This window comes from Neomonachus schauinslandi, chromosome 8 (assembly GCF_002201575.2).
Source record: "Neomonachus schauinslandi chromosome 8, ASM220157v2, whole genome shotgun sequence".
Taxonomy (NCBI): domain Eukaryota; kingdom Metazoa; phylum Chordata; class Mammalia; order Carnivora; family Phocidae; genus Neomonachus; species Neomonachus schauinslandi.
Window position 1 is genome coordinate 36,690,596 of NC_058410.1, and position 72,089 is coordinate 36,762,684.

Sequence of the window (72,089 nt, forward strand, 5' to 3'; positions counted from 1 at the left end):
TTTTATGATATTGAGGTATGTACCCTCTATCCCTATACTCTGAAGAATTTTGATCAAGAAAGGATGCTGTACTTTGTCAAATGCTTTTTCTGCATCTGTTGAGAGGATCATATGATTCTTGTTCTTTTCTTTTGTTAATGTATTATATCACGTTGATTGATTTGCAGATGTTGAACCAAACTTGCAGCCCAGGGTTAAATCCCACTTGGTCGTGGTGAATAATCCTTTTAATGTACTGTTGGATCCTATTGGCTAGTATTTTGGTGAGAATTTTTGCATCCATGTTCATCAAGGATATTGGTCTGTAATTCTCCTTTTTGATGGGGTCTTTGTCTGGTTTGGGGATCAAGGTAATGGTGGCCTCATAAAACGAGTTTGGAAGTTTTCCTTCCATTTCTATTTTTTGGAACAGTTTCAGAAGAATAGGTATTAATTCTGCTTTAAATGTTTCATAGAATTCCCCCGGTAAGCCATCTGGCCCTGGGCTTTTGTTTATTGGGAGATTTTTGATGACTGCTTCAATTTCCTTAGTGGTTATAGGTCTGTTCAGGTTTTCTATTTCCTCCTGGTTCAGTTTTAGTAGTTGATACATCTCTAGGAATGCATCCATTTCTTTCAGGTTATCTAATTTGGTGGCATAGAGTTGCTCATAATATGTTCTTATACTTGTTTGTATTTCTTTGGTGTTGGTTGTGATCTCTCCTCTTTCATTCATGATTTTATTTATTTGGGTCATTTCTCTTTTCTTTTTGATAAGTCTGGCCAGGGGTTTATCAATCTTGTTAGTTCTTTCAAAGAACCAGATCCTAGTTTTGTTGATCTGTTCTACTGTTCTTTTGGTTTCTATTTCATTGATTTCTGCTCTGATCTTTATGATTTCTCTTCTCCTGCTGGGTTTAGGCTTTATTTACTGTTCTTTCTCCAGCTCCTTTAGGTGTAGGGTTAGGTTGTGTACTTGAGACCTTTCTTGTTTCTTGAGAAAGGCTTGTGTTGCTATATACTTTCCTTGTAGGACTGCCTTTGCTGCATCCCAAAGATTTTGAACAGTTGTGTTTTCATTTTCATTGGTTTCCATGAATTTTTTTAAATTCTTCTTTAATTTCCTGGTTGACCCATTCATTCTTTAGTAAGATGCTCTTTAGCCTCCATGTATTTGAGTTCTTCCTGACTTTCCTCTTGTGATTGAGTTCTAGTTTCAAAGCATTGTGGTCTGAAAATAGGCAGGGAATGATACCAATCTTTTGGTACCGGTTGAGACCTGATTTATGACCTAGGATGTGATCAATTCTGGAGAATGTTCCATGGGCACTAGAGAAGAATGTGTATTCCGTTGCTTTGGAATGGAATGTTCTGAATATGTCTGTGAAGTCCATTTGGTCCAGTGTGTCATTTAAAGTCTTTATTTCCTTGTTGTTCTTTTATTTAGATGATCTGTCCATTTCAGTGAGGGGGGGGCGTTAAAGTGCCCCACTGTTATTGTATTGTTGTCAACGTGTTTTTTTGCTTTTATTATTAATTGCCTTATATAATTGGCTGTTCCCATGTTAGGGGTATAGATATTTACAACTGTTAGATCTTCTTGTTGGATAGACCCTTTAAGTAGGATATAATGTCCTTCCTCATCTCTTATTACAGTCTTTGGTTTAAAATCTAATTTGTCTGATATAAGGATTGCCACCCCAGCTTTCTTTTGGTGTCCATTAGCATGGTAAATGGTTTTCCACCCCCTCACTTTCAATCTGGGAGTGTCTTTGGGTCTAAAATGAGTCTCTTGCAGACAGCATATCGATGGGTCTTGTTTTTTAATCCAATCTCATAGCCTGTGTCTTTTGCTTGGGGCATTTAGCCCATTTACATTCAGGGTAACTATTGAAAGATATGAATTTAGTGCCATTTTATTGCCTGTAAGGTGACTGTTACCGTATATTGTCTCTGTTCCTTTCTGGTCTATGTTGCTTTTAGGCTCTCTCTTTGCTTAGAGGACCCCTTTCAATATTTCTTGTAGGGCTGGTTTCGTGTTTGCAAATTCCTTTAGTTTTTGTTTGTCCTGGAAGCTTTTTATCTCTCCTTCTATTTTCAATGACAGCCTAGGTGGATAGAGTATTCTTGGCTGCCTATTTTTCTCATTTAGTGCTCTGAATATATCATGCCAGTCCTTTCTGGCCTGCCAGGTCTCTGTGGATAGGTCTGTTGCCAGTCTAATGTTTCTACCATTGTAGGTTACATATCTTTTCTACCAAGCCGCTTTCAGGATTTTCTCTTTGTCTCTGAGACTCGTAAGTTTTACTATTAGATGTCAGGGTGTTGACCTGTTTTTACTGATTTTGAGAAGGGATCTCTGTGCTTCCTGGATTTTGATGCCTGTTTCCTTCCCCAAATTAGGGAAGTTCTCTGCTATTATCTGCTCCAATATACCTTCTGCCCCCCTCTCTCTTTCTTCTTCTGGGATCCCAATTATTCTAATGTTGTTTCGTCTTATGGTATTGCTTATCTCTCGAATTCTGCCCTCGTGATCCAGTAGTTGTTTATCTCTCTTTTTCTCAGCTTCTTTATTTTTCATCATTTGGTCTTCTATATCACTGATTCTCTCTTCTGCCTCATTTATCCTAGCAGTTAGCACCCCCATTTTTGATTGCACCTCATTAGTAGCCTTTTTGATTTCGACTTGGTTAGATTTTAGTTCTTTTATTTCTCCAGAAAGGGTTTCTCTAATAACGTCCATGCTTTTTTCAAGCCCAGCTAGTATCTTTAAAGTGATGATTCTGAACTCTAGATCCGACATCATACTAATGTCCGTATTGAGTAGGTCCTTGGCAGTCGGTACTACCTCTTGTTCTTTTTGTTGAGGTGATTTTTTCCATCTTCACATTTTGTCCAGAGGAGAATAGATGAATGAGAGAACAAAATGCTAACAGGGTAACAATGTCCCCAGAAAATATACTCTAAGCAAATCAGAAAAGACCTGAAGCTGGGGGAAAAGGGAAAGAAAGAAAAAAGAAAAAGAAAAAAAGAAGAAGAAGAAAAAGATAAAAACAAACAAAAACAGAACAAAACAAAAAAAAAACAGATTATGATCAAATATGATCAGGCTGGTGCATAGATCAGTACCACACACTAGATTTTGGGTGTATTTTGGTCTGTTAGAAGAAAGTGCCTCCCAAAATTTTAAAGAAACAAAAACTTGTATATGTACAAAAATAAGGGTTGATATGAGGAAGGGATGGAATATGACTGTAAAGATGAAAATTATAAAAAATTTTATAAAAGGAATTGACAAGAAGTTGTTTGAAAAAAGAAAGAAGAGGATTTAAAAAAAAAGGAAAAAAAAGGGAGAGAATGTGATCAGGCAGGAGAGTAGAACAAAACCATACACTAGAGATTTAGCGTGTATTTTGATTTGTTAGAAGAAACTATCTCAAAATTTTAAAGAGAGAACAACTTATATATATATGCCAAAAATAAGGGTAACTACTATGAAGGGATAGAATATGACTCTAAAAATGAAAAATAAAAGTTTTTTTAAAAAGGGATTGATAAGATGTTGGTTGAACAAGGGAAAAAGAAAAATTCAAAAAAAAAAAAGACAGTTAAAAAAAAATTAACTTTGAAAGACTGAAGAATCATGGTAAAAAAGCCATGGATTCTATGTGCAGTATTGCCCTAGCGCTGGAGTTCTGCCATTCTCATTGATCGGTAAACTTGGTCTTGGCTGGCTGTTCTCGCTGATCTTCTGGGGGAGGGGCCTGTTGCCGTGGTTTCCAAAGGTCTTTGCCGGAGGCAGTTTTGCCCCGCCCTTGCCCCCTCCCGGCTAAGTAATCTGCTCGGGTTTGCTCTCCGGGGCTTTTGTTCCCTGGGAGCTTTGCCTACAGCTTTGGAGGCCAAGAGTGAAAATGGCGGCCTCCCAATCTCTGCCCCGGAGGAGCCGAGAACTCGGGGCCTTGCTTCTCAGTGAGCCCCCAGAGAAAAGCCGTCAGTCACTCCCGTCTCCCCGGTCTCCGGCTGCACTCCGTGCTCACCCGGCCTGTGACCGCGTGTTTCTATCTCTGGCACCCGACCCCGTATGGAGTCTCCAAACCCAGCAGATCCCTGCGGTGCACTCCCGCGCGGCTCCTCCCGGGGGAGGAAGGTGAGTCTCCCCGGATCTGCCGCTTGTTGGGTCCCTGCTGGAGGAGCAGGGGCCCGACTGTGCCGCGGATCACGGTTTATGGCAACCCCGAGCTGAAAGCCCACGGCTTGGCTCTGTCTCTGCAGGCAGCTTCCCCGCTCTGATACCTGGGAGCTCTGCCACACTCAGGCACCCCCGGTCTTTCTGTGACCCCGAGGGTCCTGAGACCACACTGTCCCGGAGGGTTCCACCCGCCGCTTAGCCACCAGAGTGACGTCCCTCGGCGGAGCAGACTTTTAAAAGTTCCGATTTTGTGCTCCGCGGCTCTATCACTTGCCAGAAGCGGCCGCCGGAGGCCCCTCCCCCGCCGTCTATCCTCCCGAATATCGCCTCGGATTCACTTCTCCGCACGTCCTACCTTCCAGAAAGTGGTCGCTTTTCTGATGAGAGAGTTGTTGCTCTTCTTTTCTTCGATCTCCTGTTGAGTTTGTAGGTGTTCAGAATTCCTACGTGTTATGTCTGATTTATGTCTATGCCACTCTGAGTGAATTTTAGATAGTAATAGGAAAAGTGGAAGTGACTCTCAATATTTATGTGGAAATTTTCTTCCCAAATATAGCAGTAAACAAAAGAAATTCTCCTTTCGGTTAACACCCACTCTGAGCTAGAATTGTGATAGTTATCCAGTTGAATTCCTGAGACCAGACGAAATCCAGGTCTCCTACTCCTCCGCCGTCTTGCTCTGCCCTATAGAGCTTTTTTAAAAACACTTCAACTTCCTTAGCTTTCATTTCTACAAAGTCTGTTTCCTTTTTTGTGGATACAGAATTCTCAAAGAGCTGAGGATACTTTTAAAAGTTTGTTTTATTTATTTTATCTGTCTCTTTTTTGTTGTTCTCTTTTTACGGTTATTGTTTGCTTTCATGAAGTTTCTTGGTTTTGGTTTTCCTGAAATTATTGGTAATTCTTTTGTTTTCTGAAAATTTTATATTCAAGTAACCCTGTCTACTAGAATATGGCTTCTAGTTATGTTTATGATAAGCTCTCTAGTGATATGGGGTAGAAATACTTCAAATTATGTAACTACTTACAGATTTCTTTCCTATTTTCAAAAATAACTATAGATTATTTTAAATATAGATATTTTTAGATATAGTGATATTATTTTGTGACATTTTAGACAAAATAGCAGCTAGATCTATGTATTCCTTTCTCCATATTGATCCAATTCTCTTTTAAGTATTTTGAAATTGTTAAAGATTATTATATTCCCTTTCATACTATATTCATGGGTAGATATAGGTATAGATATAGTTAGACATATAAGTAGATATTATTTTTCTTTTCTTTTATGGTAACTTAGGCATATGAAGAGATAGAATTGTATATTCATCCTGCCATATTGATCTAATCCTCTCAGTATTTTATTAACTGTTAAAATAATGATTAACCAATTTACTCATCTGGATCACAAGCTCTTAAAAGTACATGTTGAATCTTTTTGTTTTCCATATATGCTTTGTACATGACATCGGTTTGATAAACTTCTGCTGAATTAAAATGAGTTAAATTGAATAAAGTTCCTTAAGCACCAAAAATTTTGTTTATTACATCTAGGCCAAGCATGAATCTCCAGAGGGACAGAGAGAATCATAACTTTTCTTAAATAACAAGATGGTGAATTCAATCAAATAATAATTCACTGAATCAGGTAACCAATTTCTGTGATTTTTTTAAATGTGTGAATCAACAATTTGATCAGCTGAAATAATACGATATTTTAGTAAAAGGGTAGTATTTTCATACATGAATCAGATTGTCCTAAGTTCTTTAATTTTACTCACAAGTCTTTCTCACTAAAAGAAAATATAAATCACTAAAGTTATGTCTCAGTTTGTAATTATTTGGACTCTTTCTATTGGATCCAGGCAGTAGTAGTCTCTTTCATGGGTGAAAAGAGAAAAAATTAAAAATAAGGCTTTCTATTTTTTCCTATATGTTATGTCTGATTTATGTCTATGCCACTCTGAGTGAATTTTAGATAGTAATAGGAAAAGTGGAAGTGACTCTCAATATTTATGTGGAAATTTTCTTCCCAAATATAGCAGTAAACAAAAGAAATTCTCCTTTCGGTTAACACCCACTCTGAGCTAGAATTGTGATAGTCAATAAGTCTCTGTGTATATCCTCACTGTGTAGATGAAGCTATTAAAGTTTGGAAAGATTTCCTTCACATTTATTAAGATGGCTAGTATTAAAAACAAACAATCAAACAAACCAAAAAGAAAATAACAAGTATTAGCAAGGATGTAGAGAAATCAGAACTCTTGTTCATTGCTGGTGGGAATGAAAGTGGTGCAGCCACTTTGTAAAACAGTATAGTGGTTTCTTAAAAAATTAAAAATAGAATTATCATATGATCGAGCAACCCTACTTTGGAGTGCATAGCCAAAATAATTAAAAACAGACACTCAAACAGTTACTTGTATACTCATGTTTATAACAGCATTATTCATAATAGCCAAAGGTGGATGCAACCCAAGTATCTATCAACAGAGGAATGGATAAACAAAATGTGGTATATACATACAGTGGAATATGAGTCAGGCTTAAAAAAAAAAAAAGAAATTCTGACACAAGCTATAACATGGATGAATGTTGAGGACAGTATGCTAGGTGAAATAAGCTAGTCACAAAAATATAAATACTGTATGATTCCATTAATATGAGTTAATTCAGAGTGACAAAAAGTAGACCCATGTTTGCCAGGGGCTGAGAGGAGGAGGGAATGGATTGTTGTTTAACAGGTATAGAGTTTCAGTTGGGAAAGTCAAAGAAGTTCTGGAGGTGGATAGTGGGGATAGTTGTAAAACAATGTGAATGTACTTAATATCACAGAACTGTACACTTAAAAATGGTTAAAATGGTAAATGTTATGTATATTTCACCACACACATACTCAGAAAGGTTAAATAAAATTCCTAAATTTCTGCTACTGGTAAATGGTAAGGTGAGAATTCCAACCGAGGCATGTCTTCATTCATTCAATCAGCAAACTACTGTATTCCTAGTATATGCCAGACACTAGGCTAGTGTTCACAAAGTGTGAAAGAGAGATCCCTGCCCACTTGGAACTTACATTCAAATTGGAGGGGAAAGACAATAAGTCAAAATAATTAAAGTATAAATTTTGTGGTATCTGAGAAGGTGGTGAGAACTACTGGTAAAAGGAAAATTGGAACAAGGTGGGAGGAATTGGGTCTGGCAGTATAACTAACTTCTAAACTCAGGCTTCATCCACAGACCTATGTTGTCTGTCAAGATATAGTATTTCAGAAAAAAATATGGAAGTTTTCTTTATTTTGGATGTGTTTTTGTTTTGTCTGTTTTCCCATTTCCTGTAAGTACTTTATTAAGAAAGTAAAAATAAGGCATGTTTTATTTCTCTTCAGAATCAGAATAGAGCTCTTTAGAACAATGCGTTGAAATAATATTTCTCTTGTAAGAAAACCTCAGTGTGTAGGTTATTGTCCCTCTTACAAACCTAGGAAATAAAAGACATGTGGAGCTTGGAGAAGACTCATACACCGTAAATGGGAAAAATGTTCTTGAACAATACAAGAATTCTCAAACTTCCAAATATGGATAGTAATACATCTGTATGAACATCCTAGATCTGGATTTTGCCAGTTGTGGATTTTGTCAATTGTGTGGCCTTTAGCAAGCCAGACTTTCTTCTAAGCAAAACGGGAATAAAAATATCAACTCTATTCATTTTACAGGGCTACTGTAATAATCAAATAACATAATATTAGAGAACCAGTTTGTTATTTGTCAAACACTACATAAAGATGACTTAGGCAGTGGTAATAGTATTATTACAATATATGCTTTACTTTTCACTGAATATGAAGAGCTGATTTTGGAAGACCCACAGTTGCTCTAAATGCAAACCAAGGCCTTAAACACTCACATCACAAAGGAAAGAAGGAAGAATCAACTTCTTCCTAACCAAGTGTCAGTGGAAGTGCCATAGCTCTAACTTCATAGGATCTTTTTGGTGCGTAGTGAGGGATTGCTAATGGAAGCATCGAAATCACAGAAGTCCTTACAACCAGCCATTTTATTCAGATTGTATGAAGCTTTCTTGATTTTAGCATTTTTTTTTCTCTCCTAGGGAAATAATTCTTCCCTTTTCATATTTATAAGAGTGTGAGTTCAATAAGTGGTGAAAATCTGGAGACCAAAAAAAAAAAAAGAAAAGAAAAAGAAAGAAAGAAACCAATGCATAATTTACAGTTCAGTGTGTCCATCTACTGCCAGTGTAACAGAGCTCTAATTTACTCACCAAATGAAAATGCTTAAGTTAAATAGGAATTAGGTCACTCATTGGTGTGTAAGTATACATATGCACTGAGGCACTGGTCCCACGCTGGGACCAAATGTGGCTATCCTAGAGAGAAGTGACTGCTCATGTGCAAGACTGAGAACTCAATTCATGATGCAGCTTTAAAAAAATATTAATGCAGTATTTATGTGTGTGTGTGTATCTATACCTATCTATATATATATAGTACCTATTATACCATATTGTAATGACATATGTTGTTGTTGGATAACTCCTGGAAGACAAAGTCCCTAATATTTACTGCAACTCTTGGCATGTGGATGGTAGAGTATCACAGCTCTTATCTTCTGCAGAATTCAGTGCTGAAAGTCTGAGGGGTCAGTGGTTTGTAGTATGACCCAGGGAATGCCTGATTGCAAAGGATATTTGCTCAGAAGAGAATTTGAGAAAGGCTTAGAGGATGCCTGGCCCCAGCCAAGAAGACAAAGGTTCAGGGCATGGCTTAGCCCTCCTAAGTGTACTAGAGCACTACCTCATTTCCATATTGGTTTTTGATCTAGAAAACTCTTAGTTGTGTGTACCACAAATCAGAAACCAATATCGGTGGAAGGAAAGCTCAAACTTCAAGTCCTGTATATTGAGATGTCACAAATACGACAGGGAAAGCAAAGTGAGAACAAGTTGAAATAGAATGAAGCAGGGAAATAACTGGGGATGAAAGAATAACCTACTGCAAGCAAGGACAGAGATTTGGACATGTGTGCTGGCCATGCTCTATGGGTGAAAGTCTCTATGGACAGTTTCCACAGTCATCCTTAGAGCCTTCCTCTTTATTTGCCCCAGGTCATTCTTCCCACTCTGCTTCAGATCCTCTTGCCCTCATTTGTTTTCCCTTCTTTTCCAGATTGTCCCTTTCTGATTGCCCTTTACAAGGTTGACTTGGATGGAAAGTCTGTCCGGATCAAATGAGGTTCACCTCAAGACATGGCCTTCTGTATTTTTCTCCTTACATCTAAGCCCTAATAGCTACTGGCAAGTGATATCCCTCATCTTCAACTATTCTAAATTCCAAGGACATAAGAGCCCCAGTAGAGTACTCTGGATCCCCTAATTCTAGTTATTTGGGAAAATTGACATCTTAAGAATTTTTTTTTAAAATTACATGTGTATGTTTAGCTCTTCATGCACAGCTTAGTTCATGGGGAAAAACAAGTAACTTTGATAAACTCTATTTCAGGTATGATGAGTTTGGTGTAAGTATATGAGACTGCCCTGCAGCAGATCAGTTTATGGGTCTAGAGTCACGCAAAAGGTTGGGCAGAAGACATCAATTTAGGAACTATCAGATCCCGGGTTTTATTTCCTGCTAAACTTCTCACATACTTTCAGTTATTATTACAATATACAGATGTAATCATGTCATTGCCTATATACAAAAATCTTCCATGAATCCCTAGAATATGAAAAATAGAGTTTTAATACTTCAACATGGGCATCAAACACCAAAATTTGACCCTTTATAGACTTTTCCATCTAATTTCTCCACCACTGGCTTTCCACAAACATGCTTGGCAATATCCCAATTTCAGACCTTCCTTTAAGTTGTTTTCTCTCTTAAGATTGCATTTTCTCCTAATATCCAACTTCTGAAGTCTAGTCTCTTCATCGAGGCCCCTTAAAATTTTTGTTCTTCTAATATGAAAGAAATTTCTTCTGCACAATATTTTTTTTAAGATTTTATTTATTTATTTGAGAGAGAGAGAGAGAGAGCAAGCAAGAGCTCAAGAGCAGAGGGAGGGAGAAGCAGACTCCCTGCTGAGCAGTGAGCCTGATGCGGGGCTTGATCCCTGGACCCTGGGATCATGACCTGAGCCGAAGGCAGCTGCTTAACTGACTAAGCTACCCAGGCGACCCACACAATATTTTTAATAACAAAATTTTTATTTATCATGAAGCTGTTTGCCAAAAAAATTGTTCCTCTATTTTATCAACATATCTATTTACCAACTTATGTCTGAACATTTTTATTCAATCTCTCAAGAAGTCAGAATAGCATATTTAAGATAGATTCTGTGCTGTTTGGTGATTTTCAAATTTTCCAAAGGAAAAGATCTGGCTCCTCTAAGAAGTCTTTTATTCCTGTCAGGTAATTAATGTTCATGAAGAAGAGGCTTTGAATGAGAAATTGGAGATGAGCATGGAAAGTATACAGTTATAAGTTTTATGGTAGAGTGTACCCACCAGAGCTAAGCTGAGGGAAAGTAAGTTACATTTCATGTTCATAAAATTATAGGGGACAATTAAATAGATCATTAATTAATTTAAAAGATGACTCCAGGGACCTGAACTGTCCTTGGGAACAGAAGAGTGGAAGTGGTTATGGATACCTCAGAATTGTAAAGGAAAAAAAGTACTTTTGTAAACAACAAAACCAAAAACCAAAAACAAATGTAGCCTATTCAATAGCATGGGATTGTGATAGAATAAGCTATGTTTAGAGAATAACCAGCATTTTGGTACAGTGGAAGTATCATGGGCATAAGTTAGGTAGAGATTAGAGTTTGAGTGAATTTGTAGACCATACTAAGATGTTTGGATAATTTTGATCACAGGATTTTGCCTGGTGTTACATTGTATCATATGCTTACTTCCACTTCATTTAAGTTTTTCATAAATACTATTTTAATGATTATATATTCTGTAAAATTATTATATCATGATTTGTTTAAGGATTACTTGGATATTGGGTATTTAGGTATTTTTGTTTTGTTTTGTTTTGTTTTTCACTATCACAAACATCACAACAGTAAACACCATTGTAAACTTTGCTTGTGATAATCCATCTCTGATTATTTCCTAGTAAAGGTACTTCTAAGGTAAGACTAGAAACATATTACATTCAAAGAAGCCAGACATAAGCATGGCCCTATTCCAGGTGTTCATCTTTTCTTAGATTAGAAAAATGTTGGGTTGTTACAACAGCCTATTAATCAAACTCCTGCTTCCAGTCTTGCACCCCTCCAATCCATTCCCTACATTAAGCCAAAGTAAACTTCCCAAAATATAAATCGGATCCCATCCTCCCTACTAAACTTTATGCAAGGATTCCTTAATGTGTCATGTATAAACTATTCAAATTCAAGAGCATTTTAAGACTTTTAATACATATTACCAAATTGCTTGCCAGAAGGTTGTGGTAACTCATACTCAAACAAGCAGTGTACAAAGAATGGATCTTATCATGCCTTCACTAACATATGGTATTCTCATTTGTCACATATGCTGTAATGATCTATTATTGTCTGTCTCTTCCATTAATTTATTGATTAGTTACAATCAGGAATTCTGTCCTATTCATCTTTGGATCACAAAGCCCAGTGCAGTGTTAGTGAACAATGAGTGAATTAATACTACCTAACAAAAGTACTTCATCTGTATGTAGAAATTAAGATCCTTTTATCCTTTGCTCTGCTGAGATTTAGGGAGAGACAGGGTCAAGGCCAGAAGTTGAGGGTTCAAACAACGGTTGAAGTATCAGACATGGAGCCAAAGATCAAAGTAAGTGATACAAAAGCCATTAGTTCAGGACATCTGACAAAAGTCAATCTCTTATGGATGATTCCATTCTTGTTTTAGATGCTCCAACATACATGCTGTTTATTAAGTAATATGTAGTTATTTTGACTAAAAAAACCCAAGGTGAGGAGATCAGGTGATATAGCCCCACTTCAGTTATGTTCACATGAGGAAAGTCTTCCTATTGGAACTAAGAGATATGAGTTTCATATGCAAGGCAGGCAGTGTGCAGGGGAGGGTCATTCACTTCCATGAGAAGACTCACGGGTATGAATCCTTCCTAGAGCAGTGGGACTTTCAAACTTTAATGTGTATATAAATCACTGGGGAATCCTGTTAAAATACTAGATTCTGATTCAGAAAACCTGGCTGGAGTCCTGGTATTCTGCATTTCGAACAAGCTTCCAGGTGATGCTTGTGTTGCTGATACATGGACTATGCTTTGAGTAGGAAGGCTCTAACATATTTTCTCCTTCTTCATCTGCTTAATGAGAATTTTACTACTTACCTCAAAATATTGTTGCGAGGGCGCCTGGGTGGCTCAGTTGGTTAAGCGACTGCCTTCGGCTCAGGTCATGATCCTGGAGTCCCGGGATCGAGTCCCGCATCGGGCTCCCTGCTCGGCAGGGAGTCTGCTTCTCCCTCTGACCCTCCTCCCTCTCATGCTCTCTCTATCTCATTCTCTCTGTCTCAAATAAATAAATAAAATCTTTAAAAAAAAAATCTATAAAAAAATATTGTTGCGAGACTTAGATATCAAAAATTTAGGCAATGTAACTGGTTATATAAATACCTCATTGATACTCTTTGTAGAATTATCATTTCATCATTTCCAGTGGGTCTCAAACTTGGCTAGACATTAGAATCACCTGGGGAGTTTTTTAAACATACTGATGCCAGGGCCTCCTTCAGACCAGTTAAACCAAAATCTCTTGGGATAGAGACCAGGCATGATTATTTTTATAAAGCTTCGTAAGTAATTTTTTTTTGGACAATCCAAGGTAAGCCAATGACACACATCTTTATCAACTTTCCAACTGTCTCCAAAGCTATGAGAAAATTTTAGTTATTTGTGTAGCTAGGTCTCAGGGCTGTTATAATCTTCTAATATAAGGTAACTATGTGCTGATGAATTGAGGGAGCATCTGAATTCTGAGAATGGGGCTCCAGACCCTCCTTTTGCATATCACGTACTTTGAAGAGGTATAGGGGAAGCACCTCATGGGGATCCACTCTTTGGGCATCTGGTAGGGATCTCCAACTCAGCAGAGCATCAGAAATCAGACTCACCTCTAGGGCTGTGCACATATATGGATTCCCAGACCTCACCAGTCGGTAGACAGAGCTCTGACATCTGGCTGTTATTTTAATTTTAACTCCTTTAAAATGTTTCTTAGGGATTCTGATGCCACTAAGTTTGAAATCACAACATAAATACATGCTAGAGAAAGAGAAAGTGAAATTCATCTAATATGTCCTATGATAATACCTCTAATAGTGAACAAAGTCTAGCTGTATCTTTAATATCACAAATAATAGTCATTTCACTGAAAAAAAAAACAAGCTGTCTATTTGGTCTCAAATAGACAAAATACAATAATTAACAGATTTATCACTTTTACTTAATTTGGAGGGTTCTGCCAGCAGTGCTATGACCACAGTTCAGGCTCTGAGAGACACTTAAGCCTTTCTTGATTGTGACTTTAGCTTTGCTGTGCCTTGAACTTCTCAGCTTGTATATGTATTGATAGGCCTCATAGAAAAAGGCTCAAAAAGTGTTCTGTTATAACTATAAAGTACCCTTTAAAGAACTTTCTCTTTTATGGGAAAATCCAATTGAAGTGTCTCATGATGATCAAACACAATTATTTACAGAGGAGTATATTGCTTCAGAAAGTATAAACTACCAAAGACAGGGTCCTTGACCTGAGAAGCTTAAGCTTTAAGATAGGGGTAAACACAAGTAAGATAACAGTAAAACAGCATTGGTCTCAAGGTTGTAGAGGGATCAACCTGGAGACCGTGGGCAAGCTGAGTGACATTATTCACTTCCAGTGCCTCATGAAGTACGCTGACTTCTAGAAAACCTACAGTAACTTTGGGACACAACAATAGTGGAGAATTTGAGGTTTTAGTTTCAGGCTTTCATAGGGAAAGTTGAAAACAAAATAGTCACTTCAAAGTGTGGTTTTAGCTTCAGTTAACATTCTACAGATGAGATTTATCACTATCTAGGCCAGTGCTAATTTGGTTTTGAAGATCTTATGAGTGGATTGTTTTGTGATGCCAAGACTTTTTCATAGGTCCATTTAATGTCCAGTGTTTTCTTTGTTAGATTAAGAGATTTATATTTTATTTATTTATATTTTACTAAAGCAGCCCAATATAATGTATTAAATAAATATGATAGAAGTTAATCAAATGCTTATCAGCCTCAATTTCATTTGCAATTAGTCTTTCTGAGTATTTTGGCTTTGGCTCCATAACATTAGTATAAGAAGGAAAATATAGTCAAATCCCAATGTGATATTTGGTCATTAATAGTTTAATGTGTGTTTATTTTTCCTTCCAGATTTTTATTTCAGAAAATAAATCCTAGATTATGTTCTCAAAGGAATTAGAACTATTTCTGTGTATCTATTCCTTAAAACCCTCTAGGCCTTTCTCCCCCCTCCTTGTGGTTCTTATAAAGGTTTAACAACTGGCAGCCCTGGAATCTGATGACCTCTTTCTTTCCTTTGACTAGATAAGGTAGCACAGCTGCTAGTAAGTTTTCCCACAGACTCTGCCAATGGTGCTTGTGGGGAGGGGTGTCCTTCTGTGGACGGAGAGGTAATTCGATCTTCACACGGCTCAGACCTGAGCCTTGTCAGAGTTGAGACTGTGTGCTATATTAAATTACATTCAGTGTTTTCTGTTCTACTCCTTGAACTACTGTTCACAGAGACCACCCAACCTACAGCATTTTCTTGAGCCCATGGGGAACCCAGTTATAACTGTCCACATGGCCATTCAGCCAGCAGGCTGTCTGGAGCTGGCTTCTTCAGAACCCACTGATAATGTTTCTGGCAGGACAATTTCACATCTCCAGTGAAATCTCATCACATAAGGAAAGTTAATAATCTTTGGTGAGAAATGACTTGTGCTATGAACCTGCAGAGCAGGAAATTGAGAAGCAGTCAGGCAAAGTTTAGAGATGAGCAGTTTGGTTTTGGTGCATTGCCTTTCCTTAGCCGGCCCTAACTACAAGCTATTCTGTGTCTGTATTTGTAGCTTCTTGTGTCCCCACCCTTATCCCCTAGTTCACTGATTTTCAAACTCTAGTGTGTACCAGACTCAGATTCCAGGGCCTCCATAGAGATCCTAGAATCCATGGAGAGATTCTGATTCAGAAGTCTGGTGCTACATGTTTAACAAACACCAGGTGCTTATGACTCAAATGATCTAAGGATTACACTTTGACAAAGGCATTAGTAACAAAATGCTATCAATCAATCCTCTTCCCACATATCAAGAAGAGTATATATTTATATTTTACTGTGAATTAATGTGTGATCCTACTCTCAAAAAACTTAAATTTTATTGGGAGATGTAGAGAAAAAAACCTATTCCAAGATAGGTATACAAAAACAGTAATACAGTTGACCATAATCTACTATTGACTGAAAGCTTTACTGATATCATCAACAGTTCAACACATATTTTGTATATGCATTATGTACTATATTCTTACAATAAGGTAAGCAAGAGAAAGAAAATGTTACTAATAAAATCACAAGTAAGAGAAATTTATTTACAGTACTATACTGTATTCATAAAAAATGTATATAAGTGGACCTGTGTTGTTCACACCCATGCTGTTCAAGAGTCAACTGTATAGATTGTAAATGCTGGATAAATTAACAAAAGGGGCACTTACTATTATCAGCTGTGGTCATAGAAATCTTCCTAATATTTTAATCTCTTCATTTTTGGAAAAGTTACTTTTGAAACAAAATTTTAAATGGGAGGGAACCAGTGATTTTTGCCTACAATCCCAGCCAATGGTAGAAATGAGTTTGTTAATGGCTTAATTTATGAATAGAATACATTAAGTACATGTTATGTGAAAGACATTTTTGTTGTTGTTGTTCTTGAAGTCTCTTCATATCTACTCTGCTCAGAAATTAAGTGTTCATCATTCTTAAATTTCCCTAAAGCAATAGAACATGTCCAGTATATTTGAAGAGGAAAAAGACATCCTCTAAAATTAAGCTCAAGGAAAACACTGGGGCTCTTTGGAAGTCAATTCACTCTTATAAAGTCTAATGAGGGATTTAAAGACATTTTAATATGGTTCAATTTATTACACCAGCAACAAATGGTACTGCTACTGCTACTTTTGCTAGGGGTTTTTTAGGTACCGAAATATAAAAATGTACAATGGCACAATTTTACTTAAGTCAAAATAGAGTAGTAGAAAGATTCCAAGGCTGTGAGTCAGGTGACATAGCTTCTAATATCAAGACTGGAATTCACTAGCTGTATGACCTTGAATAAATAAATTAATTTTTCTGTATCCCAGTCTTCTGTAAAATAGAGCTAATAATATTTATTTGTTCTATCTTAAAGATTTATTAGGAAGGTAAATAAATGTAATAGTAACAATCTTTGCATATTAAGTAATGTGTTTGAATATAAGATATGATTTTTTAAATATATACATCCAGGTACATATATATACACATATATTTTTCCCCCTGCAAATCCACAAAGTAAGCTATGTGATAGAATTAAGTATCTTGCAATGAGGCTTTGTACTCTGTGGTTCTTTTGGGTGTACTTTTCTCTTATCCTCTGTTCTCATCCTTGGAAATGCAAGAAGGAGGTTCACAATCCTAAACCAAATTAGTATCAGCTTAACTGGGTTTCTATAAATGCTATAATAAAGTTAAGATATACAATTACATTACAGCAATGATGATTAATAAGTGAAATTGTTATCAAGGGCTTTACTATTTTCTAGTGAGTTCTTGATATTAAATGACAATGTCAAGTTTTAATCAAATAATAAGAAAAGTTAAAATTTAAAAAGTATGGAGATATCTCTCTAAAGAGAATGCTTCAAGTTCATGAACCTGGGATTTCTGTCACAAATCAAAGGATCTGTGTTATTAGCAATGCCATTTCTAGTTGGGGCAGAGAATTTTAAACTAAGATACAGACTTTGTTGCTTTTTTTTCTTTTTAATACTGAACAACTACTATGTGCAAGACACCATGCTTGAGAATGTAGGAGATATAAAAATATTTAAGTGGTGTTATGAGTGAAAGTATCTTGAGTGAACCACCAATAAAGAGAAATGGGAGGTCAAAAGAGTGGAGACTCTTCAGAAACTTGGAAGGATCAGCTGTTGTTTCAAAGATGCTAATTTGAACTAATTTAGAAAAGAGGCTTCAGACACATGAGGGAGGAAGAAAGGGCATGCCAAGTAGAGAGAATATTAGAAGCAAATACATAGCGAAGGAATAGTGAAGAGATATATTAAAAAAAACAACAACAACAAACAATCCATTTTACCCATTTTCATTCAAATTTCAAAGCAGGGAAAGAACCCCTGTTTTTTAATTTGCTCTCACTGGTATGATCTGTATGTTTCTGTAACCACCAAAATTTTTAAATTAAAATCCTAACCCCCAATATGATGGTATTAGGAGGTGGGGCCTTTGGGAGGTGATTAGGTCATGAGAATGGAGCCCTAGTGAATGGGATTAGTCTCCTTATAAAAGAGACCCCACAGAGCTCCTTTGCTCCTTTTACCATGTGAGGACACTGAAAATATGCTGTCTATGAACCAGGAAGGGAGACTTCACCACATACCAAATCTGCTCATGCCTTATCTTGGCCTTCCCAGCCTCCAGAACTGTGAAAAATAAGTTTGTTGTTTATAAACCACCCAGTCTAAGGTATTTTGTTATAGCAGACTGAATGAACTAAGACATTCACATTTATAATATTCAGGAAAAAAATTTTGTCTAATTAAAAGTCAGGGGAAAAACATTGACTCTACATTTTAAATCTGTTTCAAATAAAACAGTTTTGTTATAAATATTCAATTTGAGCTATTTAAGAAAACAGTCTCCCAGCTGTTAGAGACACCATAATAGAACACACACCAGAAGTTGCTGGAGCTGCTTTCTGTCCTGACCTTACTGTGTGAATCTGGGCAGGTCACTTAACTTTGCTGAGTCTCATTTTCCTGAGGTGTGTGGGGTTGTAAGGGGAATTAAACTAAATGGTCTCTAGGATCCATCCCAGCACTAAATATTTACAAATTCTTATTTCCAGCGTTTGGAGTTATTCATACATTTTAATGTTTAGTTTCTTTTTTTTCCCTCCAGAATCACTGATGCCAGTCCCCCTAACTTTTTATTCCCCCCCACCCCAAAACCACACATTTCTCCATTGCTTACTAGTATTAGAAATATTATGAAACTGAATTAGGTGGGCTAGATATCATCTACAAGAAATCCTAGGTTTACCAAAGAAAGACATAAAATGAGTAGTTATCACTTTGGGGCATTTGCACATATAAGTTATTCATGTGATATGAGATCTTAGGTGCTCTGAAGGTGGGCTTATTTGGATAGGAGTCTCTCCATACTCAGGAAGAGATGCTGAGAACATCCTCTTGTTTTCTAACAGAAGACCAAAGACCCTAAAGTCTTGAAATTGATTCATATTTCAGACTACAGATAATGTTGAAGAACTAGGAATAAGGAAAGGTATAAATATATTAATAAATTGCTAATATATAGTAAAGCTTATAATGTACTAGGCATTGTACCAAACAAATTTGTTCTCATTTAATTCTCTTAATGACTGTATGAGGTAGATATTATTATCAGTCCCATTTTGCTAATGTGGAAACTGAGAGTTGAAGAGCCTCAGATAAATTGCCTGAGAGTAAACATTGGCAGAGCCAGGATGCAAGACTAACTCTAGATTTCTTCTCTTTATTGTTTTACCATAATCCCCTGTATCATTTAATTTGATAGCGTATGGGGACCACGAAGTATGCTTGCTTGTTAGCTAGACAGTTCTTTTGCTTCATGATTGGTCTCATAATATGCTTTACTTATATTATTTTTTAAAAATGTATGTATTTATTTGAGAGAGAGTACCCATGTGTGTATGCGTGTGAGCAGGGGAGGGACAGAAGGAGAGAGAGAGGGAGAGGAAGAGGATCCTGAGTTCGACTCCCTGCTGAGTGTTTGTACTCTGAGTGTTGTATTCGACAGGAGGCTCCATCCCAGGACCCTGAGATCATGACCTGAGCTGAAACCAAGAGTCAGATGTTTAACCAACTGAGCCACCCAGGGCCCCTTACTTACACTATTAAAAGAAGAAAATAAGGTATTTGAAATGTTTAACCCCAGTCAAGAAATAACCTTAATGACTAAACCAACGTATTTCTGTTCTTGCCCTTTTCTTTCTATTTTTACTCACTATGGCATCATTCCATTGCACACCTAACCCCCCAAATTAGCAATCTCTATAGGTAGTAGAATTAACTGTGGCTTCTAAACAAGCTCAATGTTTATAGAGTGAAATGTCCCCATCCAAGAGACTTTTCACTTGCTTAAACCTATTATATAAGCTGCCATGTTTTCTTTCAACAGTTTAACAAATATTGTCTTTTATTGGCTGGAAAAAGAAAGTGGCCAAAAGCATTTACACTTTTTTACCTTGTAATTTTTGAAAGTTTGAGCACAAAATGCGATAAGATGCTTTGGAATCTTTGATATCATTTCTTCCTTTGGAGCACACATGGTAGAGCAACAAGACAGGGTATTATTTCCTTGCTGGAATCACATAGAGCCTAGTCAGCCAAGGCAATTTCACAGTGCCTGACCAAAACACCTTGGCTGCTGCCCCCACACATGTGGGAGATGTTTTTGGCTGAGGACGATGGCTTGAGTCAGTGATTGCTGAATGCCCTGTATTTGGCATTCTACTTTTCATGTAAATAGTAGGGAGAACAGAGCAGGCCTTCACGATTGTACTTTACTGACTGAGAGATTTTGGTGAGTAAACATTCACCTAGTTGTTAACTCCATTGGGCTTTTTTGTAGGTTAATATTTTGCACTTTCTCATTTTGAAGTTCTAGTTGATGTTGCTATTTTTTTGATATTCATTGATCAAATATCAATTTGATGTTTCTAAGCTACTCTGATGCATGAATTCAGAAGCATATATTTGGCACATTATTTCTCTATGATTGCTTCTTGTATTTTGTTTAGCTTTATTTTCTTAGTTAGACAAAGTTTCTTAAGAGCATGTTCCAGATTCTCAAGGCTCATATTCACTTACTATTTGTTGAGTGCTTAGTGCAGTGCTGAGTGTATAACAAACATCCATTAAATTTTTAATTGATTGAGTTCACTTGGCTATTGGCTGGCTCCATGGAAGTAATAAATGGGTATTTAGAGTGGGCCAATGAGCTGAGTTTGTAAAAGCACAGTGTAGTTGTCCATTGGGGTTGGGTGGGTATTGGTCCCTAGGTGGAATAATTTGATTTATGAATGTTGGCTATTCAACCAACTCCTCACAAAAGTGTGAGACTAATGCAAGAAGGAGACTGTAATTGAATCAAGAATAAAAAGCAACAGCCTAAGAGTATTCTCTAAAATGGTGGTTCAGGACTGACCCTCAAATATTTGAAAGCAAGCAAAATAGTAAAATAAAAATAAATAAATAAATAAATTTCTTTCTTTCTCATTCTCTCTATACCTCCCTATTTCCTTCACCCCCCTTACATCTTTTTTCCTTTCTTCAAAAAATGTTGAGCCCCTTCATGGACCAGATACAGTTGCTAGAGGTAACAAATAAAAAGGCTTCTCTGCTCACATTTCAGTGGAAGAAACAGACTGGAGCTGGTGAAGGGAGTTAATCAAGTAACAGGGAATGAATGCTTTCTATGAAGGGAATGGTATGTGCAAAGGCCCAGAGGTAAAAGAAGGAAAGCCTGATTAGAACAGACAAAATAATGTTAGTATAATTTGGGGTCAGGAGAAGAGGTGTGAGACTTAATGTTGAAGTAGTATAAATGGACCACATTATAATGAAAAACTTCATCAATCCTACTAGAGAATTGAAATTTTATCCCTTGGAGAAGAATCAGGATTTTAAGCAGAGGAATGGCATGCTCAGATTTGTGTTTTTCATAGCTCAGACTGACTGGGCCAGGGGCTGGGGAAAGACAGGAGGCACGAAATAGGATATTAACAGTGAGGATTGAAATAGCTGAATGGATTTGAGGGATATCAAGAGAACTTGGGGACTAGTTGAGGAGAGTAAGTTAAGGATATATACATTTCTAACCTGAGTCAGTAGCACCAGTTACTGAAATAGGAATCAAAGCAGAAGTAGGTTAGGGAAGGGAAATTAATGAATTCAATTTTAACCCTGATGAATTTGAGACATAGAAATAACTAAGGTCAAAATGCGCAATGGACATTTCTTGTTCATAAGGAGCTTGTCATCATATTGCACATCTTTATAGGGGTTAGTTTTATATTGTTCTTTGTGACCTTCATCATTATTATTATAGTCAACATTACCTACTTGCCTTGCTTAAACAAAGGCTGTGAGGGACACAAAAGCACATAAGATATGTCTCTTCCCTTGAAGAGATCAGGGCATGGATGGGTAGATAAGACCTACACTAAAAAACAGAAAACCAACAAAATCATGTTTAGCGAAAGGCTAATATATGTATTGCAAATAACCAGTGTTACAGGATTGCTAATAACAGAGAGGCTAAACTGATTAGAGAAGGTATAAAAAAAAAAAGGTGATGTTGGTCTTGATAAGGTATAGATAAAGGAAGATGATGAATATAGGCATTTCTAATTTGGCGGCAGAAGTGAAGGGAAAATAGACAATTTTATTCATAGTTTTAATGTAATATATGTGTTGAAAAATAGTACTATTTATGCAAATACTGGCCCATCATGTTTGTTGTTAAAAGAATGATAGCTTACCAGTACATATCCATTCAGGGCTGTAATTTCTACCTTGGGCATTAAGACCTTGCCCCTATGTAAAAAGTTTACTAAACCAGCCATGAAATGTGGATTCTCTTAGGAAAAACCAGATGGGTAGAGATTCTTTGCATGGATTGGCTTTGCCCACCCTATGCATCTGATTTCTTAAATAACACTATGTAAGCAAGTTCACTGAGAGTTGGTTGTCCTCTCTGTAGTTGTTAAAAACAAATTGAAAGTACATTAATGTGGGACCATTGGCATTGCTATATTTAAAGTAGCCAAATAGAATTAAAATACAAAACTATTTACTTGGTGGGCAAGTGTAGTCTAAAGGCCCATGAATTAGAGCAATTCTGTCCAATAGAAATATTAAGAGAGCCACAAAGTTGAGCCACATATATAATTTTAAATTTTCTAATGCAACATTAAAAAAAGTAAAAGGAAACAGGTGAAATTAATAGCACATTTATTTAAGCTGATATATCTGAAATATTATCATTTCAATACCTAAGAAACATAAAAATGTATTAGTGAGATATTTTAAATTATTTTTAATATGAAATCTGTGAAATCTAGTATTATTACATATTTATAATTACATCTATCTATCACATCTCAGTTTAGACTAGGCACATTTCAAGTACTCAGGAAGACTTGACCACCCTATTGGATAGCAAAGATCTAAAGGTTAGAGTGGCAAATCTTACACTTTCACCCTTTTATCTGAACTATAATGTTCAGGTTGCTGATTACTGCACACCTTTGGTTGGCTCTGCAGATGCTTTAACTCTTTTTGAAAAGATTCTCAGCAACAAAAGAAATAAGGGAAAAAACATAAAAGAGAATTAACTTCTCTTAAATATCTTGTAGGCTCCAGGCAAAGGGCTAGACACTTCATATTCATTATCTCAATAGCTACTTCATCAGCTGTTTGTACTGAGATAGGCATATGCAAATAAATCCATACACAGACAAATAGGCAAATAAGAATTACTTATCACACAATAAATCCAATGGACAAGGACATTGAAATTCAGAGACACTAAAAAAATTACCCAGGATTACACAGCTAGTAAGTGTCGGACTATGAATAGCATCTAGATCTGTTTGATTCTGAAACTGATGCACTTTCCACCATACTTTGCTGCTTCCTAAAGCACATCCCTGGTTTGGCTCAATCAAACTTTCAGTAAACACTGAATCACCATGATTTTGCAGCAGAGAACGTCTTGGCAAGATTTTATAATAGAAAAGATACCAAAGGAGAATTATTTTAAAGACATTTTGCTCCTGATACACCCTGAAGTTTAGTGAGGAAAGAACAGTTCCATTGGATTACTCAGGAAAGGCAAATAAGAATTTTGAGGAGGAAAACAAAAAGGATGGATTGGATCTGAACAAGGAGTGAGGAAATCTCAACCTTAATACAGATTTTGTATTCAATCCACTAATGCACCTTAAACTCACTTAGAAGATTTGCTATTCCAAACATCTGAGGAATGAAAGGAGTTAGTTAACATACAGCATTGTGTAAATAATATCGAGTCATTTTTTACTGGGTTTTCAAAAACTACCTTCTTTGCTCTCTATCCTACCTATATGACCCTACAACCTCATGGAGAATGTATCACTGTGGACAGATTCTCACAGAATCTAGCATAGAAGAGTGGTTCTCACACTTTAGCATGTGTAAGAATCACCTAGAAAGCTGATCAAATACAAATTCCTGGGCCCTGCCTTGGGAGATTCTCATTCCGGAGATCAGAGGAGAGACTGGATAATCTGTATTTCTTTTTTTTCTTTTTTTCTTTTTTTAATAATCTATATTTCTAACAAGGTTTAAGCAGTTGCTGATGCTGCTGGTCTTGGGACAACACTTTTGAGCTGTACTGGTCTAGATGGTGAGGATGGATAAGGCAGCAGAATTGTAAAGTCTCTTTGTCATTAGCTCTCTGAAAGCTGTTTCTGAATTCCTGACCTTTTCTCTTTTTGATTCATTCCTCCTAAACTCCATAGATCCTAGTAAAGAAGATTTCAAGTTGTTCATAGAAAAAGCAGGCCCAACTTCATAAGACCTTAATTCCTATTTGGATACTGACTTTATGGCAATAGATCACTGTATGACAAAGGTAGATTCAGTACTGGTCAAAGTAGTAGAAAGTGTAAAGACATTATCAAAGAGTTCTAGAATCTCCAAATGTATACAAATCCCTGCTCTGGAATATTTATATTCCAGATCACTGAAAAAAAGAAAACATTAAATTGATAGATGGACTGGTCTCTGAAGAATTGCAGTGAGTGAGATAAGATAGAAGTAGAAAATTGGCATGTGTTCTGATTCTCCAAAAAAAAAAAAAAAAACCACACACAAACGAGAGAAATCTGCTTCCATTATCAAGAGTACAATAGCAATACCTTTATTTTTGGGTTATTCATGAGTAATAGTGTGCAATTATTTATTAGTAACATTTTTTAAGTATAAGAAAATTGGAATCATTGAAATCATCATGCTTCTCTAAATAAGATATTCTATTTTTTTGTTTGATTGGATTTCTGGACCATGAGGAAGTGTGATAAAAAATTAAAAGTAAAGACAAATACCATATGATCTCTCTTATATGTGGAATCTAAAAAAAAAAAAAAACCAAGCTCATAGATACAGAAAACAGGTTGGTGGCTATCAGGGGTAAGGGGTAAAGGATAGGGAGAAATGAGTGAACTATATTTTTTAGTTTAAGTAAGTTGTTTAAATAAAAAATGTAAAAGCCAATTTAAGCAGGAAGTTGACATCTATTTTTGTATCTTCTCGTGAAGAAAGTGAAGAAGCTTATCAGATGTTAAGGACAATAAGAGGTGAATGGCCAGTGTAGTTGATTATAAGATTTCAGTCCCTCTAGAGTAGGTAATTATTAGAATGTCACACCTTTGGCCTTGGCTTTCTTTTCCATTCTTAAGTAAGATGTGGAAAAAACTTTATATGGTATGCTTACCAAATTTATAGACAATAAATTAGGGAGAAAGTTTGATTATTCTGGTTAACAGTATACTTAGGGATGAAAATTTGGGGTGAAAGATTGTTTCTAATACAATGAATTTGAACAGCAGGTGCACATGTAAAAGATTACAGGAATTTAGTATAGAAGTATACAGAAGATGTGTTATAAACAACATGGAGTTACAGAAAAAAAAAACTGTTATATGAGTCAGTGGTGGGACCAAAAAGAAAAAAAAGCCAAAACAAGACTTGGTTATATTAGTTAAAAATACAGTATTTAGAACAAGATAATCATTTGTTCTGCTTTACTTCCACCATTCACATTCAAAATATAATACTAAGTTCAGTTTTTGGAAGCTTTTTTAAATAATGGATATAGACAAACTAGAACAAACTCAAAGGATAGTGATTAGGAGAGGTATAGAATTGGAAGGCATGCCATATGAGGAAATGTGTTTACTATATCCTTTCTTTTGCTGCATTTTTATCCCATCTAGTCACTCTTATCTGCAATTAGATCTTCAAGAGGTATAGGACAAGGATTATTCCAGCCAGTACATGTTGGGTTTTTTTTTTAAAGATTTATTTTATTTATTTTAGAAAGAAAGAGAGAGCATGAGAGAGAATGTGCATGGGTGAGGGGAGGGGCAGAGAGAGAGAATCTCAAGCAGACTCCATGCTGCATGTGGAATTCCACACAGGACTCAGTCTCACCATCCTGAGATCATGACCACAGCCAGAATCAAGAGTCAGACGATCAATGGGCTGAACTACCCAGATGCTCCTCTAGCCAATATGTATTCATTATTTTCCTTCAAACCTCTGCTTCCTAACCCCAGAAACCTGGTCTGAATGACACTAAAATACATCTAGCATGCCCTTTACTGTGATCCCTTGAAGCCAAACTATAGCCACCTTAAACAACCAGTTTTGTCTCCCTTCCCCATTGTTCTCCCTATGGCTCCTCTCATTCTTCAAAACCAAAGATGCCTCCATAGGAGGAAGTTTTCCCACTCTCACTTCTCTAAAAATGAAAGGAAAAAGATTAAACAGTAATGGAGGAAGGACCCACTCCCGTCCGAAGTGGCATGTTGGATGACTTAAGATATTGAAATGCTGTGCCTTGAAAACCATATTCTGAATAGTTCTGAGGGTAAAATTTACACCCAAGATTGGAAGTAGCAGTGAAAAACACTGTGGCTCAATGTAAGAAAGAACTAGAGGAAAAGGACGATTGGCTTGTCTATCCTCTCAGTGCGTGGCACAGTTTATGGCATGCAGTAATTTCAAGAAATACTCGGGGATGTGTTGAATGAGTAAATGAATAAATGACTCAGAAGAGAAAATAGGCTATTTGTCATGGTAGATATCCAAGTAAGTGATCAGATATGGTAGAGTAGTTCATGCCTTAGATGGATCTAAATAATTGTTAAAATACCTTTGACCTGAAAATCTGGGATTCTTCTTTAAGTAACTGTCCTTTATTCTTCCAATCATACATCTCTATTTTTTGTGGTTTCTGTGGCTGTTGTTTCGGACCAGACCTTCAGTTGGACATAGTCTGCAGCTAATTGTAAGTATTCCTGGATCTTCTAATCTGAAACCCCTCCCTGTGTTCCATGTTCTGGTGATATGAAACATATAAGGCAAGATTTCTGACTTACAAAGTTCAAAATACAATTTATCAATACTTTAAGCACAGATGCCACTAGGGGACGAAATAGAACAAAATGTGGTACACATATTTTGTTACCTTATTCTCCCTGGGAGAAAATTGTGTTGCTTTCTTCTACTTTCATGCCTCTAAGAAAGCCTAATGTAAAGAGCAAACATTTTCTCATCCAACAAACCCAGATATGAATTTCATCTCTGCCACTTAATTGTTAGGTGATCTTTACTTTTCTGAAACTTGGTTTCTTCATCCATGAAATTGGATAATAGTATTTACCTTATATAAGATTTTTATGGAAATTAATTGAAATATTGGACCGTAACTCTTGGTGTATAGTAGGTTCTAGGAATGGTGAGGACAATTCTGATGATGTTGATAAGGATGATTAAATAGTACCTGTTTGTTTCTTCTTCTTTGAAGAATATCAAATTCCAAGTGATATTATAGATGTGAAAAGAACAATCTTGAGACATTGACTATTTTTACTATTTCTCATGAGGTGTTACTAAATAATTTCAACGGGCAGAAAAATATGCCATTTGCTCATAAAGTGCCAAGACATTCAGACTATTGTCTTTGCAGGAAAGTTAGCATTTATTTCAACTCTATTGAAATCATATACTGAGTAGGCCTGTACTGAAAAGACAGTCTTGTTAAGAAAAACATAGCTTGGCTCAAATCCACCCAGTTGTAAATAAATTTTAATCTTTCTTGATGGACAGGAGCTAGGTTTCTTTATCTTCATGGGGAAGAAGAGGTAGAGGCTATAAAAGAAGTTTGTTTGAAATATTTGCACAAATCTTTGATACATTAATGCATTCAGTCCTTTGAAATGAAGCCTATTTTTGCCTTTACTGCTTTCTTTATAAACATACTGTGCTGGAAAAATATAATTGGAAAATCTTTTCTACCATTTATCACCAATTTGGTTGCTTCATTTGGAGCACTATGCCAGTTTTAAGTGAGGGAAATAAAGAGATCATTGCGTAGCAATGTTGATTTTTTTGCCTATCTAAAAATAATGAGGACCATGACACAAGAAATTTGAGTATGAAGCGCAGCATTGTCCCTGAAGATGGTCATGATAAATGGGGCTGGCTGGGCTCATAAACATAGGCACTCTGAATACCAGCAGGTTAGACATTTATATCTGTCATTGTTCAGTGATGTTGAATTTACATGGAATAAAAAAGCAAAATAATTTGCTCTTTGACTCTGAAATAAATGTTGTCTAGAGTAGTTGTATGGTTGGCACCAAAAAAAACCATTTGAAGTGGGCTACTTTCTGACATTCAATGCTGAAAGTACAGTCAAGAGCTCAATAAGACTCCAATAGGAGCTATAAAACTGTGGTTATTTAAAAGTGCAAATCTGGTATATCTTTCAAGGATTAAAAACAGACGTTCTCCTTGGCAGCTGTCAGAAGAAATGTGTCTTAGAAAATTTCCTGACTGAACTAAAGTATTCAGCATTTACTTAAAGATTTTGAAGCTATGGCCCAAATTGTAATTAGCATATTTGTTATTGGCACTGAATACTTTCTTTCCAGGAAACAGATGCAAGAACAGAGCTGAAAGTGATAAAAATTTCATTCTTCATGAGTATAGAAAACCATTCAATAATACTTTTTCATTCCTACTCTTGTCATTCACAGTACAAATTTTACCAATATTTCCTACTCATGCACAGAAACAAGCAATGGCTAATGCTCTGAAAAGGCATGCCTCCATGTTGTTAAGATGACAGGCAGTCATTGCTATGCAGTTTAATCTATATCTTGAATGTTCTAATATCATAGTGCTTTTGGCTGCAGTGAACCCAACTGAAAATTTGAGCTGTTGATGAGAGTTAATATTCAGATAAACCTTGAAAGTGACAGCCAGCCAGAGGGAAGAGTGATGAGATTTGGCATCAGTCAAAATTCTAAGCAAAATGTAATATTTTGTTCTAGCTTCTTTTTAAAAGCATAAACCTTGCAACTCAGGAGTTGTTTTGGGTCTATCCCAAGACAGACTGAGATGAACAAAGACCTGTTACTTATCCAGTCACAAGAGCCTGCCTTGCTTTATCTAGCCTATGAGCGGCTGAGTATTAGTCTGCCTGCACTGTGGAGTATATTATTCTACTCAATCAATCAACCATTTCAGCCAAATAGCTCACTTGGCTAATTTTTTTGTTTTCATTTTATTGGATTTGATCAGCTCTTGGAATGAATTTACTAAATCAGCTGGTTGTACCATTGGCTCTGATTCACTATTTGGCTTATTAGAGGCCCTCAATATAGTTAAAATCCACATGCAATTCACAGTAGACCAAATAAATGTAATGTGGATATCTGTGCATATATACAAGGATTTATCTCTGCCTCTTACTTTTGCTTCATCTTCGAGTTGGGGGCAGCTTTTTAAAGCTTGTCCGTCTTTCACTGGCAGAAAGTATTTACAATATTCTCATTGTTGTGTTCTCTTCCTCCTCATCTTCATTATTCATCTTAAACAGTGGAAAGTCATAGAACAAAACAGGGGAATCAAGAATCTTTATTTTTATTACTTCACATATTATGTAAAAGAAATCAGACATTCAGCTTTTTCTTTTCCTAATTGAATGGCACACTTCTGAATACATGTTATGTGTTGTTCAACAAAGGAGTGTCTGGTAACTTTCAATGAAAAGTCTGTCGACTTTTACTGTAGCTGAAATTACAGCTTGACCAAATTCTTCAGTGAATTTGATGTAGAAACTCTGTCTCTCCTCTCTTCTTTTTCTCTTTTCACCTCTCTCCTTCCTCCCTTTCGTTTTTAAACAAAATCCAAACATAAAAATGCCATTTTCCAAATTATACCCCGGGGTACTCATTTACAGCTTATTTCTAAATCTAGGGCAGATACCCCTAAGAGGTGATCAAAGAGATGGAGGATCTTTTCTGCTGTTACGGTAGATTTAAAAGTTGCAGATAATAAAGTTTTAGAATGGGGTGATGATGGAAGAAATAATATGTTGTTTGATGCATGAAGCTCATAAATGTCTGAGAAGATTCTGTTGGAGAAATATGGAAAAAATATGGCAATTCAGGGAATTAATAAAAGCAGAAATCTAAATTAAATGGAAAGGAGACTGGTTTACATTTCCACCTTCAAAGTTTTGGGTGTGGGAATGAGCCACCTGACTGAAATATTGTCTGAGCCAGTATTAGAATTGCTCATCTATGTCACAAATGACTTAGCATTATGGTTGAGGAAGAGTATGGCATAGCAACCAGTTTGGTGTTGGTGACTACTAGAATCCAGAGACAGGAAAGAATTTCCTAGGCTTGTCACCCAGAGGTTGAGTCTAGGTGCTTATTAGGAAGGGAACATATAATTTAAGGTCCAAAGTGAGCACTTTCCAGAGTGAAAGAAAAATCCATTAATATTCATGCTGAGACAACAGGCATAGACTAGGCTAATCCCGGGTAAACTGGATATATGTCACCCTGCTTATAGGCAGAATGCTATGAAGCAGACCTCTCTGGAGAGATCTCAGGTGTAGACTGTCAGAGTTGCCAAATATTTCAAAAAATTTAGTCTTATTTGTGTCACAATTTTTTATTGAGGTATAATTTACATAAAATAAAATTCAGAAATTATTAATGTTCAGTTCAATTGTTTTTGACAGTTACTGCTATGGACTAAAGGTGTCCCTCCACAGTTCATGTGGTGAAGTCCTTAACCCCCAATGTGATGGTATTTGGAGATGGGGCCTTTGGAAGATAATTAGATTTAGATGAGGTCATGACGGTGGAGTTCTCATGATGGAATAATTGCTCATATAAGGAAAGGAGGAGACTCCAGAGCTCTCTCTCCTCCATGCACATGACAACACAACAGGAAGGTGGCCATCTGCAAACCAGCAAAGAGCTCGCACCAGAAACTAGGAACTGAATTGGCTGGTATCCTGATACTGGACTCCTACGCCTCCAGAACTTTGAGAAATAAATATTTTTATTGTTTAAATAAATGGGTTTTTTTGGGTTTTTTAAAAGATTTTATTCATTTATTTGAGAGAGAGAGAATGAGAGACAGAGAGCACGAGAGGGAAGAGGGCAGAGGGAGAAGCAGACCCCCTGCTCAGCAGGGAGCCCGATGCGGGACTCGATCCCGGGACTCCAGGATCATGACCTGAGCCGAAGGCAGTCGCTTAACCAGCTGAGCCACCCAGGCGCCCTAAATAGATGTTTTTATTGTTTAAGCCACCCAGTCTCTGGTGTTTTGTTGACTAAATTGCATACACCTGGGTATCTACCAACCAAAACAAGATAGAGAATAAGCAAAATGGCTTTCAGATTCATCTTTGTTTCCAGATGTATCAGTATGTGCTTCTTTTTATTGCTGAGTAGTATTCCATCATGTGTATGACACACAAGCAAACACACACACACTAGCCATTTCCATTACTTGGTAAGTTCTGTGTGTGACCTATGACTTGGATGCCTTCACGGCCCACATTCTTTCCACTATTCTATTCTTATTTTGGAGTTTAAGGAGGATTCAACTTAAACTATGATACTGGTGAAATAGTTGAGTTTCCCATGTTTCAGTTTGCCTGTAGTAGAGAATTAATATTCAGCCATTCAAGAGAAAATCAATCAATCAATCACGCATATTTAACTGGGTCCTTAAAAATCTATCTTATTTTATCCACAAGTTAACCAACTTGGTCTATACCTTGATCTTCGGAGAACATTCAGCCTTTACTCTATGTATACTAGATACAAATTCCAGCATCTGGTCAAAACTATACTCTCTGGAATTGATAAGGCCGACAGCCTTAAAAAACAGCATCAAATTTAACTAAAAGGTTCCATAAAGAGTATAGTTGCCCTGATTATGGTGGTAGAAGTCATATTAAGATTATATCTTCCAGATATAGGAAGATGGGGGCATCATCCTGATATTTCAGTAAATACAAGATCCTACAGATAGATGATTTGTGCAGGAGGGGGAAGTGAGGGCTCAGAAAATATTGTTTCTATATTTTGATAATCAGATAGGTTTTAAAAAACCTCTATACAACTTGTAATTATATTATGCCATTTTACTTTGCCTTATCATTGCAAAGTAAGAAAGATACTATATGTGTGTGTTATATATGTTTATATATACAATGTTTATATATATAAAATTCAAGTCCAGTTTTATGTAGGGGTTATAAAGATATTAATACTTTCCACATCAGGCTTTGCATACTACTAAAATAATGAGGTGTTCCTGGACATAAATAATTTTTATGTGAAAATCATAACTAGCTACGATAACATAAGTGGATTGCAACCTCTTTTTTATTTTGGTGAAGTGACACCTTATGATATGACACAACATATTCACTAAAGAAACTTGTGTATCATTAACTTTTTCCTAACATCAGTTTCCACACCTTTAAACTGGACTTTCCTTTTGGTTTCCATGGCCTTTTAGGGTACTTGGGACATTTTTAGCTAGAGGAGTTTTACAGCTTAAGTAACATATTTAATGGCGAATTGTTTTCAGATTTATGTGAAATATCTCATGGCATAAATCTTAAGTACAAACTAAGGAGATAAATCTCTAATTGTATGGTTTCCTTTAGCTGCCATATTCTTACTCATTTCCCATACTTTTTTGTAGGTATTATTCTAATATATGGATAACATCCATATGTTCCAAGAGGACTTGAGTTAGAAGAGGCTTTAGAGATCCCTTCATAAATGAGGAAATAAGGCCCCAGAGGCCTAAAGGTACTGGCAGAGATGAGATGCATTCCTCTCTCTCTCCTAATATAAGGTTTTGTTTGCTAGTCTATGCCCCACTACCTCTGTCCGGCAAACTGTACCAGGCATTTATTCATTCAATAAAGTTTGCCAGGACTATTCCAAATGTGTAATGTTATCATCAGCACAAGGGCGGGTGGCTACAGACAAATTATGAGTAATCCTGCTCTTCAGATATGATAGTTAAGTGACAAAGTGAAGGCAGCATGTTACTGATGTTGACATCATCAAAATAAGTGTTACAACACATTAAAGGAGAGAAGCGATAGGATAGTTCTACCGAGAAAGAGGAGATGTTGTGCAGGAGTAGAACCGCAATTGGAACATAATAATCGTGAAGAAATTGGCCCTTCAAAATAAGAGCACACATGACAATGGTTAGAGAAATTTAAGGTCACAACAGAGTGATAAATCTTAATGTTTAACTGGACGAATCAGGTGGCTATTTTAAAATATATACTCTCAACAATCCTTTCAAGTAGGCCTTTTGAAGTTGGTAATTTATGACTGTAAGTGTTAGACTCTCTGTTTGCTCCCACCATCATATGGCCAAAAATCACCCTATTGGCTGTCCAATAGTTTATGCTACTACTGCTTTCCATCCCCTTAGTTAGTAGATCTTCCTTTTGTTTTGTGTCTACTTTTTATGGTGATACATTTCTATTACTTCCTGTCATTTCCTGGGCACCTTCTATTAATTTGTTTTAGTCAACGCTAAATAATTGCTCTTTGTTAAGTTTTTCATAGACCTCAGTCTCGGAAGAATGGGAAAGTTAAGACCCTTATCACCCTGTCTAGTATTCAAGGTGATTGGGAGTTATTATGAAATTGTTTGGGTGATGTAAATAATTTTCATTCTTTTTTCCTACAGACATTAATACAAAACAATATAAACTGCTATTTCTACTCACATGGTTAAAAATCTGAGTAATGTCATATGGGATAGAATTATAGAGTTCTTTATTCAAATGTCAAAATACTACTTGTAAAGAAGTGTCATAGATACCTTGTTATTGAGGCTTGCCCAGAGATGCAAGTGACAAAGATGATCCCTGGGTAACACTTTAATCTTGGAGTAATTCATACTTCATCTATGTACTTCCTATATATTGTCCTCGATTTTGTAACATGACAAAGTCTGACAGAGTTTGGTTAAAGGATTGCTATAATAACGGTAAGCATGGTTGATAGAAACTACTGGAAATAATGAAAAACTTCGGATTTTAGAAGGATTCATAGAAGAAAATGATGTTAAGGTTAGATTAATCCAGCCTTTGGAAAGACTAGGGGAAATCGTAGTCCAGGCAGGAGAATCCATACTTAAATGATTCAGAAGTGAAAGAGGATGTTACATTCTAGAGACATAAAGTAGTCTGATATGCTGAGAGTAGGACAACCAGGACAGGGACTACAGATGGGGGGAGAGAGATGAGCAGAAGCCACATGGCTAAAGGCCTGGTAATCATCAGCTCATTAACAAGTGTTAACTCTTATTCTGTAAGTTACAGAGATTCACCACAAAGCCTGGTAGTTCGCAGTTAATCCCCTTTTCATTTTAACCAGAATAGGAATTTCCTTTCTTTCACTTTTAATTTCTTGTTTTGGAATACATTTGGACAGATGCTTGTGACACCAGGCCTAGTGGCAGAGGACCCAGGAACACCACACCGTTCTTCCTTCCAAGCCACCAAGAAAAATGCAAAAACCTTACATATTCCTACCAAACAGAAGCAAAGATCCTATGTCATCAGGCAGCAACTGATTCTGAATTAATACTCCTTTACGAGTTTATGAACACAGGGGTGCCTGGGGGGCTCAGTCAGTTAAGCGTGACTTTTGGCTCAGATCACGATCTCAGGGTCCTGGGATTGAGCTCCTCATTGGGCTTCCAGCTCAGGGTGGCGGGGGTGGGAGAGGGGGGATCTGCTTGTCCCTCTGCCCCTCCCCCTCCCCGCTGCCCTTCCCCCTTCTTCTGCTCGTGCTCTGTCTCTCAAATAAATAACATCTTAAAAAATTTATGAACACAAATAATATACTACCTTTGCATAATATTAGGGAGAAGAAGGATATAGGGATGGAATGCTTTTCACATCCTTTAAGGTAGTAATAGAAATGTTTGATTTTTTTGCAACATTTCAATTGAATAAAAGGTTATTCACAAGGTCACCATACATAGACACTCAAAAGATCTTATTCCCGTAACAGCTTCAAAGTGCACTCTTCAACAATAAGCTAGAGAAGTCCTTTAAATATCATCTACCTACCTTCTTTCCTCTCAAGCAGTACTGAATTAGCTCTAACTGGAGAAAAGAATATCAAAAGTAACCCTCACTTCCCCATCCTCAATGCCAGGCAGATCTTCCCTATCTCTACCTTAAATTTGTTCCATATAACTCAAACACATTTTGTGTTTTTTTGTCATAATAAGTACTTGATTATCAGTGAATGTATAATAGCATTTCAAAAGCTAGCAGGTATTAATCACTTTAGTTGTTTTGTTTTGTTTTGTTTTTCAGAAAATACCTGAATTTCATATCTTTCCTCTAACCTTCTCTAACATTTCTTTATAGGTGATTTTAGGAGTTCCTTTTTGGATGGATTGGTATTAATACAAATTGCTTTCTGCGACTCTCTACCCTCAAAATATATGGAGGACAATGTACATGTTAACAGGCCTTTTAAAGACATAATTGTGGGCAAATGTGCTTACTTCCAGGAAAGCCACCAGCTTTAAGTAGTCTGCAGTTTTTCTAATATTTTATATCAATTGATACATAATATATATATAAAAATGACTATACCAAGAGACTAAGTAATTTATCAGTTAGTCTCACTGACAACAGCCTTCTCCAAAAAGTGAACTTAGGCCTCTTTTCTTCCAGCTATGTCTTTTTTTCCTCCAAACTCTGCTATAACCTGGGGAACAACTGCTGATTTTTATCCTTCTGTATTCAATTCTGCAAATAAAATATGAACTTTTAAACCTAAAAATTCCAGTGGAGCATTGGTAAATAGCAGGAGCAGCCCATATCCAAGGGTGTTCACGTTTCTGGCATGTGAAGGCCCACAGAAGAGGGCTTATTTTATATTGGTCTTTTGTATTTCTACATTTGACTGATTGAGTCAATGGAAACCAGCCCTAATTGTTGCTTTATAGGCGGATGGTGTTTTCCATCACTGGCACATACTGAACTAAACCTTCGGGGAGTAAAACAGGGCTGGGCTGCTGGTTTTTGTTACTCTGCAAATCAGAAAAAGATTGGTAGTTCTGATTAATCTTTTATTTTGTTTAGTTGCTTCCACAACACCCTGCCAAATTACTTTATAATAAATAATAAAAGTCACTGAGAACTATGTGTTTATTCTCACCACCAACTCAAATAAAAGGTTTTCTGTAAATGAGTTATTTCTAATAAAGCACAAAGCTAGAAGAAAAATATTAAAAGCAAATTTGCTGCATGGTTTTATGTTAGTAGAACTGACAAGCTTGAGAAGAAGTTCAACTAATGCTAATGTGGTTTTAAAAGTTCTAGAAAATCTAAAGGCTGCAAAGCGATTCCAAATGTATCTCTCCATCTTGTAAATGACATTTAATGAATAAACCTACTAGGGTAAACATGATGCTATTCAGATTCTCCACAACAGTGGACTTCAGAAGTATAATTCATTGGGTATGTTAAAATAACATTTTTAAAAAATGTGCTAAAATAAAATAAGCATTAGACCTTAAATGAAAAAAGATTGCATTTAATAGCAAACAGAGGGTAATGTTGCCATACACACTTTCTCAATGGGAAAATAAGTTAATGAGATCATTCTTATGCAAAAACGTTGTGAACATCAAAGTGTGATTACTAGTAAGCACACGTATATATTTTGCAAAGCACAGAATTGTTTATATTCATTTTTGTTCTTAATGTTTTCTTAGCATCACTACTCCCATCTTTACCTATGAGGAAGTCAAGACATAAAGTGATTAAATTAATTACCAAGATAAAAAAGGAGTGTGTGGCTATGCCAAGATTCATCTCACCACCGGTGATGGTCATGTGGGATAGTCACGATTCTGCCTCTCTGAGTTTGTATCTGGAGTGATACAGCCAACCCACTGAAACATGATGACCAAAGAATTATTAGCAAATGTAACATCTGGAAGTTGTTTCAATAGTGCAGGATGTTAAAGCAAGTGTGTGTGGGTAATTAATTGATTTAGCACATTTAAAGGAAGTTTCTTCTCAATTACAATACTTACTGGGAAATAATGGTGTACTAAAGAAACAGCATATTTTCCATGGCTAGGGTTGCCATTATGCCATTTCTTTCTCCCTTAGTGAACGACGTAGGCACTTAAGTTAAGGGTTTGAGCTATAAAATGTGTCTTAAAATGCTGGTCAATAGGATATTGGATAACTTTCTGGAAATTTTCAAAAGATCTGCTCCTAATACATTAAATTATATGGCTTCAGATGTATTTAGTTATTTTGCTTAACTGTTACAGTGACTTCCCTCACCTAATAATTCAAACACCTCTTAAACTACTGAACAACCATTAGGATATACATTGATTCTATAAGCTGCAGGTTACAAGCGTATTTTACACAGTCAAGAATTTTTAGAACTCAAAGGCTTCCTCTATTATTTGTTAAATGGCTACTTTGCTGAGAGACAAAATGGTACATGGGTTCAGCCTGGTGGCATCAACGGCAACAAGCCAAACCCAAACAGAACAAAACAAAACAATAATAATCACATCTAGGTCCTGTGGCAAAAAGAGCTTGTGAAATATGCTATGGAGCTGATACATTTAACTGAAGCTAAAAATAATTGGAAGATAAATGAATGGAGGCAGTAAAAATTTTCTAAAACACTTAGCTCTGGATGGAATTAGAATAGTCTCCTGACCATATTGTAAAAGTCTTATTTGATAACAAGATCAGCCTTCGTTCCTGCAAAGGTATCATATTTTGTGTGCAGTCTAATAATTCAAGAGAAATAAGGAAAAAGAACTGGACAAAATACCAATCCTAGGATCTGAATTAGTTGATTAAATGAACCCTTGTGAGCATGTATTATGTGCCAGGAGTTTGCAGACACAGAGACAAGTAAGCTGCAAGAAAAAGTGAGAAGGGTCCAGGAACAAAGAGCTGTGGGAGAACACCAGAGAGGGACTAACTCTGCATAGAGCAGTGCGGGACACTTCACTGAGAGGATGACATTTCTGCTGACAGAGGGCAACGTGTGAATAGACTCAGAGGGGGACAAAAGAATGGCACCTGGAAAGGCTATCCCAATCCCTCATCATGTTTTATCATCTTTATACTGGTGAATTCATCACATTTCAGAGTCTAGACTCAGCCCTGCACACTTAATAATTCAGCCTGTTTAGTATTCCAGTCTTGGAGGAATGGAAGACGCACACTCAAACCAGCAAACCTTACAAAACACAATGTAAAAGACTGAAATGCCAGTTTGTTCACTCACTATGATACATATAATTCAATTAGAAAAGGCCTTTGTGCCATCCGGGACAGAGAAGTTTCTACCCATATAGAACACTAGAATTACCAAAAGTTGTTTAGAGAGATTTGGATCAGAACAAAGAAATCAGAATGCATGTGAGTCTTACATTTTGATAACGTGATGAATTTGTCTCTGTATTAGAGCTGTCCCGGCTCACATCATTGTACAATGCATATAGTAAAGCAGCAGGATTTGAAAAGATACTAATTCGTTTGAGACATGTATTTGACATACCGGCTAGACATTCATGTGAAGAGATGCAGTAGAGAGCTGGTGTTTGAACCTGGACCTCAGAAGAGAGATCCTTGTTGTGGGTAGACATCAAGACCCAACATTTAGGTAGTAGTTGAAACCATGGAACTAGATGAGAGAGAGTGTACATTGAGAGAGTGTGTGCAAATTGAGGAGATAAAAGCAGCCATTGTTCCTCTAAAACGTGGTTCATAATAAAGAATTGGGTGGAAGGAGTCTGCAAAAGAGAATAGGTAAGAAAGGCCAAAGAAGAAGTAAAAGCAGAAGAACATATAGTCATGGGGTTTCAGTGAGGGAGTGATCTGTGGAGGGATCAATGGGAAATGAAAAATTGGTATGGTGAGTGGAAGCTACTCTTTTTAAGAAGATAGTCAGTGAAAGAAATAAAAAAAGGCATGGCACTGACTGGAGGAACATTTCCAGAAGCCTTTCAGTAGTACCTGTGCATGGCCACATTTTAGCATTTTGCCCTTCAATTGCTGATTCAGCCCACTCCTGCGTATTGAAAGCTCTTTGAAAGCAAGGACTGCGTGGAATCTGGTCATCACTTTCTAGGGCGTTTGGATGCAGAACTGAGGAAGCATTCTGTAAGAGCTGAAAGGAAATAGTTAATAGAAAGAGGCAACATATAACTGACAAAAGAAGTAATTGACAAATCAAGGATGAGGGTTTGCTTCTAGAACAGGATCCAGGACACAACTGGAAACTTCATTTTTTAACAAAAGATCTTTTCCCCTTCTTCTGAACTAGAGGGAAGTGAGATGAGGATGGGTTCCTATGTAAATTAAAAGTATAGATGTGGGGCTGGGAAGCCAAAGAAATTCATTCTGGATAGCCTTGCTCTCCTTAGTGATGTAGAATGAATTTATTGAGTATCTAATAAATGCCAGGCACATATATTTCCTAATATCGGTTCATGGTGACTCTCTATTCATAAGAGAGATCTGTCTTTAGTTTTATTTTTGTGTGTGTGTAATGTTTGTCAGATTTTGATGTCAGAATAATCCCATATCCATAAAATAGATTTGATTGCTTTCCATATTTTTTTCTTATGTTCTGGAACAAATTATATAGAATTGAGTTTACTAGTTCTTTTAAAGTTTCAAGTAATTCACTAGTAAAACAATCCCTAGAGAATTTAGAGCAATTTTTGAAATGTTTTTCATTATACCTATGGTTATTATTCAATTCAGATTTTTCTAATTTTTATAAATCTTTATTGTCAGTTTATATCTTTCATGAAAATCATCCATTTCACCCAATTTTACATATTTACTGCATACATAGGGTCTTGTATTGTAATCTCATACATTGTATTCTGTTTGACTTTTGTACCCTTTCTCTTTCTAATTCTATTTGTTTTCTTCTTTTTCTTGATCAGATTTTCCGGAAACCTATCTACTCTAATTTTATTGCCAATAATTCATGGGCTCATTAAATTTATTTTTTCCTGATTTTAATCCATTAAAATTTGCTTTTAAAATATTATTTTCTTTTTTCTTTTATTCTTATTTATTTTACTTCATTGTTTTGTTAATTCTTGTTTAATAATGTGTATGTTTAAAGTTGGGAAATGTCCCCTGAATGTAGGCTTTTGCCTTCGATTCCTCCAGGGCTGCTTTCCATTATTTTATTTCTGTCAAATAAGTCTTTGATCATTTTTGTATTTTTATTTTTATTCTATGTTATTGCAGCTATTGTAAACAGCAAAGAGTTGGGTTTTTCTACCCTGATCTCAAAAGCTTTAAACATGAGAATTTAACTGGTTCATTTTGAGAGTCACAGGTGATATTTGGCCTTTCTCTCTGTCGTTATTTTTCATGCTTTAACATTTATTTTTCCCTTTTGCTACATGAGCTATGTTTTATTTGTAGTTCTAGTTTTTCCCATGTATTTGAAAGTTCACTACATTTAAAAGTTCATGAATATTGATTTTTAATTCTAGTTGTTCATTCAAATTTAATTCTGCTTGTTTTTAACTTTGTTTTAATTACCAAAAAATAAACCTATATTTTCTCTTCTTATAAAATTAAAAAGTAAAATGATAAGAAAATAAAGAAAGGCAAGAAGGAACTGCCAGTAGTTATTAAAAGTTGTCAGAAATGGAGGAGAAGTAAGACTATTTTTCCACATAATTTCTTTCTTTTAACCTGTTTTAACATTATGCATATGCATATATTAACTTCATAATTTTGTTAAAAGGAAAGAAGTGTAATATAAAAGAAAGAACAATCAGTCACAGAATGATTTTGAGTAACTTTTCCAGGAGGATGATATGAATGGTATATTTACTGATCTCTCATAAAATTGATCATATTTTTCTATTGCCTTCTTATGAAATTCTTGAGTCATTTGTTTCCCTCTCACAATGTTACTTATCGTTCCATTTCCATCCATTTTGCAAGGGACAAGTCTAACTGTCTCTTTGGACATGTACTGGAATAATTTTTGACATATTTAAGAAGTGTATTTTTTCCTAGATTTCCCACAGCTTCTCCCACCCACTGAATCAAAAATAATTATCATTATTCATGACTAGAGGAGGGCCTAGGCTAGAATAAAGGTGTGATTATTCAGCTTTGAGTATTCACCTTGAAATTATCCTATTTTGCTAGAACTCATCTAGCAGTGAATTTCTTTTATTTTATGAATTTCAATCTACACACTCAGATGAAGAAAATGAGGAAAATTTGCTTCTATTATGCAATTGGAAATTAAAATTTGCTTCTATTATGCAATTGCAAATTAAAACCGGAGTCTATAGTGAGACACCAGTGTTCAAATGAAGGCTTTGTTGACTTTCAATAAATTCCAAAATTTTCCCTGTAGCTTTCAGAGTGAACCTTGAAGCCTGGTCTCTGTGTTTTACTATAAACCAGAATAGAGCGAGGAACATGATCTGACATAAGGTAAGTTCCACCAAATAGAAAAGAGGAAGCTTTGATAAGAAGCAAGGAATTATTAGACTTTTCTATTTGTTCTTTTCTTTTGCATTCCTTATCCCTGCTTTAGGGTCAGGTCTCACCAACTCCTGGAATGTGGCACAGTAGAAATAGGTGGAAGGTTTTAAAAGAAATTCCTCAGCAAAAAGTTTAAGTGTCTCCCTTTTGAAGGAATAGACCAAAAAGTTGAAAAACAGAAAAATTCTGAGCATTTCCTAAAAGAAAAATCAGCATTTCCTAAAAGAAGAGTGGTGTCAATCAAATGGTATAGTAAAGATACCTGAGGGAAGTATCTAGACAGATATCTTTGAGCTAGATCCAGATTTCCATTGCCTTTGTTTGGCATTTAGGGAACTCTTAACCGGAGGGAGAAACAGCATGGCTAAGAGAACTGACCAGAAAAGGATTGAGTTCTAGATCAGGAGGTTGCATAATGCAGGGATCTCTTGAACTGAGGCTAAACCAGGGTCAGAGACTTCCGCTCTAGGTGTCTGCACAATACCCTAATCTGAAACTAATGATGTACTATATATTGGCTAATTGAATTTAAGTAAAAAAAAAAAAAGCAGTTGAAAACAGCAGCTACTCTGCAAAGCCAATGCAATATACCAAACAATCAGTTAAAAAACAAAACAACAGAATGAAGACCTTACTTTCCAGTGGAGCAAGTGAGGGTCGATGCAGATCAGAAGCCACTCTCTGACCTGTCCTGTCATGAGGACATAGATGCTTTTTCCTGGGCCTACATACCATTTGAGGGAAAAGGAGGAAAAAAAGAATCCTTGAAAAGAGAGAAATAGTACCTGAAAGAGAAATGCTTTTCTCTTTAACCTAAAGGAACTACGTACATCAGACAAAACTGAAATTAACTAGTTTCAACAGTCTCTACCTTTTAACTATATGTGCCAAGTTGTTTTCATATCAAGATAATGAAAACTATAGAAATTTTTAGAGTGTAAATTTATACATTCATTTGTAGTGTGTAAATTTCTTGCCTTTAGTAATCTATATTTTAAAATTCTTCTTGAGCATGTTTATTGCTGTTTTTTTAAATAATCCTTGAAATTATCTTATTTTGCTAGAACTCATCTAGCAGTGAATTTCTTTTATTTTATGAATTTCAATCTACACACTCAGATGAAGAAAATGAGGAAAATTTGCTTCTATTATGCAATTGGAAATGTATTATGTTCTTCAATATTGTTTCTCACCCCTCAGTAATGTCCGATATGTATATACTCTTCCATTAGGCTCTGCCATCCTCATCTACTATATGGTCCTTTATACGTTTCTATTTGTTCTTTTTCCTTTACAGCCTCTGAGACCTACTTTAACTTGTTCTTTATATTCCACTATTTGATATCAATAATGATGATTCCTCCCAACGTTTCTATGCTGGATATTATCTTTGGCAAATATTATCCATTCTACCCTGCTTCTGTCGCCCTGTATCACAAGGCCTAGAAGCCTGGCAACTGAATTTCCCGGAATCTCTTACTAAAAGGAATCTGGATATAGTTCAGGTTCTGTTGATGAGGGCCATCCACGTGAGATTTGGGAGGTAGAAGTCATTGGGTACTGGTGACATACACCAGCTTTGACAAATAAGGATTTTTGCAATGTCCTTCACTTTTTCTTTCCATTCATCTGTCCTGGGGCCAGTGAGCAGCTGTGAAGTCATCAGTGCTTTCCTGAAGGTTGAAATTACTTCTCAAAATTAGGACTCCTTGCCAGAGGCTTATATTGTATAATTATTAATTATGTGACTGCTATAAAGTCATCCCACATATATCACCTTACTAGAGTCCATTGTCCTCCTCTCTGTAAGCCCAGCTGCAGGAAGCAGAGAAGCCCTTTATTCTTACATCTTCTTGTCAAGATAAATGTGGGAAGGCGGCATCATTTTCCTGCCATCGCAGCATTCTATCATTGCACACCTGAAATTCACCCTGGATCACTTTGTTGGACATCCTCTTTGTAAGGCTTTTCTTCTAATTGCTTGCTTTAACTAATCTCCTCTTGCCCTGCTTGTCTGTGCCTGGGGACTTTTGGGTGGCAAGTCAGTGGGAGGAGAATCTAGGCCAGGACATGCTTAAGGACATTTATTTATTTATTTATTTATTTATTTATTTATTTATTTTAAAGATTTTATTTATTTATTCATGAGAGACAGAGAGAGAGAGGCAGAGGGAGAAGCAGGCTCCCAAGGAGCAGGGAGCCCGATGCGGGACTCGATCCCAGGACGCTGGGATCTTGACCTGAGCCGAAGGCAGACGCTTAACCATCTGAGCCACCCAGGCACCCCGCTTAAGGACATTTATTAAAGCTATGCAAGGATTGATGTTTGTGTGTAGTCATGGTATAGATTCCCAGGGCTTTACAACTGGGTCCCTTTCCCTTTTTAACAGGGAGCAGATAAAATCAGCATTGTGACCTTAGATTTGGCAATGATTTGATTAAAAACAAGGTTGACTGATGCACTTCATTGATATTAAAACTTTTGTGCTTTAAGAGATATTATGAAGAAAGTGGAAAACCCACAGGCTGGAAGCAACTATTTGTGTATCATGTATCTAATAAGGGATCTGCACCCAGAATATATAGAGAACTATTACAACTCAATAATAAAAGACAAACAACCCAATTTTTAAAAAGCAAAGAATTTGAATAGATTTTCTTCAAGGAAGGTATACAAATCTCCAATATGCAATTAAAAGTTGCTAAACTTCATCAGTCATACAAATCAAATATGCAGTGCAAAGCAAAAGCCCAGTGAGGTACCACTTCATACCCACCTATGTAGGACTTAGAGTAGAAGGTAGAAATAAGGAGAAATAGGTACAAGCTATCTGTTTGGGGTTGATAAAAATGTTCTAAAATTAGATACTGGTAATGGTTGCAAAACTCTGTAGATATATCAAAACTATTGATAGCACTGTACACTTTAAAGAGGTGAACATTATTGTATGTAAATTAAATATCAGTAAAAATTTAAAAAAAACTTTTTAAACATTGCATGAAAGAGCCATAGATGTTCTCTTCTGAGCAAGGACCTGGTACTACTTCCAGACCCACTCAAATATTATGCACCACTGCTTTGGCGGAGGCCTGATGCATTTTGCCAGGCAATTAGCAAAATTACCAGATAGTAGATCCAAAATCATTATTCATCAGGTAGTTGGTGAAAAACAACATTTTGTAAATGAGAAGTGAGTTAGCTGGGTCAATGTAAGATGGGCAAAACTGAGTTGTAACAATCAGTGTATGAAGGTTTAAAAACATGTAGATAGATATATTGGTGAGGAAGGAAGGAATAATCATGGGCATCTTGTAAAAGAAGAGTACCTCCCAGCCCTTCTTATCAGCAATACAGGACTTGAACCTCTAGTATTTCAAGGGCATTGGGTGGCAGCTCGACTTTCCTCTCTCTGGTCTAGCCAGATTGCTCTGTTCCTGGGGTCTAGGTTTGAGTTAGCTAATGGCCTACCTGTGTTGCAGCAATTAGCAATGATAACTTCCAAAAATGAAAAAGATCAATCAGTATGTTTATTTTACTCTTTTTTTCTTTTTTTTTTTAAATTTTATTATGTTATGTTAGTCACCATACAATACATCATTAGTTTTTGATGTGGTGATCCACGATCCATTGTTTTCGTATAACACCCAGTACTCCATGCAGTACGTGCCCTCCTTAATACCCATCACCGGGCTAACCCACCCCCCCACACCCTCCCCTCTAAAACTGTGTCTGTTTCTCAGAGTCCATAGTCTCTCATGGTTCATCTCTCCCTCCGATTTCCCCCCTTCATTTTTCCCTTCCTTCTCCTAATGTCCTTCATGCTATTCCTTATGTTCCACAAATAAGTGAAACCATATGATAATTGACTTTCTCTGCTTGACTTATTTCACTTAGCATAATCTCCTCCAGTCCCATCCATGTTGATGTAAGAACTTTGAATGACACACTGGACCAGATGGACCTCATAGATATATACAGAACATTCCACCCTAAAACAACAGAATACTCACTCTTCTCAAGTGCACATGGAACTTTCTCCAGAATAGACCACATACTGGGTCACAAATCAGGTCTCAACCAATACCAAAAGATTGAGATTATTCCCTGCATATTCTCAGACCACAATGCTTTAAAACTGGAACTCAATCATAAGAAAAAATTTGGCAGAAATTCAAACACTTGGAAGCTAAAGACCACTCTGCTCAAGAATGTTTGGGTCAACCAGGAAATCAAAGAAGAACTTAAACAATTCATGGAAACCAATGAGAACGAAAACACATCGGTCCAAAACCTATGGGATACTGCAAAGGTGGTCCTAAGGGGGAAATACATAGCCATCCAAGCCTCACTCAAAAAAAAAAAAAATAGAAAAATCCTGAATTCACCAACTAACTCTACACCTTAAAGAACTAGAGAAAAAGCAACAAACGATGCCTAAGCCATGCATTAGAAGAGAAATAATTAAGATTAGAGCAGAGATCAATGAATTAGAAACCAGAAACACAGTAGATCAGATCAATGAAACTAGAAGCTGGTTCTTTGAAAGAATAAGATTGATAAACCACTGGCCAGACTTATCCAAAAGAAAAGAGAAAGGACCTAAATTAATAAAATTATGAAGGAAAGGGGAGAGATCATGACTAACACCAAGGAAATAGAAACAATTATTAGAAATTATTATCAACAACTATATGCCAATACACTGAGCAATCTGGATGAAATGGATGCCTTCCTAGAAACCTATAAGCTGCCAAGACTGAAAGAGGAAGAAATTGATAGCCTGAATAGGCCAATAACCAGTAACGAGGTGAAGCAATGATCAAAAATCTCCCAAAAAACAAGAGTCCAGGGCCTGATGGATTCCCTGGGGAATTCTACCAAACATAATACCTATTCTACTGAAGCTGTTTTAAAAAATAGAAACAGAAGGAAAGCTTCCAGACTCATTCTATGAGGCCAGCATTACCTTAATCCCCAAACCAGGCAAAGACCCCATCAAAAAGGAGAATTTCAGACTGATATCCCTGATGAATATGGATTCCAAAATCCTCAACAAAATCCTAGCTAATAGGATCCAACAATACATTAAAAGGATCATCCACCATGATGAAGTGGAATTTATCCCCGGGATGCAAGGGTGGTTCAACATTCACAAATCAATCAATGTGATAGAACACATTAATAAGAGGAGAGAGAAGAACCATATGGTCCTCTCAATTGATGCAGAAAAGGCATTTGACAAAATACAGCATCCTTTCCTGATTAAAACTCTTCAGAGTATAAGGATAGAGGGAACATTCCTCAACTTCATAAAATCCATCTATGTAAAACCCACAGTGAATATCATTCTCAATGGGGAAAAGCTGAGAGTCTTTCCCTTAAGATCAGGAACATGTCAAGGATGCCCACTCCCACCACTATTGTTCAACATAGTACTAGAAGTCCTAGCAACAGCAATCAGACAAAAAAATAAATAAAAGGTATTCAAATTGGCAAAGAAGAAGTCAAACTCGCTCTTTTCACAGATGACATGATACTTTATGTGGAAAACCCAAAAGACTCCACCCCCAAATTACTAGAACTCATATAGCAATTCAGTAATGTGGCAGGATACAAAATCAATGCACAGAAATCAGTTGCTTTCTTATACACTAACAATGCAACTGTAGAAAGAGAAATTAGAGAAACGATTCCATTTACAATAGCACCAAAAACCATAAGATACCTCAGAATAAAACTAACCAAAGAGGTAAAAGATCTATACTCTAGGAACTACAGAACACTCATGAAAGAAATTGAAGAAAACACAAATCAATATGTTTAGAATGGAGTACTTTTGAAATTTGACGTATGTTAGATTTTTCGTATATATTTTGTCAGGGTAGTGAATTCAAGAGAAACAGGAGTGGGTAGATGATCACTTTTGCAACCCTTGAGTCAACTAATTCTATTTTAAATATCTTTTACAGTGCACTTGTCTTTCTTCTTCATGTTCTCTCATAGAATTGTGATTTCTCATGTTCTTTCAAACAAAAAAAGAAAGGTTAGTGGCTATTTCTTTGCCAAACTTGTCTGTCCTGTCTTTTCCTAAATATTCCTTTTTCTGATCAAGGATTTTCTCCTCCTCTGATGGATAAGTGGCTCTTGTACCTGCCTTTGGACTTTGGCCACTCTCACCTTAGGATAACCCTTGAGCTTAAGGCTCACTCCTGCCTCCTCTCCTCAGCAATCTGTTTATCTTCAGGCTTTGGGGATTTAAACAAGTGGTAAGATTTCACAGAACCATATCTTCCAAAGTACCTGATTTGAACCTAACCATTGAAAAGTACTTAATTTCTCTTCGGAATGTCTTCTATTGCACACTACTAGAGTTGAGTAATGCAAATTCTTTAAAATAATGTTTAAAAATATTTTGTGTTTAACCAGAATAAGGTATTGTATTCAAGATAGAAGAATATAATCAGTGATTTCAGAATGCAGGGGACCTTTTATATAACTAAGAAATGAAGACTTCTGGATCAGACTATCTTGGCTTTTCCACAAATCTCTGTTGCTGTTTTAGGCTGCTGTCAAATATGTATTAAAATTTTTGTGACCGTAATGCATAAACCAGAGAAACTGTTCTTAATTTGGAGGACATCTGGGGTCATAGGAAATCTTGGCCTTGCGGGGCTAGGCCCAGACATGCTTCTGTTAGGCCACGGGCTCCTACTACAGGACCCCATGTGGCAAGATGCCTACTACTTCTTCAGGGTCTTACTGTCTCCCTCAGGCTGCAGCAGAATTGCCAAGCAGTAGCTCCAAAATAGAACACAGTTAAACATAATTGTCTCATCTTGAGTTTGTGAAGCCCCTGTAAAAGCCACACAGATGGAAGAAATACAGGGTGCAATTATCCATAGCGATTGCCAAGAATGGTCTTATAGCTTGATCTTATATTATTTAACTTCATATGAATTAAATATGTTCACTGAAGAATGTATGCATGTATTAATGAAAATGAAAATGATTTAACAGGAATTTGGTAACTTTTCTTTGTTGAGAGCCTAAAAGATAGGAGACTGTCTTAAGAGATAAAATCCAAAAATTACCTTTGATTACTTACATGTTAGATGTCCGCATAAGAATTTTTTGTATTATTTTATTTTTTTATTTAAAAAATTTTATTATCGGGTTGTAGTTGACATATAATGTTATATTAGTTTCAGGTGCACAACATAGTGATCCAACAATTCTATACATTATGCAATGCTCACCACAGTAAGTGTAGTTGCCATCTGTCACCATACACTGTTATTACAATATTATTGACTATATTCCCTAAGCTGTACTTTTCATCTCTGTGACTTATTTATTTTATAACTGGAATTTTATACCGCTTAATCCCCTTCACCTATTTTGCCCATCCTCCTGACCCCGCTCCCTTCTGGCGACCACCAAATGTTCTCTGTATTTATTATTCTATTTCTGGTTTTGTTTGTTAGTTCATTTGTTTTGTTTTTTTAGATTTCACATATAAGTGAAATCATCTGGTACTTGTCTTTCACTGTCTGACTTATTTCACTTAGCATAACACCCCTGGGTCCATCCATGTTGTCGCAAATGACAGGATTTCATTCTTTTTTATGGCTGAGTATTGTTTCATTGTATGTATGTGTATGTATCTATATCTATCTATCTATCTATCTAATCTATCTATATTCATTCATCTATCAATGGACACTTAGGTTGCCTCCATACTTTGGCTACTATAAATAATGCTGCAATGAATATAGGGGTGCATATATCTTTTTGAATTAGTGTTTTCATTTTCTTTGGATAAACACCCAGAATTGTAATAGAAGCCCTACTTCGATAAAGTTTTAAATCAGTATGGACTCCAATTTCTATCTCGAGCCACATCCCTGGTAAGGCCAAGTTAGCTCAATGAAATCCCCAGTTAGTTTTTCTATTTGCAGAACTATAACTTAATTTTAACTATTATTTCTCAACAATTTTCTATAATAGTAATTCTCTGAAAATACCTGGCAGGCTGATATTCAGAAGAGAACTGTCCTCTATAACTCAGCTTATGATGATTGGGAACAGGGGCCAGTTCAGGAAGCAGGAGATTAGAGAACAACAAGGCAGCAGGCCATGAGATGGTAAGGGATCCGTGCATGATCAGGAAAGGGAGGTTTCCTTTAGTCACTCTGGGCTAAAGGCGTCCCTTGGTCTCTGAGGTGGTCTCAAATCACATGGTGGTTGTGGTGGTTGTGGTGTTTGTTGTAATAACAGTATTAGCTTTGCTGGTCATAATTTTTCTGCATATTGTTAGAATTTCAGTTATTTTAAGCTTTGCCTATGAATATATTTTGATGCTATTTCCTGTTTAAAAGCTTTGTTAATTCCACTGACTTTGTGTCAAATCATTTCTACTTCTGCTAATGATCAAGCATGAAATTCTAATAAATTTAACAGGTCTTCATATTTAAGACTAGGTGCTTAGCTTGGAATGTTAATGTGAGGATTACAGGTGCATTTTTTCCATAACAGGACTCTGTTTTGATGTAATGAAAGGGGAAACAAACAAATGAACAGGGATTGGGAAGAAGTAATCCAGATCCAAAATAGTGATTCTTCACATTAAAAGAAATTAATAGAAGAGAAGGTTTGATGAAGTTCCAGTTTGGGGAAGAAATAGTTTCTCTTACTATTTAATAAGATCCAAAGTTGTGCTTTCAGGATGATGTGGATCTTCTATGAAGAACTAATGAATTCTATTGGCAGAAGATGAACTTTTTTTTTTTTTAGAGAAAGAGAGCAAGTGGGCAGGGGGGAGAGGAAGAAAGAGAGAGAGAGGGAGAGAATCTTAAGCAGGCTCCACACCCAGTGCAGAGTCCCACACAGTGCTCAATCTCACCCTGAGATCACGACCTGAGCTGAAATCAAGAGTAGGACCTTCAACCAACTGAGCCATCCAGGCGCCCTGAACTTTTTTTTAAGACAGAGAAGAACAGACATACAGACAAGTATACAAAGAAAAAAGAAAGTAAGAACATGTAGTAATTGATGATTATGGCTTTATTACTCAGCCATCAAAAAGAATGAAATCTTGCCATTTGCAATGACATGGATGGAACTAGAGGGTATTATGCTAAGTGAAATAAGTCAGCTAAAGAAAGACAAACACCATATGATTTCATTCATATGTGGAATTTAAAAAACAAAACAGATGAATGTAGGGGAAGGGAAGGAAAAATAAAATAAGAGGAAAACAGAGAGGAAGGCAAAGCATAAGAGACTCTTAGCTATAGGGAGCAAACTGAGGGTTGCTGGAGTGGAGGTGATGGGGTAACTGGGTGATGGGCATTAAGGAGGGCACTTGATGTAATGAGCACTGGGTGTTGTAAGCAACTGATGAATCACTGAAACTAATAATACAATATATGTTAATGAAATTGAATTTAAATTAAAAATTAAAAAAAAAAACATGTAGTAAACTAAAGCAGAAGCCTATCCTGATGATTTTTATGGTCTCCTTCATTCTCAGAGTCCTAGTTTCCTTTTCCAAATATTTGGCAGAAGAAACTGGTGGGAGATAAAAATGCTATGACTCATTTTAGGAAGCTGTAAAGATTGGTAAGATGTCAGAGTAGAAGGGAAGAATAAGGACTGTTGAAGAAAAGCTACAGTCCAAAAAGGAAGGGAAATGAAGAAGGTCGGGCAGTGAGGCCCATGCTCAAGAACAACCATAGTTGGACTGAATTTGACTAGGGGAAACAGCATTACTCATCCTCAGCTTCTTATCTTAATATTTTAAATTTGTGTTCAGTCGCTAGTAACATGGAGTAAAGAACTGATTGAAATTTCTCAGGGATGTGTGTCTATCTTCTGTCAGGACCACCCCTTCAGACTTTTTTGATGTGAACAATGGAAAGGCAAAGAGAATTACTGGTCAAAACTAGCCAAACTCAAGAACAGAGTAAGCCTAACTACCCTCCCCAGAAAGCCACAGACATTTATAGGGCTAACAATATGAGTCTAGGAATATTATGTTTTGAGCGCCTATCCCAATTTAGGGAAACTATAGGTGATTAATAATTGATAACAATTATTATTACCCATTAAAGGTGATGGCAGCTTGTAACTTGGAGAATGGGTATAGATAAATGGGCTAGCGATTGTAGTTTGAATTTCCATGAACAAGTGCCCTTCTCCTCCCCCCAACACACACCCTGAAACATGAAATCACAACTATGTGATTTAATATCTCATATTTGGACATGTTACAAGGTACTTTTATCTACATTCTTTCACTTTGAGATTAACTTAGGTCCTGATTAATTATCCTAAACCTACTATTAAAGACTTTTGTTCTAAAAAGTTATATAATGTTTCTTAAAAAAAATTTATGATTTAGGGGCACCTGAGTGGCTCAGTCGGTTAAGCGACTGCTCAGGTCATGATCCCAGGGTCCTGGGATTGAGCCCCACGTTGGGCTCTCTGCTCAGCGGGGAGCCTGCTTCTCCCTCTGCCTGCCGCTCCCCCGGCTTGTGTTCTCTCTGTCAAATAAATAAATAAAATCTTTAAAAAATGTTTATGATTTAATATGCGTGACTTACAAAGTAGATATAAAAGATGTTTTTTTCATCAAATTTGTTGTACATGTGCAAGTGAAGAAAAAAACTGATAGATGTATATTTAGTAACACCTTTTCAAAATAATTTTGAACACTTATGGCTGAAAGGTTCAAAAAAACATTGATCACTATGGAATAAGTTACTTGAATGAAATAGAGAGAAAACTTCCGATTTTTGTACAAGGTGTGCATTCTGGACTGAGGATGGTTTTTTTCGGTCACATCTGAAATCAAACATATGTCCCAAACCCTGAGGATTGATTTTCTTGTGAAGACCATGATCTCTTCTACACGAGGAATTCATGTCGCTTTCAAGAACATTATTTTGGTCTTGGATCAATCAAACTAATAACCTTGGCTGTATTATGCTAAGAGAGTTGCCTTAAGCATTTTTCAAAGCTTCTCTGCATTGACTATAAATGGATGATATCTCTGCCTTACTTGATTTCCTAAAGTTGAGGAGATAGCTAATCACCTCTTAAGTGCTTTACGTATAACTCATTTAATCCTCACAACACCTCTCTGAGAACAATTACTGGCCCCATTTTACAGATGAAAAACTGAGGCATAGAGGTTAAATCTGACCAAGTGTACCGAGCAAGTAACAGCCAGCATTGACCAGCCATTCTGGCTCTACCCACTTGCAACGCTAAGCTAGTAAAGGTGGAAATTTGGGTTCATTCTCACAGAGGAGAGGTTCTTAAGGGTTGGATTGGAGAGAGAGCATGGGAATGAAGAGCAAACAGAAAACACAAGGGTCAGTTCTGAGGAAAATGTGACAAAACCTGGAGAATGGCAACTTATATGAACCGAGAGCAGTGAGAAAGCCAGTGTTTTCTATTTAGGAACTGGAATCATAATGGGACCGCTGATTGAAATGGGGTGCAAAAGTCTTATGAGGAAGAAAAAGAGTGGCACCAGTTTGAGCCTCAAGTATATTTTGAATATATTCTATTTCTCTTTTCATTAGAGTAAAATAGAGTAAATTCAATTTAATAGATGAATAGAGGAAAAGAGGGAAAAGGAGAGTGTTTCAAAGAATAAGGTTAAAGTCATCACAGCTTGACAGAATCTTAAAAATCACCAAGTATGCCAGGAGAGCAGGTATTTGAGACTTACTGTTAGAAACAATTTTATTTTAAACACATGTGGTTCCTTAATGATACTGCTAGCTTGGTGGGGGTGCAGCCCGCCTTCAGCAGGAAGTGCTGATTTGCTTAATTCTATTAAGGCCATAAGAAAGGTAAATCTGTCTCCTGAACTTAAAGGGCCTCTGCTCCAAAGTAAGTTTGACATTGGCCAATAATCACCCTGACATTCCTGTGGCTTTGGCTGCTCTCAAGCTGCTGAGTGGCATCAAGAGGAGAGGCTGAGTGAGAAAGCCTGCTTACTGCGACAGCCTATCCCATCAATGCTGAGAAAGGCTGGTTTTCTCAAAACAACACAAGCAGAGGTGCGGCACCCTGTGCTCTCCTGTGTTCGGTGCCGAGGGGTAGGAGGGTCCTCAAAAACTGGTGGCAGAGGGGGGCGCCTGGGTGGCTCAGTTGGTTAAGCGACTGCCTTCGGCTCAGGTCATGATCCTGGAGTCCTGGGATCGAGTCCCGCATCGGGCTCCCTGCTCAGCGAGGAGCCTGCTTCTCTCTCTGACCCTCCCCCCTCTCATGTACTCTCTCTCATTCTCGCTCTCTCAAATAAATAAATAAAATCTTTAAAAAAAAAAAAAAAAACTGGTGGCAGAGGGAATGATGTGCTTCCTGAATCATGTCTGAATCAAAGGAGTTCATTGTGAGAACGGCCTTTGAAAACAGCATGCTTTGCAAAATTGAACTATGAGAAGTGGGCAAACACAGAGAGTGGGGATCCTATTTTGGTGACCATTTCACCTCCGAAAAACCAGAAGGCCTGCCCTAGGTAAATGGTCCCTAAACAAGCGGTGCAATCAGAAGGGTGATCACCCCAGGGCGCAAAGGAGACCCCTGATTCACCTTTTGGTCCCAGGATCCTGTTCAGTTGTCGTATATCCAAGTATTTTTGTTTTTCAAGTATTATTATTAATAGTTGCATAAAAATAAGTCAGGATAGCTCTGCTAGACTGCTAGTTTATTGTTAGCACCTGTCATTGTCTTACTGGCAGTAGGTATAAGACATATATGCCCTGGCAGATGACCAGCAAAAGCCTCTGTCTTTATCCTTTTCATTTTTTCATCCTTTCTAGATCTAAGGAGAATGTGCAGGGCATTCAGGTATGAGCTGCTAACTCCTTTGGTCCTGATGGTGGTTGAAGTATTACACGTATTAGATACTGTTCTTCAGCCAGCCCCTGGAGCAGTTCAGGTTTAAAACGTGTAGCAAGTAGCTTAAATGCTCTTGCTACAATGATGTCATCCACCGATTGTAAATCCGCAGCTATGCATCATATTGTTTGGTAATACTCTTTGAATTTAGCAATAAATCCTTCTGTCATCAATGACCTCAAGAAATGAAAGTTCATGTTTAATTAAAAAAATACGTACTAAATTTTCCACTCATCACAAAGCCCATGTGATATCACTGAAGAGATGAAAAATAAAGGACAAAAAATATCTTCTGGGAAGCCATCAGTATCAACTCAAAATTGTTAGGGACACTGTGCCCAAAAGGACAATTTTACATATGCAGTCACATAAGGTGCGTCCACACGTGACTCTGAAGCATGAGTTTTCATTTAGATCAATTGGCTGTTGGTTGGAGTTAACGCTGCTCATTTTCAATTCCAAGTGTTTGTGCCTGCACGAAGCTGGAAGTGACAGCAGCAAATGCTGTGACTCCATTAGCAGCAGAACTTCTCAAGTTTAAAGGACGTCAGTTTGGTATCAGCAGATGCTTCAAATTGAAAATCGGTAATTCCAATAATCATTCTTTTCTTTTCCCCTCCATATGGTTCCTGGAATCAAAGTAAAGCTTTGGAATTTATCCTCCCAAAAGTAAAACATCTGATATCATTATGAATGTTAAAAGTGCAACACTGAGGTTATAGCATTTGTTTTAGGGGCGATAATATGAACAGAAAATTTTGTAGAGCGCATCGGCATGGTAGCAACAATGTTCTCACTAAATTAAGGAACCTGTGAAGGAGAAATGTATTTGGAATTGATTGTAGTGTACATAAAATTCATAATTTCACCCAAAGAAACTAATATTCTACCAACTGAAATAGAAGCTACAATTGTCAAAATCTGTACATATTTTTATAAGTACACAGTTGGAATAACTAATATTGGTAAAACTAATGTTGAATAAAAAAATGTTTGGCCTGGCAGTATGCTCTTTCTTTCCCTCTAGCTTCTCATCAATAAGATGTTAGCAATGGTGAAGTCTTTAAATAACTACTCTATTAATCAGCCTAATAGCCTACAAAGATACTAATATTTTTGTAAAGGATTTCTCCAAATTTTGGTTGCATTTTCTTCAAAATCACCTGGAAATTTTTAAGCAAAGTATTCAACAAATGGTATGGCAAGAAAAGCAATGACTTCAGGTTGAAGCCTTCAGCAAATTGAAATTATTGAAGACATTATCTTGCCAATGGGGAAGACATTTTCTACAAAAGCAATGGGAAGCTGAATAAATTAGAGAATGAGATCACAGACAAGTGTATAAAATTTAGTTTTGAAATTGCATAAAATCTTGGTAACATCTGATTTGCAGGAAGAATTAGTTGGCAAATCTCCTATTCCTAATTGAATAAATTTATATCCTATATTGCAATGAAATAAAATTGAGAAAACCTACAATTTTGCAGCATCTAAATTTGGTAAAACTTTCAGGGGAATCATAAATAGAGACAACTTATTTGACAAATGTTGTCTTATAAAAATATTTGTTGAAGGAAACTACTCTAAATGGAAGCAAAAAGGCAGTGCCTGTGAAAATATTTGGGCTGCAATATTTACCCCAGTATAAAATAAATTCGATTTGAGAGTATATTTCATCCAGCAGAAATTATTTGGACAGCACATTTAGAAAGGATACTTTCTTACCTCTTTCACAAAGAAATGTTTAGTGAAAATGTCAATGATTTCACATTTTTTAACATAGAATTTTAATTCAAAAATATTATAGACAATTTTATGGAAAAAATAAAAATAGTCCATATTTTAAAAAACACATTCCTCTGGTTCTAGACATGGTATTAGAGACAAGAGTCAGCTAAGCAACTGAGTAAGGTATGTGAAAATGTGCCAAGAATATTCCATTCCTAACAGTTTATATAATCAATGTAACCTTTTAACCTTCCTTAATGTATACAGATATATATTAGTTTTATCTTTAAGTAAAAACTTTAAGTTTGAAAGTAATTTTTGAATAGAATTGCTTTTTTTAGGCCCATGAACATAATACAGCAAAATTTCAAACAACAAATAATATTTTTGAATAGTGAACCTTCCAACACTTATTTAATTATTTTTAGTGCTTTCTTCCACTCTCAGATATCTCCCATAAATTTTACCGGCATCCTTTTGTTGGACATCCAGATCAGCTCAATTCTCTTGTTTTTGGATGGGTCACCAGTGCCCCAGCTGCTGCCTTTAGTGACTCCAGTGTAGTTTTGGGTGACAGAGAAATTCTGGCAGTCCTGGGCGGTGATATAGCAGTGAGCACAGTGGTGATGAATCAAAATCAGAGATTTTTTTCTTACTATATTAGATTATAGATCACTTCATAGGATTCCTGGGTGGGCTGTGGGGTTCCCAGAAGAAGACAATCTTTTCATTTGCACAACTGTTTACAATAATGGAAAGGAAAATTTGATCTTCATTTCCTGTTTTAAAATAAGGGGTGGGGGGCGCCTGGGTGGCTCAGTCGTTAAGCGTCTGCCTTGGGCTCAGGTCATGATCTCAGGGTCCTGGGATCGAGTCCTGCATCAGGCTCCCTGCTCCGCAGGAAGTCTGCTTCTCCCTCTCCCACTCTCCCCCTGCTTGTGTTCCCTCTCTCGCTGTGTCTCTCTCTGCCAAATAAATAAATAAAATCTTTAAAAAAATAAAATAAATAAAATAAAATAAGGGGTGGGGCAAATTTACTCTATACAGTAAAAGCAAGCACAGGACTTAAAAGAGAAAACCATAGCCCTTCCCTGTGCCTGGGGAACAAAGTGGGACATTTGCTAGTATCTCCCACCTCCACTTGCCATGTTTCCTTAGGAAACACGGTCCCATGTTAAAATCATCTGGACAGTGCCATCTCTGAGTCTACTTACTAGATTTTGGAAAATAGCTCATCCATGACTTTTATTTACCACTGAGCAGCCACAGAGATTAGCTGACACAATCTGCCCACGTGAAGTGTAAGTACATCAGCACTGTAATGTATCATAGGGCCAAAGGCAGGGATGTCCTCCAGAGCTTCAGCTTTTCCCAGACTAGACTCAAGCATGGGCCATGAATGAGTTACACACACCTACCTCAAGGGAAAGCTTTCCTGGGCCCATGGAAAGGACATATTTTCACTTACTATACACATGATTCCTCCCCCCACTTTGATTTTCTTTAATCATGTTGCTAATCAAAATACTATAAAACAATCATTGTAGCAGTTGTACACATTATTGCCCTAGAATAAAAATCGGACAATGATGGCTCCTGAGATTATTAAATAAAATAATACTGATAGTGATGATGATGATGATGATGATGATGATGATGATGATAGTAACAATGATATACACCTGATGCCATGCTCGGCATTTTATATAACATTTAATTTTCCCAACTGGTTCTTTAAGATTAATACTATTATTATTCCCATTTTACAGATGAGGAAATTAAGGCTCAATGTCACACCAGGACTAAGTGAGACAATAGTGAATTGAATCAAGAGCTGCTTGGATCTCAAGGTCATGCTCATAACCACAGGCTGTACAGCCTTGTATTAAGTTAGGTTTGCATCCTTGGAAGAAACCCTACTTTAAGATGGTGAACCATCTTTTTAATATTTTAATTAAGTTTGCTAACACCTTATTCATGTTTTTTACATTGCAGATAAATGATGCTGTTCTCACTTGTGTGCCTGCTTTGCTTTTTGTGTTTGTGTAGGTTTGTGATAGTTTTTCTTTTTTATTTTCTATTTTTGTCCAATTGTATTAGTATTTTACTACTTTCATTAAAGAACTAGAAAGTTTTCCGTATTTTCTATGTCCAAGGACAAATAAAAAAAACATTTAACCTTCAAAAGATTGAAAAACTAAGCATAAAATTCTTTGAATATGGAACTTTTTCTTGGAGTTAATGAGTACACAGCTCTACACAGTGCAAAGTGTCCTCTTACAATTTTTAATATCTTCCATATTCATTCATTCCATAAATATTTATGAAAGCCTGCTACACCTATGAAGTGTTAGGTTATGTGTATGCTAGGTTATAAATAAATACAATGAACAAAACAAAACCCTGAGAATTAAGACGTTTACTATGAATTCAGTTTTTATTAGGTCTCCTTTTTGATTTCTGACATTATTTGCTTGGTTTTTAATTTCTTAACTAGAATTTAAATGAAATTTTGTCTAGTTAGTATGTTTTATTTTACTTTTCCCCAAGAATTAGTTCTCAGACTCATTTATTAATTCTATTTTTTATTTCTTTTTTCTAAGTAACTCACTGCAGTTTTTATTAGTTATTTTCTCCTAAAACAGATTTTTAAAAATCTCAGACTTTTTTGGCTGAATGCTTAATTGTCATCTTTTTAAACAACACAATCCCATCTGTCTACACAATTATTTCTGAATGTAACTTTGGTTGCACCCTCGATATCTTGATATTAATATCCTTATCTTTATCAAATTAGATTGCATTTATTTTTTCCCTTTATTGTCTCAGTTGTATAAAAATATTTAAGTATGTATCAAGACAATAGGATGTTTATTTTTACAACTTTGCTTTTAAGTTTGGATATGTCTATATAATGGTCAAATATTACCTACAAATTTCTATTACTTAGAATTTGTTGAGAATTTCAGTATGTTTCATGACTATACATAATTTTGTAAAGTTCAGCATTTACTTTCTAATCTATCAATGATTATTTCTTAAACTATTAGCACTACGTTAATCAAATTCTTTGCTAATTTTTTACAATATTTGACCCAAACTTTTAAATAGCAATATTAATTTATAACACTACCTTTTTCAGGAGGGAGGTCAATTTATTCTTGCACATATCACTATTTGTCTTCATTGTGAATTCTTTTATCAAAATTTTATTTATGAGCCTTCTTGTCTCTTTAGTTTGTTTGCCACTAATTTTACTTTCTTGGATTTTCTTATAACCATGTCTGACATCAATTTATATTCGTCATTATCAAATAGTCAGTCAACTGTGCCATTTTGGTATATGTATCTCTTGTAAGCAACATACAAATGAATTTGTTCATTAAACAGATTGCCTTGTCCTTTATTGAAAGAGGTTAAATAACTTTTATTCATTGCTTTTGGCAAGGTTTGTTTTTCTGTCAACTTAATGGAGTATTTTCTTTTTGTTTTGTAAACCCTTTTCTATTTTCCTTGTGGTCTTTTTATAATATGATGTTTTGTTTGTTATCTTCCTAGTCACATTCCGTGAATGTTTATCTTTAAGTCTTTAAATCAACTCAAACAAATATTTCTTTATAAAATCAAAGCAGAAAAGAAAAGAAAATATATGACTTTTGATTTTAAAGATTTGAAATTTGGAGTTTGAGAACTCTCCTCCCCTCTTACATCCAGTTATAAAATTTTATAGGTTTAATAAAGAATTACAGATTTCCACAAATACTGTGAAATGTTAATGTTTTAAAGTTATTTATGGCATTTGCACTCGAGTTTTTCATTATAGTTACAGTAATTATTCAGTCTTACTTTCTTTACCTAATGATTACAGTGTTTACTATAATTTTTTTTGAGAGAAAGAGAGAGAGAGAGCGAGCGGGGATGGAGGGGCAGAGGGAGAGGGAGACATAGAATCTTAAGCAGGCTCCACGCTCAGTGAGGAGCCTGAGGAGAGACTTGCTCTCATGACCCCAAGATCATGACCTGAGCTGAAATCACGAGTGGGATGGCTTAATTGCCATCCAGGCACCCCTGGAATACATTCTTTTTTTTTTTTTTTTAAGATGTATTCATTCATTTTAGAAAGACACAGCAGGGCGGAGAGGCAGAGGGAAAGGAAAAAGAGCCTCAAGCAGACTCTGCACTGAGTGCAGAGACCCACACAGGGCTGAATCCCATGAACCCAAAACCAGACCTGAGCTGAAACCAAGAGTAGAAAGTCCAACCGACTGTGCCACCCAGGTGCCTCATCTCCTGGAATATATTCTTAAGAAAGTTTTCCAGAAACTTTTATGGGTGGTTTATTTATTTTTTTTGTTCTTATATATCTGAGGAGATTTTTCTGTGGTTTCTGCATAAGAAATGTATGTTAAATTATTCAAACATAAGGTCTATAAAATCATTTTATTTGGTTCTGATATTTAGTGTTGGGGGAATTTTAAGATCACCTCAGTTTCTATAAGTTGTAGATAACCTATTTTTTTATCTGTCTAGATTTTAAAATTATTTAATCTTAAAATTTTTTAAAATGTTTGCATCACATATCTTAGGTATGGGTATCTTATTGTTCTTTTTTTTGCTTGAGGTAAAAACCTGTTACTTTTTCAATTCAAAACATCTCTTTAGTCATATGTTTGATTATTGTTTTTTTGTTTGTTTTATTTGTTTCTATCTTTCCTAAATTGAATATATTGATCCTAACTTTTATATATTTTCTGTATCATTTGGTCTCTTTTGCTTGGTCTCATTATCTTAATTTAATCATTATATTATGAAAATTTTTCTCAAATTTTCTTCCATGTTATATTCAACTTTCTGCTTCCATAATTCTGTTTTTCTGCTGCCTTCAGTTAAGTTTGTATTTCTGTTAATATGCTGACAATTATATTATTTTAAATACTAGGTTAATAGTGCTAAAAATTAATTAGTTCTTGACATATTTTTATTAGTGCTCTTCTTTCTTCATAGAAACGCTATTTTATTAAAAAACCCAAAACAGATATTTTTTTTTCCATTTCCACAAGTAAATTACCAAGAATATGACTTCCCTGAGTCATCAGGGTAATAATTAGTATCTGGCTCTCTGAATATTGGGAGGGGAATTTAAAAATCCCAACAGTTTCCTACTGTGCATCAGAAATAAATGGAGAGCTCTTAAAAAATCAGCTTCTATATCTCCACCCATTGACCTCCTGATAGAGTAGGTCTGTGGTTGGGCCCAACCATATTTTCTGTTTGTTGCTTTGGTTTATTTCTTTTTGCTTTTACAGACCCACAGATGATTCTTATAATGAGATAAGTTTGAGAACTACTGGACTAAAGAATATTAAGCTCCTCATAGAAGAGGTGCATCTGGAAAACTATGTCCTCCTATCTCTATCCTGTATGTAATCCTTCAGAGAAGGTTTTTACAGTAGAAATATACTTCAACTCATGAATCACTGTCTTTGAAACTAATGGCATGAGTTCTTTAATTCCCAGAAAATAAATTAGCTGCCATCCCCCACTAGAGTTGACAGCCACTTTTCCCCCCACACTGGCATTTCTTGTGTTTCTGAGACCCTGCAGAAATACAACATCTACTTTCTACTGAATATTTAATCTTTACACATTTTCTCATTTAATCATCCTAACATAACTCTAAAGAGATATGTATTGTTCTTTTCTTTCTTTTTTTTTTTTTTAAGATTTTATTTATTCATTTGACAGAGAGAGAGAGAGAGAGCACAAGTAGGCAGAGTGGCAGGCAGACGGAGAGGGAGAAGCAGGCTCTCTGCTGAGCGTGGAGCCGGACGCGGGGCTCGATCCCAGGAATCCGGGATCGTGACCTGAGCCGAAGGCAGCCGCTTAACTAACTGAGCCACCCAGGTGCCCCTGTAGTGTTATTCTCTTTCTGAAGATGAGTTAAAGGGGCTTAGAGAAGTTAAGTCATGCATTCAAGATCACACAACTGGTGAAGCCAGAATAAGAAGAAAGATCATTTAGCATCACAATCTGTCCTCTTATTCACTCTACCACATGGTTATACGATGCTCTGTAGAAAAAAATAGAACACAATATGCTACATCGCTTAGAGTTTCCTTTTCCTTCACTGCGGCAAGAACACAATCTACTGGACGGTGTAGCAAGCGTGCACTTTGTGGAGAGAAGCCAACATTTGGTATTGAAGACAAGGAAGGAATGGATGCCTAGCTATACAGATGCAGACGGTCTTCAAGAAAGAAATCATTTTTCAAGAGCAAATGGTTATTAAAATGTAACCAACCTCAAAAGATTTTGAAGAGGAAAGTCATTATATGTGAATAGATTATGCTCTTTATCTCTCATGCAAAGATTTGGCACTGGGAAAGGGGCCAAGTGTAACATCTGTAAACAGTTTGGTACTGTCCATTATGCTCTCAGTCAACAATACCATTTGAAAATTTACTCTGTTGTCACTCATCTCAATCTTTTAGAAAGATTTTTCTTCAGATGCACAGAACTGGTGAGAGATCAGGCCATGGTGGGAATTTCTTCTCATGAGGCAAATGTTTCACGTACTGAATGAAATGTATGGTATGAGTAATTAAGAGATTTAAAACACTACTGACAGAATAAAATAAAGATGGAAAAGAAATATTGCTGAAGCAACTAGTTAAAGATGAAAGTTTTAATCAAACACGCTATTTGACATCATGTGCACAATATAGACATCATTGTCTAAATTTTAAAATATTTCTTTTGAATTCAATTTAAAAAACCCAATCAGTTGTTTGATCCCATCCTTTATAAGAAAAAGAGGACAAAATTAACTGGAGATCATTTAAATCCCAATAGTATGTCAACTCATATCTTCTGTTTAATAAATAAAATGAAAGATGAAGTCAACAAAATTTCTCACATTACATAGATTTTTTTTTGTTCACCTTTTATCTAGTTCTGGTGTCTAATCAAAAAAGTCATGATATTACAAATTTACTTTGACATGCTTTGTTTGATTTTATTTTCCCTATTATGTCCAGGATGATGATACCTCCCAGAGTCTAACCATAACATGGTAAAGTCAGAAGTTATGTTAGACCTGTTAATTGGATGCAAGGAGTCTTTGAGTGTGATTTCTGTAAAAGAATAAAGGGAAACAGGTATGGATGTTTTGAAAGATGACTCCCCAGTTGGTTCTGATGAGCTTGCTGGTTTGAGGTGTTCTGATCCTGTCAAACATCTTCATTTTACAGTTGAGGAAATGGAAGGACAGACAAACTAAGTAAAATCAAACCACTTATTACTGACAGAGGGAGGTTTTGTCAGCCAAGTTTCTAAAGCCCATTTCCACATTCAGGTAGAGATCAGCTTCTCTGACCAATTCCCCAAGCAGAGCTCAGTTTGTTTAAGGTCAAGGAGCTCTTTGCTCACACTGCTTTGAGAGGAAGTCCCACTTACCCCCAAACATGCTCATGAGAAGCCCTTCCTCTGGGCCACCAAATCACTTCTCTAAGGTTAATGCCTTAAAGACTGTTATTAAAATGAAGATATGTTAGGCGACCTTAAATTATTTTTATCTTAACTCAAAATAGTCTTTCAGGTTAACTGTACATTCCATAGGAATTCACCAAAGAACTGAATTTATAAGAGGTCAACTAGGAAATAAAGCAGTAGCAAAGTGTCAAATGGGTCAGAGTTCAAGTCTCAATTATGCTTCTGACTAGATGTGCAAATTGAGAAATTTTACTATCTTCTCCAAATGGGGACAAAATACTTACATCTTAAAGTGTTATAAGTGCTAAATAAGATAAGGGAATTTTTAGGAGCCTGATAATTTATTGTAGTTATTCTTTTGAGATTCAAGAAAATATCTTATCCTAAAACTGTTTAGTCCTATTTAGGCCTCAAAACTCCTAGTCCATTGAAGGGCACCTGGGGGGCTCAGTTGGTTAAGCGGCTGATTCTTGGTTTTGGCTCAGGTCATGATCTCATGAGTTGTGAGATCGAGCCCCTGTGGGGCTCCATGCTCAGCATGGAGATTCTCTCCCTCTGCCCCTCCCCCCACTCTTAGTCCATTGTTAGGGATTAATTCTTTTGAATTAAGCATTGTCTTCTCTAGTTATTAACACTTTTTAAAACAAAGCCTCCTGATGACTCAATACATAAAATTCTAATAAATCACAACCTTTGTGTAAATGTACCTACTTTAAACATTTCCAAGATGAGACAAGCTGGCATAGAATGCACTCCAGAACCTGTGATGAGCCAGTGTCTAGACTCAGGAGAGACAGTGTGGAGAAAAGGATAGGAAAGTTGAAGAGCATGGATTGTTGTGCAGGAGGGCATCTCCAGATATTTGCCAATGGATGTTTAAAGGACTGGTGGGAAATAGGTTTGGAGAGAAGGACAGAAGAAACAAAGTTTTGAAAACTGTTTTCCAGGAAAGGTTGACTAAATGCTCAAACCACTCACTCAAAGAAGGCGGAGACATTTTCAGATTCCTAGAGTGGCACAGAATTCTGATCTTCAAGTCACCCCTCAGAAGTACATGGGTAGCCAGTACCTACACTCTCTGCGACTAAACAGCAAAACTGTCTGATGGCTGAGGGGCATGAGAACTATCTTTAAGTGTGTGACTGCCTCCTTTGTGAACACACACTGTTGATGTCTCCAGAAAGGAGTCAAGAATCAGTGTGTTCATATTACAAGAGATAGTTATAGTCATTTCCTCAAAATATTTCTTGAGCCTCTTCTGTTTAGAGGATAAGAAGGTGACATGTGACTGTTGAGCCCACAGGCTCTGCAGTTAGAGAGACTGCGTTCAAGTTCCATTCCCACCACTTATTAGCCTTGTGATTATGTATAAAACACATTAATTAGTCCTTTCCTGATGCACTTTACTCATCTATAAGATAAGAATAATAACAGTATCCACTTCATAGAATTGCTGTGAGGATTAAACAAAATATTACCTACAAGGTTGTAATACTCAGGATATGTTGTTATTATTATGATTATTATCATTGTTGTTAATTTTTTTCTATGTGTCCTAACTCTAGGGGATATTAGACATATAACAAGACACACAACCTTACTCAATTTCCATCTATCACAGATTCAAGGTTGAATCTAAGCTGTGCCTCTCAGTAGGATATAGACCTGACTGATCAATTGGTCAGGTGATCCCAGAACTCCATTTGCAGGAATAATGGAGCTTCCAGTATCAACGCCTTAGCAATTTTGGGGAAAAGGTTTTCTGAATACAGTGTCGTACCTGTCATTCACACTCATCTCAGAACTCAGCTCCTTTTGGAGTCAAATCTATCCTGTGAGTAGAGATGAGGCTGGGCAGTGAATTAAAAGCTCTGGAAGACACTGGGTCAGGGAGGGATGGTATGGGCCATACAAGCAGCAACAGAGTACACCACAAAAGTGGGAGAAATGATGTCTTCTCACTGCTCTACAGATTACTGTACAGCTCAGGGCTGTCGCAGCTACTGCTGACCCCAGGGAATGGGGTGGACGGTGACAAGTCACTGGTGGGAGACAACCACGCCTAGCAGTGGTGGCAGGTTCTACATGACAGTTACCGGACATTTGATTTGATGTGTTGATCAGTGCTTCTGAGACATTTTCTGGGACAGTCAGAAATAACAAGGAGTTGAGGGAGACAATTTTGAAAGAGTTGGGTTCCTACATGAGCCAGTGTGGGGCACGAGCCCCTGGAGTATAGATGTTGCTTTAATTGGGACCCCAATTGAATCCACAGACTGGTGCACATGGTTTTGGGTAACTCAGTTTATAATAAGGGAGAATTTAGTGATCAGAGAAATTTCAAAATGGAATGTTGCATCAATAACTGGAGTTGGTCAAGCAGAACCCAAAGAGTCACTCAGTCGAGATGCATAAGATACAGGACTAATTTAAAGTGTAGGAATAAATGACCTCTTAAGATCCTCTCTAACCCTGAAATTCTTGGACTCTCTAAAATTCTTTGGAACTTTAGAGAAAAGTTCTTTCTATTCACAGTCTCCCTGCTTGTTTTGCAGATATTTTGATGAGTGTGCAATCAATTTTATCTACAGATAGAGTCTGCCTGCTTTACAATAATGGCCCATTAGGATGTGAGATACCCCATGATATTGGGACCAGACCTCATTTACCTTTTTATACTCAGCAGTGAAGACCATGGCTAGAGCTTGGGGTGTAGAACTGAATGGAAGTGGCTCTTAGATTTTTTTTTCTTTTAAATCCTTACGTTAATGGTTTTGCTAGTTTGCTATTTAACAATGGTCCATTTATTAGGCTCAGAAAATACTTTTTGATAGTAAGTGAGATATAAATACTAAAGAAATAGACAATATTACTTGATAGTTAATACATGAATAAAAACCTTGCCACATATACTGCTAACTGACAGTTACATTACCTTGCACACACGGGGCAAGAATATATACACATATTTTTTAATGTAGCTGAAATATTTAGGCAATCTGACATTTATAAGTCACTTCCATTTGATATTATGATGGTTAAAATAATTTATTACATATATTTTTTTCTTATCTATAGCTGCTTTGTGGCATGGTATAGTGGACAAAGACTTAAAATGTTAATTGTTCTGGGGACACTTTTTGGAGGGAGGAAGGAAGGGGGTAAACATTTTAATGTTGATCAGAGCTTTAAGCCAAAGCATGAAAGCCTGATAATAAAACTTCTGGTATCATCCTACAAACTCAGAGATTCCTGACTCTCAGAACTGGAAGATCTGGATTCCCATTCTTTCTCAATCCCCTGCATGAATGAAATGACTTAGGAGTAGGCACTTAAACTTTCTAGATTTCTACCTTTACAAAGTGAGGATACCAAACTGGGAGTATTAACGTACTTTTTAGTGCTAGCATTTTATTCTACTTCAGTTTTACCTTTTCTTCTGTACTTTACTTCGTTTTTTTTTTTTTTTTGTAAGGCATTCATGGCAGAATAAAATTCTTTTACACATTTGTAAGTTTTTCTCCTGAATAACAATAACTTGGTTCATTGCTTTAAAAAAAAAAAAAAGCAAAACAATGTGAGGAAAATGTAAAGAGAAGCAAATGAACAAAGGAGAGACTGAGCAAACACAGAGGTAGTAATGCTTGTGAGTATGGTATTTTATCCTTTGGGTTTTAAAGAGAAATTAATCATTTTCTCCTGGAATGCTCATTTCAAACACATGTGAATTGTGACCACTGACTCCACTGGGAAGCTTCTGGCAATAAATCTCTATGTCAGTATACACTGTCTCCCAGAATTGCAAACATGTCGGGATGGAAAAATCTGGGTATACTGGAAATACAAAGATAGGTCAGGGTCATGTTATATGAAACAGTTTTTTATTCCTCTAAAGAGAAATGGCAAAGTTTATGTCCAAAATCAGAGACAGTGTTTTAGGTCATATGATGATAGCCAATTAAAGTCTAAGGAGAGTATGGAACAATCACATGTGAAAATTTTGTATAATTTGGTCATCCTGCTTTTAAATTGAAAGGAGAGGTAAGTGGAAACCCTCATGTGAAGTGCTGATATTTTGGAGAACATTAGAGAATCACTGGGCACTAAAGAGGCACAATACCTTGTTGGTTGAGAGACCCGGGAACCAAGGGGTCATTCCTTACTCTTTTTCTCCAGTCCTGAGCAGAGAAAGTTTGATTTGCTGTAAATGTCTGGATGCTAGGCTACTATTCAGGGGGAAAATGAGGTTTCTTGAAAAGGACCATGCTCTACAATGGTCCTGAATAGCAAGATATTTATATCTACTTGGCAAATGTTATTAAATAATAATGATGAACTTCGGACAAGAAAATCGAGAGGAACAGTATCTGTCTGTGTGTGGCACAGGGGAGTATACACACTAGGGATTGGTATAAAAAGGGACTCTACAGAGATTTGCTCTAGGTCACAGGTGTAACTAGAGACCTATATTTCATAGAGTCAGGGGAAAAATGGTTTAGTTGACTTTTTCAATTTATTATAAAGTATTTGAGGCACTAAAAGCTGTGAAGAGTAATACACTGATCACTCATGGATGGAGCCACCACCTATTTCAGAAATGAGATGTTCCTAATGCAGTTAAAATGGATGTGGAAACCTTCCCTACAGCATTCTCCTCCATGACCTAGTGCAACCAATAGCCTACACCCACTGATTGTTGTTTCCATAAATTTCATGTAAATATCTACATAATATATATTGTATATTATATGCATGATATATGTATATGACATATATTGTATATTATATGTATTGTATATGCATATCATACATATATGTATACATATATCCACATGTATGTGTTCTTTAGGGCCTATCTGAACATTTAATATTCATTGCAAATTTTAAAATTATACATAACATTATCATTCCTTAATATTCTTCTGCAACCTGCATTTTATTTTATTATTTTATTTTATTTTGTTATTTTTTTAAAGATTTTATTTATTTGACAGAGAGAGAGATAGCGAGAGCAGGAACACAAGCAGGGGGAGTGGGAGAGGGAGAAGCAGGCTTCCCACGGAGCAGGGAGCCTGATGCGGGGCTCGATCCCAGGACCCTGGGATCATGACCTGAGCCGAAGGCATACGCTTAATGACAGAGCCACCCAGGCGCCTCAATGTGACCTGCATTTTAAAACATTTTTGCTCAGTATTGTTTGTGAGAATCATACATATTTATCCATGTTCCTTTAATTCATTATTTTTATCTACTGTATTTCATTGTAGGAATGTACAGCAAGTCCATCAATCCATTCTCTTATTGAGATATATTTAGGTTGTTGTTAATTTTTTGCCACTGCAAACAATGTTTCTATGAATTTACTGAATATTTTTTTAGGTTTTCAAATATACCTAGGAATGGGATTTCTGGGTCTCAGTGTATATATATATGTACTTTGTTAGAATTTGCCAAATTGCTTTCCAAAACATCTGTAACATTTATATTTACTGTCATTACTGATTTAGTCCTATTTGCCCATGTTCTGGATTTCTTATGGATATGTTATCACTTCATTTTAGTCGAGATGTCGGCTGTGGATTTTTTGTTTTGCTCTTCTATTTTCTCTTTATATTTTTACAGGGACTTGGGGACATTTTATAAGCAAATTATCACCAACTCTTGACTTGAAGCCATTCTTTTGCTTAAACCAAATTTTAAAAGAGCAAACTTTTCAAAATTTTGGTTTTTTTGAAAGCAAAATTTAAAAAAATAGACAGTGGTTATATTATTACATATATCAAAAGAACATAATATAATAAACATTTTATGGTTTTAGAAAATACACATTTGGGAGAAATGTTGCCGTAATCAAATCTAGTTTTATTAGCTACAGAAGCTTAATCTCATAACTCAACTATTTTTCTAGAAATATGAGAAACCCACACAGAAAATTTTCTCTACTAGATTAATATTCCAATAGACATAAAATATAAAAATAAGTAAACAGTTACAATAGGAGGGCCTGAAAATCTCCAGGAACTAGAAGATTTATCTGTAGAAACTAAAATTTACACATATATTAAGGTAATTATTATTCTAAAGAGCTAAGTGTTTATAACTACCAAGGCCTGGTACATAATAGGAAATCAAATATTTGTTAAGTTAATGAATGACTTTTCTTATCATTCTTCACTTTTCACTATGACAACTTTGACAACTATGATTATTTTGTAAATAAGAGGTCACAAATCTAACACTTCAGGAACTTTCTATTTCCTCCTCATATACTGATATTATGCTATACTCCTGCCTGATGAAGGATGGCATTTTTTGTATGATCTCATAATCGAAAGTTGTAGATGTGGATGAGAATCACATTCAGTAACACAGCTTTCCATTTAATGGGACTTCTTCCTATAAAAGAGATTTTATTAATTCAATCAAGTAGGAACGCCAAATAATCTTAAATTTGAAAAATCTCACTTTAAAAGTAGCACTAAAGAATTTAAAAATATATGACATTTTCTTCCAATTTGTAACTTCTATAAAATACTATTATTTATTCATTTATTTACCCAATAAAAATCAACGTCAAGCAGTTGTTTTGTCTCTTTGACAATAAATTGTATTTTTTTGTAGAATTTCTCACAAATCTCAAAATCTCACTTTTATACAAGTGTTCTGCTAAAAAATAATTCTTTTTCTTTCTTGGAGATTCAAAGCACCTAACATCTTATAATAAAAATTTCTTCAGTAAAGAAACTTATCTGTTCTTGTTTAATTCATCATTTCCTAAATTCATTTGACCAGAGAATTATCTATTCAGGTAACAGATTGTTAAGCCCTTGCATTACTCATATACCATGGAGCATAGTTTGGGAAACACTCTCAGTTTACAAGCCCTTTTGTGAAAAAGTCACACTTCAATTCAGACACATCTGAGCTGCAGGGATATTTGGCACTAAAAGACTTTATAGGATGTCTCTTCACAATAAGAAAGAAAGTGCCTGCTGTAATGAATAAAACTATTCTACTGATCCGACTTCCTATTTTCTTTTTTATCTAAAAGAAGGAAAATATTTTATAACAAGATCCCACGATTTTGCAATAAGATAATATAAAATATTAACATTAAAATCTATGGTTATCATTTCCCTAATATGAAGGAAGCATTTTATTCTTTCCCAGGCATAAAATTTGTACTGCCTATTTTGAAATACCTTGAGGCATGGCAGTATATTTATAGAATGACAGGATGGAAAGGAATAGCTAAAATCTCATGTTACATTTGGCTATAACGTCCAGGGATTAGGTCCAACTGATTATCCATCCAGGTTCAATTACTTGGGGCAAGCCTTAGGCTTCAAGGGCTATAGGCATGAGTTTTTGGAAACCAATCAGCTCCATGGGACTGAAAATAAAGTGGTATTGTGTGTTAACAGGTGAAGAGAGCACTGTGGAGAACTGATTCCTTTATTCATTTAGTCATCAAATATTCACAGTCCCTGATCTCATGCATCTCAGCATCTCCCGCACAAGTAAATAGCTAATCACAATGCAAAGTGATGCAGTCATATTTCATGGGGCTGTAAGAACCACATCTAACATGGATGCGAATGGAGAAGTGGAGACTACTGTTTTAGGTGAGAGAAGAGCCAACAGGGACTCTTCTGTGCCTCATACACTGCCTCATTCTTTCCTTGCTCTGTACCTCAGGAGTGCTCACCTCAGTAGATTGTTTCTTGGCCTCCTGAGTCAGCTGATGTCCTAGAGGCTATGGACTGTGGTTGACACTGAAGTGAGGGAAGCAAAGAGGTGAGTTATTTTTGTGACGCCAGTTCCTACTGACAAGTTCTGCCAGGATTCCAGCTTCCTCTAGCTGATTCCAATAATCCTGTCTTCTCCCTTTGTCTGTCAAGCTTAGGGATGGTTTTCTGCTTTCCCTACTCTCAGAGTTGACCCACTCGGCCCTGGTTAGATTCCTAAACTTGTCCTTCATATGCAAAGTCAATTTCCTGTGCTAATTTCCTGTGTTTTAAATACTCAGAGGGGTTTGTATCTGTTTTTCTCTTTGTATTCTGATATAGAAGCCTTCCTAATGCAGGTAAAATCTGAACTGAGTATTTTAAGGTTAGTAGGCATTATCTAAGCAAATAAGAGAAGCAGAGCATTTGTTCAAACTTAGTAACAAGAGTTTAAATGGAAGCATGTCAACCCAGCTTCTTAAAACTAGATAGTGTTCAATATATTGCAGTGGCCTTATTGTTTTCTCTAAATTCCACTCTGCGGAGAGCCCAAGGAGCCTATTCTAAAGACAATTTTCATTTAAAAAATTAATGGTAGAAACCTATTTTTAATTTCTTGTTATTCTTTTCAACAAGATGGCAAATGCAAATTTTTTTTGGTATTGAGCTTGAACCAAATTAACCTTATCCTAATTGTACATTTCTGTAGGTGTAGGAAGGGAGAAAAAAGGAACTGACTGGCATATTTTCTTGCTAGTTAATCTCATCAAAGATAACCTCAATTAAGTAAAGCCATTCTACAGATACTCAACTTTAAAGAAGAAGGTTTTTTTTCAGTGACTTAATCCCTTACCTTTCAGAATGTTCTGGAAACTCCTATGAAAATTTGTGTTCAACTTACCAAGAGATAGGATGTGGAGACATCTGTAGAACCAGAAAAGTTGTTCTGTTATGCCTGTCTCCTAAGATAATGGAAAAGTTT